Source organism: Crocodylus siamensis, chromosome 4 (assembly GCF_052110815.1).
Source record: "Crocodylus siamensis isolate JL-2025a chromosome 4, ASM5211081v1, whole genome shotgun sequence".
Lineage (NCBI taxonomy): Eukaryota > Metazoa > Chordata > Crocodylia > Crocodylidae > Crocodylus > Crocodylus siamensis.
Genome location: NC_143398.1, coordinates 155,026,505 through 155,090,220, shown reverse-complemented (window position 1 = coordinate 155,090,220; position 63,716 = coordinate 155,026,505). Strand labels below are relative to the sequence as shown.

Sequence of the window (63,716 nt, the reverse complement as noted above, 5' to 3'; positions counted from 1 at the left end):
TTTGTAACAATGCTTCCTAAATGTGTATATGTAGGGGGAGAGAAGGGGGGCACCAGCACATTCATTAGTGCACTTTTGCGAATGCACATTTAGTACCTTCATTGTGAGGTACTAGAAAAAGGCACATTAGCCTATTTTAATGTGCATTAGCAAAAGTGCATGGTTTTGTGTGATGCTTTAATGAACATTAAAGTAGGCTACTGTGCATTAAAGCATGTGTGTGTGCGTGCCTGCTCACCTCACCAAGGCCAGCTAGAACAGCATTTCTCAACCCTTGCGTCATGACCCAAAAATTGGTTGCAAGAATATAGGAAAGGGTCTCAAACAGACTTTAAAAATGGATCAACAAACTAAAGGAGAAAAATGTGGGGAATGGTTGCTTTTCCCTTGCAGGCTGGCAGAGTTTGAACCTGTGAGGGGCAGCTGGGGGCCCCCTTGTGCCTCTGGCACCCACCCCCTGCCCCACACACAGGGGGGTCTGGGGTGGGGTCTAGGGGCAGGGGGCACTGGGTCAGGACTGGCCATTGATGTTTACAAGCAGGTCCTGGTTGAGAACCACTGTGCTAGGAGACCAGGTGAATAGCTCCCCTTGGCTAAGCTTTGCAAACTAGTGAATCTGGGAGGAGCACTTGAAACACCTTAAAATGGGCCTTGTTTTTGGAGGGTTGGTGCCCAGAAACCAGGTCCCTATAAAATGTCTCATATTGGGTCCCAAAATCAGTAGACGCTTTTTGGTATCTTGGCTAATGAGAGCTGTGCAGCTGGCTTCCTCATGACAGCTTGGGAAACCTCTGGCCTGCAGTGGTACACACTCTAAGAAACTGATTTCAGGGCTGCTTATGCCTTTGGAGAAGGCCCCGTCACCTGCCTTAATGCAGTCTGAGTAGGGTGACTTGTGAACAAAGTGCTGACAGATGATGCCAGCTACCCACTTAGCGTAATTTGTCCCTACCTCCAGGTAAGCCTATAAAAGGGTGGTCAAGAAATGGGCAGTGAAGTTTGGAATGGATCTAGTTTAGAAAGAGCCAGGAAAGGGTAGGAGTGAGGGCACCTGCGTGCTTCTAGAAATATAGGGTGAGACTCTTAGAGCAGCCTGGGGATTTACATGTGACATTAACTCCCCTAATCCTCTATTTCATTAGATGAAAAATGTTTCTGAATCCCCTGCACTGCTTTGGAAATGTCTAGCTTTGAAGAACAACCTCTGTCCACTCCTCTTAATATGGTAGAGACTTCTGCAGACTGGGCCCTAGCTTGGCCCTTAATTGAACAGTGACCTGTGAATGGGGTCCCCTGCTATTTTGAGATTTGTATATGCTTCTATCGCAACCAAAGAGATGAGCTGTCATTCCCAGGAAGGGAAATAGGGCCAGTCTTTAATTGCTCATCTCCCTTCCAGGGAAGAGCTGTGCCATGTTCACCTATATCATAGTTGTGGGTGGAGAACACGAGAGGCTGAGTGAGGTGTGGGAAGCTGCTTGGCTGTCGCTCACACCTTCCCTGTTGTACTGCATATTACAAAGAATGCAGCAGACAAGTACCATCCTGCTGTGGGCAGGCATCTGTCCAGGGTTTAGGTAGTGGGAAGCGAGATAGAGATCCAGCTGTTCTGTGGAGATGGGGCCTAACTAATCCTGCCACCCTCATAGGACCCTCCCACATTTGTCTGGGTCTAGGCTAAGTCCCCCCTGCACACCCATGGGGGACCATCCCACTCCATCACAATTCTTAGCCCATGGAAGAAGGCTTTCTGCTTTGAACTGCTGCCTGAATTTAGTGGTCTTTTTGCTTCCCTTAGCTCTGGGGTTCCACCGTGGCTGCTGCAGGGCAAAGTGAGACAAGATATCCCCTACACATGGCTAGGTAGGTCAACAGGAACCCATCCAGCTTAGAACGAATAGAGCTTAAGCGTTTTCTTGGCCTTTGGCTATAAAGGGCAGTGCCTCTCATGGTACTGCACACAGGGTGGCTATTACCTAAGACGTCTTGATGACGGAAGTGATGCCCTCCATTGTTTGTTGCTACCACCATCATCCCTACCTCCTAGGGTGGGTTTTTTGCTTCTGAGATGATAATATGAACCTTCAGACTGCTGCCACAGATGAATACAGAAGAGGTGGAGCTGTGTGTCACCTCTGAGTAATGCCACCTGTGGTCAGCAGGGGCCACTTGCCCTCAGTGTCACAAATGAGCCAACCTGCTTGGGTGATAAAGGAGCTACTGTGAAATGCCATCTTTGAAAGGCAGGTAAGCCAAGGCCTCACTTGCTTGTGACCCTCAAAGCCTTTGCTCCCTCTCACTGCTTTCTGCCAAAGTGGGGTTCTTGGCCCCAACTCCTGGCTCAGTCCTGGTTCAGGGCCCCACCTCCAGTTATGCACCAGTGGCAGGGACTGCATACTGAAGTGAAACACCTAAGCCCCAGTTCTGGTATCTTGGAAGCTCTTGTAGGTCTAACATGCTGCAGAAACACCTGTTACTGAGGAGTGGGAGACTGGAAAGGGGCCCCTTGGGTCCCCAGGTTCAGCTCCATGCTCTTCAGGCCCCACATTACCTAACCCTGCTCATGTACAGATCCAGGTTTGTCCACACACCCCTGTGGCTAGCTGTGTCACCTCCCTGAATTGGTAGCTATGCTGCTTTCCTCAGCTGATCACGCAGAGCAGAACAGCACCACTGCTCAAACTTGGAGTCACTGGGCACCTGTATTAGATGGTGCCCACAGTTAGTCCGGGCCAAGCGTATCCCTTTTTACAGATGGAGTTGGCATGAAGACAGCACTGGGCTGAAGCTCTCGTGGCTGCCCTGTGGCGGGGCAGAATGGCCTCATATCAACCCCACACGTTATCCAGTCAAGTGGCAGGACCTGATGTTTTCCATGTGGGCAATGCTGCAGCAGATTCACTAACCCCATTGTAGCAAATGCCTTTGTTCCATGGGCTTTCTTCCCATCCCCCTGGGGCTCATTCCAGTGCACCTGTACTGCACTCACACCTGCCTGCTCTTGGATGTTACCTACTAGCTACATTTTCTCTCTTCCCAACATGCTTTTTGCTACTCGCAGACTACAGCCTTGTGCTTCTACGTGATTTCTAAAAGTGACTTTTTGCTTGTTTAGTGCCGTTGGGGGGGGGGGTGGCAGAGCAGGGGAAGTGCATGTGCATGCTGTCACCTCACCAAGGCCAGCTAGGGGACAAGGAGGCTGCTTTAATGGTGTTTAGCTCTCAGTGAGCATGGGTCCCTCCAACGCAAACAGAACTAATGCTTCTCGCCACCACCCAGCAGCTGCATGGGCAAAGGCCCTGCAGCTCCACAAGCCAGATCCAGCCCACAGGCTATATAGGTTGCTGCACTCTGGTTTAATGAATAGTAACCCTTAAACTGGGTTACTCTTAAATTGGATCCACCATTTTTAAACTTTTGGCTTCCCTTCAGGCGGTGTATTTCCCCAGGGGCCAAGGGCTATGGCTCTCACTACAGTCAGTGCTAAGCCAAACAGCTCCATCCAAGCCAAGACAAACTTCTTTGTTGTTAGAATAGTGAGGCAGTGGAATAGGCGCCCAGGGAAGTTGTGGACTCTTCAGCATTGGAGATGTTCAAGAAAAGGTTGGACAGCTACTGGATGGGGATGATCTAGGTGTAGCCTGTGCTCCACTATGGGTATTTCCCTTGCTTCAGGGCTTTGCTGGTTGCCCCCTTCCACATGTCAAGGTGTCTTTAAGCCTCCCTCAGAGGCATTGGGTGTTAGCTGTAGCCAAAACTAGGGATTTTGACTGGGGTGTGCCAGTGCTTCTGCTGGGACTGAAACTTCCTGGCTAAAGGGCCTTGCCCTTCCACTCAGGGTCAGAGCAATGGCCATATTTGGGGTCAGGAAGGAGTTTTTACCCCATGATCAGATCTGTATGGATTGTGGGGGAGTTTTGCCTTCCCCTGTAGCAAGAAGTGTGGGATCTCTTGAGTGTATTAACAACTTTGTATAGAAGCAGGACGTTGGCTGCCATGGTCCCTCTGCTTTACCTGTGGCAGTTTAGATTGTTATGTCTTCCGCTGTGTTAGGATTGATGGTAGTTTTACAAAGAGTTTAGATTATTGAGTGGTACAGGATAGGTTGGGTACAGCTGGCCCTGCCTCAACAGGCAGTTGGACTAAATGACCTCTGGAGGTCCCTGCCATTCCTACTTAGCTCTATGATTTGCTGTGTGAGTCACTGGCCGGGGTCACACTGGGGCAGGGATCTCCAAGGAAAGGATGTGTTAAAATAAACTTTTATTATAATGGCTTTACAATATATTATAAAGATCTGAACATTCCCTTCCTGCTACAACACTGTTAAAAACAAGACAAAACAAAAAAAGTCAGGTGTTCCTTGTCCTTGTACATCAGGCCCCTAAACTTTGAGACAGGCTGTACTCTAGCAAAAGGCTCCTTCAACTCCCAGCAGCTCAGCTCAAGGGATGAAGTAGCTACTGAAGGCTTAACTGGAAAACGGTTAGAGGAGATGCACTGAGGCAGGCTGGGCTCCTGGCCTCTGCTAGCAGGGCTGAGGAGCAAGGAGGAGGCTCTTTAAAATGACCAGGTCCACTCCCTTGCCCCTGGGTGAAGTCGCACCAGGATACTGTTGGCCAATTTCTGAGGACCCTTGGGCTGGATCTGTCACAGGATGGTGTTGCAGTGTTCAGTGCCACCACATCTTGCATCAAGGCACCTTGTGGCTTACTGCCCTTAAGTAGGTGCCCTGGCTCCTATTGCATAAAATGGGGAGAGCTGGTACCTCAGAACAGGATCCACAAAAGCTTGCCTGCAGGAGGCACCTTCCCCTGCAGGATTCACAGCCTGGAGGAGAAGTCACTCAGATGCACAGCATGGTATGGGGTGCATCCACTCCAGACATAGGAAATGCATGTTCAAATCCCTTCTCTGCCAGGGGCGACTGGAACCCACAGCTCCTGCCGCCTAGGAGGCTGCTCTAACCCACGGAGCCTAGGATAAGAGGCTGCTGCTCCTTCTGTTTGTGTTGTCTGTAGGTATATGTGCTCCAAGAATACCAGCCCCGTGGCAGAACAAGCAAAGGGTGCTTCATCTGTGGATGCTGCTTGGACCTATGATCCTGATGCTGAGCTGCTTTATGTTGTCAGATGTTGGCAGTTCTGCTGACACCAGCAGCAAGTCTTTAGGTGCAGGTGGAAACTTAGACTCCTCCAGGGAGAGGTGGCAGCTGAGTTGGAGGTTAGAATGAACTCTGACATCAGGCACCCACATCCTCTTGTGCATCTAGCCCAGTGGTGCTCAACCTTTTCACACCTGAAGTACCCGTGACCAACTTAAGGTGCTTTTCAGAAAATGTCAGCTCTTTGCTTGTACTAATTTGTTTGACTATGGAAAAAATAATAGAGCAATTCTTCTGCTTGAAGATCACAGCAGGTCACTATGTGACACTATGGATTCCTATGCAAAATGTCTGGGTTTATCTCATGAAGCATGTGTAAATGTTGGCACACTTCAGAGTATTAATATTGTGCAGCACACCCTGCAGCATCCTTGAAAGGATCTCAAGGCACCCCAGGGTTCCCCAGCAGCCTGAGAATCACTGAACGAGCCCATCACTCAGCACTTCCTCCCAGACACAGCCTCTAGTGCACAACAGGAGCATGGCACACATCACCCAAGGACTGCAGAGAGCTGGCTCATTGCATAGCTGGAAGCAGATAACTGCTCATTGGCGTGCTGGCAGGTGTTCACAGGGACCTCACTAGTGACCTGTGACTCTGAGGCCCATCCCAAGGTACCCTGAAGGGGCTGAATTTCCAGAGGTTGTGTGCCCAGGACTTTCTGAAAATTGGGCCCCTTTAAGGAGCATCAAGTTGGGCACTCTGAATCTAGTAGAGGCTTCTGGTATATTCTGGTCTAAGTCTGGGGCCTCAACTCCTGAACCAAGTGCAAGAGAAACCTCAGATCGCAGACATATGAACAAGCCTATTTATCCCAGGTTTGTGTGGACTCTGAAGCCCAATGGTCAGCAGTGCAATTTGCTGAGAGGATTTTAAACGGGTGATCCTGCTTTGACCCCCTGCTGGGTTGGCCTAGATGCCCTCCTGGGTTCCCCTGTGTCCCTGTTTTCCCACAATTCCACTGTTACCTCCTCTGCTGATCTAACAGGGTGGCATCCTTGGAGCAGGGTAGTGGTACATCTGTGGGCACAGCCTGGATGACACTGGTGTCTCCCTGCAGACCCACCTGTTTCTGACCACAGCGCTACTCTGCACAGTGGCTTTGAAAAGGATCTTCTGCACCAAGGGTGGGTAACTTGCTGCTGGTCATCTCCAGCAGGATCCCACATGCAACCCTGTATTCTGGAAGAAGCCATCCCCAGCACATTCACTCTTCAAAGGGGTGATAAGGCTGCAACTAGAAATACATCATGCCTCTGAAAAGGCAAAGCCTCCTGCTTGCACAGCCCAGGAAGGATGGGATTAGCCAAGGGGACTCAATGTGCCCAACTCTCACTGACTGTCCATGAGCGCTGGGCACCAGACTCCCCAAGTCTCCTTTGGAAGCGTCAGCTCCGGAGGCTCAGCTCCTTGCATGATCCCAATTCCCTTCAAACTACCTACCCCCACTTGCCCCTAAAACAGCAGCCTGGAATGGGATAAGCTACCCTATCCATGTGCATAGCATGGTTCTTCCCATGAGCTACCAGGGCCCCCTCTCCTTTTAACAACAAGGGTGACTGCAACACCTTGCATGAACCACCAAGATGCCATGAAGCCAGAGGATGGGCACAGTCCTTCCTGAACCTAGCCTGGGGCTGCATGTGTCTGAGGCAGGAGAATGGATGGGCCCTGCTCCCTTCTGTATTGAAACCGTGCTCACCCAGGGCACCTGCTGAGGAGTTCAATTCAGGGTTAGGCACTGAGCCAAATGACAGCAAACTCCCAGCATCCTCTGCCAATGCCAGCAAGGGGACCGTTGCCCCTTCTCACCCACCCACCCTATCCTCCCAGCAGCTAGGCTAGACTGTATCTCTGTGTGCACCTGTTCATATGAGTCCTGCACAAGGTATCTTGGAGCGTGCAGATCACTGATAGCAATAGCAAGGGGTAAGTACTCTGCACTTATCAGACTGGTATGGTGGGAGGCTGTGCTGGCCCACAGCACCCGGCAGGCCCAGATCTTCTCTTCATTCCTGCTCTTCACAGCGCTCTGGGGACAGGAAGAGGCAGCAACTTCCGTTCAGAGAAGGGAGAAGCAGAGCATGGGCTGCGATGGAGTCACAGGGAAGTGCCAGGAGCTTGGTAATCATCTTCAGCTTGTTCCCCTGGTTTGGGGGCTGAGCCAGTGCTCAGCAGCATTAGCAGCAGCAAGCTCTCTGGCCCTGTGTGTGGCAGAGTTGAGACCAGAGGATCGGTCCATGCAGTCCCATCTGCCTCCAGGCTCATCCTTTGGCTCAAGTCTGGGACTCAGCACCTGCCCAGCTGAGGGCACTGAAAGATGACAGCACCAGCCAACGCACCCTGAGGCAGTGACCCTGCACCCTCATGCTCACAGCCATTTAAATTTAACGTGCACAAAAAGAGTTGCTGGTGACAGGGAAGCCCCATCCTTGGACAGCAGGTGGATGTGGCGATACCCTGGGGACAGAGGGAGGAAGCAGGTAAGACTAGAAAGACAACAGACCCTGTCTGCCCATTGTAGCACAGTCCTGCCCCTTTTCTTTCAATAGCTTTTTGCAGGGTATTAAGGAATGTATTTATCTGCTACTGAAATGCAGCCACCTCTGGGGTGGAACAGAGCAGCTGTTTAACAGTCCACAGTAACGTGGCACATTGAGAACATAATAGAAAGCTCTTTGCCACCCTGGCTGAGGCTGCAGGGTCGGTAATGTAAGCAGGGCCCCTTCTGATCTAAAATGGATTAGAAGGATACACAGAAAATCTAAAGACAAGCACTGGAGGGGGACATATGGAATGGGACAGTCCAGCCAAAAGAGGGTAGGAAGCCCCACAGGAAGTACCCTCTGCTGCACTGTCCCTGGCAGAGCCTAGGGAGTGGGGGTCATGGTGTATCTAGATATGCATGACTGTGGTGAAAGAGCAAGCCTGCCAGAATCAGGCCTGGCACAGGTCAAGGGCTTGGATGCCACAGAAAGGGGCCTCTGAGCTGGGCTATTTCAAACTCTCTGTTCCTTTTTTGAAGCCCAACCTCACCAGCCCACACTTCTGCCTTAGTTGCTTTGACATATCAGTGTTGCCTCTTACTGAGATGGAAGGCAACACTGAGATTCTGTGGCAAACACTGAAGGGCATCTCCTCCCCATGCCAGGCACCCACCTTCCTTCATGCTGTTCACGGGCAAGGTAAATTGCCCCACAAAGTCATTGCAGGATGTGTTGTCATAGTCCTCCACCACAAAGCGCACCAGCGCCAGCTCTGGCACCTGCAGCTGGAAGGTCAGCATCTCATCCCAGCAAGGATTGAAGCCTGCAGGGGTTGGGGGGAGAAAAAGACAGAGTCACATGCCAAGCACAGCAGCCCCAGGGGCACAGGGCACCCAGACACAGCCACCACAGCCCAGCCAAGTAGCCCCCACACCTTTCCTGAGAGAGAGACAACCCTATGGCTGATCAGAAGCAGGCCAGGGGAACGCACAGGCTGGCCTGGCACCAACTGGGCCAGGCATAAAGTCTGTTCACGCTACCCCTGACAGCCCAGTTTTTTCATCTGCAGTGGCTACAACCCCTGCCTTCCAAGCTGAAGGCTGATGCTTTGGTCTCTTCTGTGAGAGAAAGTGAAGGCAGACTCTCCAAAACCTTGCAGAAGGGGCTGTTGGCAGGGTGGAACACAGCCAGGCCCCAATGAGAGCTAACCCCTAGGAGATGGGCTAGGGAACACCACTGCTCACAGCTCATCCCAGGGGAGCAGCACAGCTGTACAGCTGGGAAGAAGCAGAAGTCAGGTTTCATAGAGAAGTAAGGCTGGAAGGGCCCTGCAGAAGTCATCTAATTCAAACCCCTGCCCGAGGCAGGATCATCTCAATCCAAACCATCCTATACAAATCTATAATCTAAACTCTTCATAAAACTACTATCAATCCTGATGTAACACAAGACACAACACCCTAACCTGCCACAGGTAAAGCAGAGGAATCACAGCAGCCAGCTCCCTGTTTCTATAAAAAGTTGTTCATATACACTCAAGAGAGCCCAGTTAGAGGGCCATGACCCCACTACAGAGGAAGGCAAAGACTCCCCCACCATCCATACCAATCTGACCATGGGGTAAAATTCCTTCCCATCCCTAAATATAGTGATCAGTCTGACCCTGAACAGAGGGGTGAGGCCCTCTAACCAGGAATCTCCAGGTTTAAATCCCAGCAGGAGCACTAGCATACTCCTGTCTAAGTCCCTGACCTTGGCTGCAGTTAATACCCAATGTCTCTTAGAAAGACTTAAAAACATCCTGACATGTAGCAGAAAGTGGGGGAGGGGGCAACCAGCAAAGCCCAGAAGCATGAGAAATACCCATAGTAGAACACAGGCGTAGCTACACCTCGATCATCCCCAACCAGTGTCCATCCAACCTTTTCTTGAACATCTCCAGTGAAGGAGATTCCACAATTTCCCTAGGCAGTCCATTCCACTATCAAGTGCAACAGTGAACAATATTTTCCTGATATTCAATCTAAACCTACTTTGCTGCTATTTCAAGCCATTGGTCCATGTCCTAATCTCTGCAGTAAGTCACTGGACCCAACTCACCCTTGCCAAGGGACTGCCCGAGCCCCTCAGTGCACTGAGAAATAGTGGTGAGGGCCCCCTTCCTGCCACATGCTGCCTTTCCCCAAAAGAAGGTCCCATCCAGGAGCTAATAAGGCCAGATCTTTCTCAGCTCTGAGAGGATCTGGCTGTGCCTCCTGGTGCCCCACCCCACCTACAGCAGTTTCTCACTGGCTGGGGCAGGCTGGGCTACTCACCGTTGTTGATCTTGTACAATGTATTTTTCTTGTCACAGTCCACGGGGATGCCATGGATCTCCACACGCACGAAGGGGTCCACAATGGAGTTCTTCTTCTCCTTGTTCAGCTTCGGGAGCTGCTGGGCACTGATCACCTGGGAGGAGCAGAAAGGCCAGTTAGTGCTGGGTGGGAACACCGCTGGCTGTAGCTCAGGGGGGGTTGGGAAGGTGCAAACATTATTCTTGTTTGATAAAAGCTCTAATGCAAGCTGCACTGGGCCCTTCTACCCAGGGTTGCTGGGAAGGGAAGTGGCAGGAAAAGGGAACAGCTGGAAGGTGGGAGAAAATTCAGCACAAGAGTAGGGAGAGGCAGGAGGCTGGGCTTCCAGTCAGAGAGCCCCAGTGCCTCCTGCTTCAGCAGCACCCCTGCAACAGTCCAGCACCCCACACTCCGTGCACATGCCCACCCCAACACCCACCCACCCTTGTTGTATCCACAAACCCCTCTGCATAGAGCCCAGCACCTTGATCATCAGCATGATGGACCTATGGCTGGACCCTTGCAACGGGGCCTCGGGTTGGAAGGTGCTCTGGCCATTGCACAGGAATCTGGGCTTGAGCACATAGCCACAGCACCCATTCTGTAGGAAGCGTCCATCATTCAGGTCCATCTCGCAGCCAGGGGTCTGGAAGTTGAGAGCCACTTTAAAACAAAACACAGAGAGCACCCACAGGTTTATACAAGCAAAATCTGAGGGTGCTAGGGCAGGGGAATGTGGGGGTTTGTGGAGGTTGCCAGTGTAAACAGGCAGGAGCTGGGGGTCTGGGGCAAAGGGGCTGGAGGAGGGGGCAGGGTATATAAGCAGGTTCTGGCAGGGCTGAGGGGAGGGATCTGCTGTGTAAGGCTATGATCGAGGGCACTGGGGCAGGGGAAGCCAGTGTGCCAGACAAGGGGAGGCCCAGTAATCTCAAGCTGGAACCACATCCCACTCACCCCAACTCCCTCTTCTGGGACGCCTAAGTGTGAGGGTATGAGGGGGTCATGCCTAGATGGGCTGGCACAGACTGCTGCAGCCCACACAGCTCTGCCCTGGGTGGGTGCCGATGCTCTTAGCTCTACCCCACCAATGACAGCAACACCAGCCTACATCTTTGACAAGCCAGCGACATGTTTCCTTTGGGAACCTAATCCTGAGCCTGCTCCACACGGTCAACAGAAGCTTAACACAGCCAATGCTTCTGGGTGCCATGAGGAGGAAATGCTGGCCTCACCTGCCCTGTACCCAGTGCTGGCCAGCAGGCAGGGTCCAGCCTGGCCTACCTGGGCTGGGCCATCAGGCATGCAGGCCAGGCATTACCCAGACGAACCAGCAGGGAGCACCAGTCCCTTATCATCCTTTATCCTCCCCCTCAGTCTCCTCTGCCTCCTTTTGCTCATACCAAGATGAGCTGAGGAACTAAGCCTCTTGCCCAGGTTGGGGGCTCAGGCTCAGCCCAGTGTCTTACTGGGGCCCATTTCTAATGATAGAAAGGGCCCTGCTTGGCCCTTTCCACAACGAGCACAAAGGCAGGTCAGGACCAGCACACCATGGAACAGATTGGGAAACTGAGGCACAGGGCAGGGATACAACTGGCTCATGGGCACCCTGTGACAGGGCTGGGGCTAGTGTCTCTCCCTCAGGGCCACCCCATGGCTGGCACTGGCCCTGGCTCCAGCTGCCCCCTCACCTAGCTGACAGCCGGCGTTCCACATCTCCTGGGGGTTGAAGTTAGAAGAGTTCATCTTGAGCCCCGCGGGGTAGATGCGACTCAGCTGCTGGGCATTGTAGCGGACAAAGGCGTTCCCTGCAGCAGGGCAAAGCACCTTCATGTTAGCAGTGCTGAGCAGCAGGGAGACCCTGCCTCCACCCCCCACTCACCTCCCCCCTGCCCCCCAATGCCTCATCCCTTGAGCAGAGGGCAAGGCCAGGAAAAGTCAGAGCAAACTGAGTCCATGCCAGCAGCCCACAGGAGCCTGTGGCTAGGGATGAGGTGCTGCTGTATGTCAGGGGGACAGTGGAGCCCCCTACTCAAATGTCAAGGCTCAAATGTCAATGCTCTGTCCTGAGTCCTCAAATGTCCTGTGGGAGCAGAGCCATCCTCTCTATTATCCACAGTAAGTCTTCTGCTGCCCCCCAGCACCTGGCTGAAGGACCATGTAGTTTCTTGTAGCTACAGCCTGACCTCAAATGCAGATTGACGAAAGGTTTTCAAACCACAAGCAGGCTGGCTCAGTTTGTGTATTAGTGATATGGGGGTTATTTCACTGTCAGGCATTAACTTGTAGGGGCCTGCAGGTTTAACCTACTACTATAGGTATCAGCCAATTTCCTGGCTACCAAACAAGCCCACTGTACAGGGTTTAGATTATACCAGCAAAATATCAGCTGCTGAAATCCTGAGGCTGGAAATGATTTCAGAGGTGGAAGGAACCCAGAACTAAGAGTCTGAGTCTATTGCCTCAACCTGTCAGCACTCTGGGGCAGGGGCATCTGTTCTCTGCTCAGCGTGTTGGGCCTAGTCCAGGCCAGGGGCTCCCAGGCATCAGCAAAGCAGGGATGGATTATAGGACCCTCATCAGTAGAGAATGCCCCCTGGAAATCTTCCAGGGGTCTCTGGCCAGCTCACCGACATGCACAGCATGACCTTGGTGCAATTCTGGACACACCTCGTGCCTGGCTCAGTCCCCAGCAAAGCCCCGTGCCCTGCCCTGCCCTGCCCTGTCCAGGAGCACAGACCTCAGAGGTCCTGGAATAACAGACACTTCCTGTGGGTTAAAGTGTTCACAGCAGAGCCCAGCAGGGAGCATGCCTCACTGCAAAGGCCAAGCCTCAGGCTCAGCCAGATAGCAAGACACCTGCCAGCTCCAGGGCAGTGCAGCCAAAGCCATCCCACCCAGTTCACCCTATTCAAGTCTGTGGCCACCTCTTGTGCTGTGCACAGTGGCATAACACGGTCTAACCCCATCTTATGCCATGGCTCCTGGTCTGATCCTGGCAAGCCCAGGCTAGCAAAGCCCAAGCCCACCCCATCAGAGCCCACACAGGGGTACAACATGTTCCAGCCCAGCTTAGGTGGACCTGTTGCCCAGCAGCCTGGCCCATCCTGCCCACCCCGACCCCTCCCTGTCCTGGGTCTGGAGTCTTGGTGAGAACTGAAGTTCCTGGGTCCATCCATCGGTCTATTTCCCCCTCCTCCATGTCCAAGCACACCCTCACCTGACTCCTTAATGTACTTTCTGGCCTTCCTCTCGTTGAAGGACGACACCTCATGGGCCTGGGGGTTCCTGAGTGCGTGCTCCAGGCCAAGGAAGGGGACGGCCTTGCAGTACACCACCATGTCAGAGAGCTCCTGGGCGACCTGCAAGGCATCCTTGGCCTACATGAGAACACACTAAGGGATCACTACCTTGTCTATTCCCACAGCAACCGTGGTGCTGGCAGGCCCAAAGCATGGACCATGGCCCCTGTGCTAGCAGCTGCCCTCCCTTGGATCTCCACCCCCCAGTCCCTTTGGAATAGGTATGTGAAGGCCCTGCCGCACTGTATACTGGCCCAAGTGATGGGAGACTGCGCTGGACAGACAAGAGGCCCTGTGCCCTGACAATGTCTTGCTAAGGCTTCAGCCAAACCTTAGCTCAAGGCCTCAGTTGCTAGCAGGCCTCTGTCCCCCTGGTCTTCTCAGCTGAATGAGGTCTTGTCTTCTAACCATGTTTCCCCCACTTCCCTCTCCCTTCCTGGAAGTTACAAAGTTGTGTGTGCAGCAAAGTGGGGACAAAACCAAGGTGCTGGAGCCTGCAGCATCCTCTGCACCCCCCACCCAGTGATCCTCTGCTTTGACAGGCCCCATCCTGTCATGTTGAGCACTCCCAATTCTCACTGATGTCCACAGAAGTCCAGAGGGATAGATGGGGACAACTAATAGAAACTCTGCTCAGGGGACCTTGAGTCACTGGCTGCTGGGTGATGGGTGCAGTGCAACACCACTGTTTATTCATATGGGCCCTGCCCAGCTCTCTGGGTGCCGAGGCTGACAGGGGCAGTAGCACACAGTGGGCCATGGTCTGCAGTGCCTCTCCCATGGGAGGGGGAGCAAGTGGGACTTACCTGTCCATGAAGATGCAACACCCAGCTACAACAGCAAGAGACAGTGCTCCTGCTGCCCTGAGACTCATTACCCCACTTTTGCCCCATGCCCTACCCCCTAGGCAGCTCCCTATAAGCATGCAGTGGGGAGCAGGGGCTGGATCAGCCCTGCTCTCATCCAGACTGTGCGTGGCCTTCTGCATGGTCCCCAGAGCTCCTCTCACCTGCAATGGTTTGATGTCCTGCAGTGAATGCAATGACTGCAAGAGAAGAGAAAGTATCAGGTCAGGAGCCAGCACATTTCAGCCTCTGCCCAGGGTGTGGGGAGGGAATGTGGCATCCACTGTGCAAGGCAGTGCCAGCTCCTCTGCCCAGCTGCAGACCCAGGCACCCCAACTCCAGCAACCATCCCAGAACCATGGGATGCCACAGCTCAGCACACTTTCCTCTCCTTGCTCCCCAGCTCACACACATCTTTCACCACGGGGAATCCAGATAGGCCCAGACACCCCCTTCACACATCACTACAGCTGATTAACAGCACACAGCACCCTCCCCTGCACAGCTGGATAGGATGGAAAGCAAAGGACACTGTCCAGTTCGACCACCAGAGAGCATTCAGCTCAGGAAACTGTGATGTATAAGTTGGCCAGGATTGTAGCAACCTCAAAGTTTCTCACACCTAGGCACGGGTGCAGCCTCTGCAGCACAGCACTCCCCAGCACTTGATCATGGGTGTTGTGTCAGCCCAGCCCCACAGGGAGCTCAGTACCAAGTCACAGGGGCAGGCAATGTGAATCACCAACATCGCTTCCTACAGGAAGTTACTGCCACCGTCAAGGGAGAATAGAGAAAAGCTTTCCTTCTCCGCAGACATGTATTTTTCTGGTGGGCAAGAGTGTTACAAGGCATGGGACATTGTCTGAGGCAGCAGGACCAGCACAGGAGGCTACTCTGGACCAACTGTCACTGCCCAGAGCTACCAGAAAAGGACTGATCAGACAAGCAGCAGCCAGCTGCTCAAGATCACTTAAACCCATACCAGGCTATCTGTCCTGAGACAGAGACAGGGGCCAGGCCAGGGCTGTTCGTTGTCACAGAGGCTGAGACGGGGGAAGGAGAGAGGGAGGGAGGGGAGCTACTAACCTGGACCCAGTTGGACAGTCTCAGCCCCTTCCTACAGCAGCTTCCTGCCCTGTTCTGGGCAAGTGAAGGTTGTGCCAAGGCTGCTGTAGAGCTGGGGTGAAGGTCTGCATGGCCAACTTCCACCCCTTGGCATGTGATGGTGTTGGAGAGTTGTGTGCCTAGCTGTCACATCACTTTCACCACAGCAGCATGGGCTTGTGACACTGCTGGGGCCAGCCACTAGGTCTGAGACCTTGCTCAGAAAATTGACCTCCCCCAGTTCCCATCCTGGTCTGGCCTATTGCCCCCTTACCCTGCGGCCATCCCTCTCCTCTTCCTCCTCCTCCTCCTCGTCAGAGAGAAAGCTCAGGTTCTCGAGGTCACCTCTCAGGTCCGGCAGTTTCTTCCCTTTCACCAGGATCTTCCCCTTCAGTTGCTGTATGAGAAGAAAGCCCTTGTCAGATCTCTGCTGGGGCAGGCTGTGTGACCTGCCCAGCCTCCTCCCCTTCCAAGGGAGGCACTGGCTCCCCCGTGATCAGGGAGCCCCAAGAGGCAGGGCAAGAGATGGCTGCAGCCAGGAGTATTCATTACTGGGCCCCCCCAAACCCTGAGCTGGCCTCCAGAGAGCCTGTGGGAACATAGTCCCTGGCCCCAAAGCAACCAGACTGCTGAGGGGCCTTACCTCTGGTGATGGGAGCACCCTAGAGACCTGCCTGTCCAACGTCTGGGTCAGCAGCATGTCCCCCAAGATGGTCTTCATATGCCGAGCCATGGTCGCCTGCTGCTCCAGCCCACAGTGGTTCTCCAGGGAGAGAATGACAGGGTATGGGGATTGCTGGGGAGATGAAGAGATATCAGAGACAGTGCTGGGTGAGATTAAGCCCTCCCCAGAAGACCGGTCTGGATAGGAGGCTGCCACAGGCTCCTACCAGTCCACAGCTTCACTGAGCCCAGGTCTCATGGACTAATCCTACCCCATGAAGCAGCAGCAGGACTCAGCTGCATGCCTGGTGGGTGTCAAGTAGCTGTGGAAGGGAGAGAGTCAAAGCTGACTGCTGCCCACACTGGGGCCAGGGCTCACCTTAAAAGCATAGTCCCGGATGCTCTCAATGACGTCCCGGAAGAGGATCTTGGAAGTCAGCGTGTGGCCATGGTAAATGACAGGTTCACCATTGGAGCCCTCCCAGCAGTCCAGCTCCACGCAGCGGCAGCCCTTCATGAACGCTCTGCAGGAAGAGCTGGGTCACTCAAAGGCTGGGCTAACAGTTAAAAGCTGCTCCTGCCCTTAGCACAAATCCAGGGACTCTGGCACTGCTCAGTCACCTGAGCCTTCCCAGGCAGGACTTTCACACAACAGCACCCTCCAGGGACAGCTGCCCCTGCAGGGGACCAGTGCAGAGAAGGCAAGGGTCCAGCCCAGTGGAACTGACCCTACCCTCCAGTTTAGCACCATCCATCTTCTCAGAGCTGTTCCCTGCTGTGGGGAACCAGATAAGAGCCAGCCCCAAGTAGTTTGAAGACAGGTTCCTCACTTAGAGAGCTCCACCACTTCCACTGCGATGAGGGAGCATTCAGCCAGGCAGGGGTAAGATAAGATGAAGTGTGAGGAGGGTTGGGCTTACTTGGTCAGTGAAACAGGGATGGGAGGTGAATGGACAAGGGGCAGTAGGACTCCATGGGAGGTGCAGGGCTATCCTGCTGACTCAGCTTGCTAGGGTGACTCAACCTGGTCCAGACCAGGCAGATCTCATTTACTGCCTGCTGAGAGAAGGCCTCCCTGGAGAAACAAGCAGCTCAGGAGGGAGCACAGGTCTGAATTTATAGAAGGCCAGGACTGTCTCAGGGCCCTGCCACATAAGCAAGAAAGGCGCCAACCTCAGGAAGGGCAGCTTGGCTCAGAGCCCCCACAGGAGCCGGCTACTCATAGGCTTCCTTATGTTTCTAAGGAGATATCAACCCCAGTGGGAAGAGCAGCACTTCGTAGGACAGAGACAACAAGGGTTCTCAACCTTCCAGCGTTAGGCTCAGGCTGGCCCCTGACTGGGGTTAGGAACAGGCTCCTACCAATGACCATGTTATTGCCCAGACAGGGGTTTCATCCTTTAGTTGATGCACCTGGTACGGTGACTGGAACAGGGAAAAACTGGCCACAGGCATGGCTTAATTTCAGCTGGGCTCTGGTGCTCTTGGGCAATGGCTGCCCAGAGACCCCTCTGCAATGGCTGAGATGTTTTCAGCTGGTGTTTGCTCCCAGAATCCCTAGGTGGGTTGTCCTCTGCCCCTGCACCAAGGCTCCCAGCTCTCAATGCCATAATCCCTCAGACCCCTGCGGTGGCACCCAGCCTCCCATTGGCCCCCACCTGATGTAGGCTTCTGTGCTGCTGGGTCCCCCAATCTGGTTGTCAGTCAGGTAGGTGTTGTGCGAAGAAGAGATGAAGTAGTGGCACAGAGGCTGGCTCATGTCCTGGTAGACCCTGGTGTGCTCCTGGTTCAGGATGTTGCCATCAGCAGACAGTAGGTACATCATGAATCCGTCCAGCATCATGAGGTCTTGCTGCTTGGCTGTAGGGAACAGATTTCCAGGGGCTCTCCAAAGGTTGTGTCTGGGCACAAGGCCCTTCCTGGGCACCTCCCATACTCCCTGGCCACCCAAGCCTTGGTTAACCAACCTAGGGTAGTGCATGGGCTCTTGGCAAAGCCAGGACAGAGGATACAAGAAAAGGGGGCAGAGCAGCTGCATAAGGAAGTGTCCCCCTGCTGGGTAGGGGACATAGTACTAGGAACCAGGAGTCACAGGTCCTCTCTCTGGATCTATTCTCTTGCCAAGTGGTCCAGGACATGGCACATCCCATGCTCCTTGCCTCATTTTCCCCAGCCATAATGCATTTCCATCATGCCTGTGCCCTTTGGTACCTGTTTCCACTTTCAGGAGAACACCAGGAGTAGACTCAGGGGCAGAGACATATCTAAGGGAAGAGGCACATCCTAAAGAGCTGGAAGTGGGTTTCAAGGGGAAGGAGAGGATTTCTGGGGAAACCTGGGTCAGGCCCCACACTCCTGTCTGGGCTACCCTGCAAAGATCCTAACACCATAGACATTCTCTGGTAGGAGGAGCTCCATGCATTCGACATAATTCATTAACCCTCCCCACACAGTGCTTGTTGGGTAGCTTGTACTACCCAAGTTACAGCTGGGGAAACTCAGGCATGGAGCACAGTGCTGGCTTGCTTGAGGCCTGCAAAGCGTCAGTGACAGAAACATCCTCTTCTGGCAGAGAATCCCCAAGCGAAAGCCATGGAGATGGCCCAGGATCCCTTGACTCCCCATTCCCCTGTCATAACCTTCCTCCTCTCCCCACCCCCTCCCCTTTAAGAACAAAGGAAACAAATGGCAATCTGAGCTCCTAACCCCCTACTCTAACTAACCACTACCCCACACTCCCCTTTGCCTGACTGGGGAAAGGAACTGCATAGCTGCAATAGAAGACAAGAAACCTGCTTACACTAGGGCCTTGTGGTGCCCCTGGGAGCTGCTACATTGGTTTCATTAAAGCTGATGTTGGTTAAACTGGAGCAGTAACTGTGTTTACACCAGCCCTGGAATTCACAGCAGAGTGTATGTCCATGTTTTGCACTCTCAGGGACAGCTGGGAATCTCCCTCCCCCTTTGGGAGCGCTCATCCTCTGCAAGCCGAGCCTGTTGGTTCCCAGCTCCATTTCCAATGGGAGAAGCAGCCAGGTCCTCAAAGTCACTAAGGGACATCGGGCCAAGGATGGAACAGCCCATGGAATCAGCGTTCCTCTTTCATTGCTGCATGGGCTCCACACAGGGCAGCTCTGAGGCATGTGGCCAGGGGAAACCATACACTCTTTAACTCTACAGACCCTGCAGACTAGTGCAGGTGCTAGGGCAGCAAACCAGCCTGCCTATGCAAGGGGGCACTCCCCATGACAGACATCAGTGAGGCCAAGGCCCCAAATCAGGCTCCTGAGCAGACACTACCTTTCTCGTTGAGCTCGTAAGTCTGGATGATCCTGCAGGCATCAGCCAGACTGGCCTTCTCCCCCTGGTCCTGCAGGAACTCCACCAACTCCTCAACTGACAGCACACAGTCCTCGCCCGAGTAGTGGTAGAAGATATCATCCAGCTCAGGCCGCTTCATCAGCCGGGTGCAGAACTCTTCAATCTCATGCTCCTCCAGCCGGTCATTGTTGGACTTGTCACATTCCTGCTGGGCACAGAGAGCTGTGACTGAGAGCTAAGCTGAGGGGGCCCAGAGCAGGAGGGCAAATGCCCTCCCACCAGCCCAAGGGCACCCTAGCCCTGACAGGTCAGGTGACTTTAACCAGAGAGAGTCTAACTGAGCAGTCAGAGCTGGGAGCCAGGACTCCTGGGTCTTCATCCTGGCCCCAGGAGGATGGATCAAAGTGGAGGTGCAATTCCTTCCATTTCACAGATAAGGAAGTGACTTGTGCAGTCATGTAGCACACAGGCAGCAGAGCCAGGCATGACCTCAGGACTATGTCTACATTGAGCCCTTCACTGAGCCCTCCTGTCAGTGCATGTCCTGAGTCCTTGCAGTGGGGCTGGCACCGAGCTGGGGCTTTTATGACCTGATATTCAGCTGCTCTATGACCTTTGGGCCGTGTGCTCAGCCCCTCTTAGCTTTCAGGGGCTCATTTGCTGGTGCTGAGCTCTAGCAGCCATGCCTGAACCTGGGCTTGGGTTTCAGGCCACCAAAGGTCAGGGGCTGGCATTTCTCTCTGTGCTGGGGCCCCAAGGCAGCGAGTTGAACAAGATGACCTTCAGAGGTCCCTCTCAGCCCCGCTTTTCTAAGATTCTAGAAATATGTTGCCTTTCAGGCCAGGAGTTCTCTGTGGCCATGCAAACATGAGCTCCACCCCTCCTGCTCCTAAGGAGCCCTCAACCAGGTACGGCCAGAGGAAGGGGCAGGGGTGGACATGACCCCTCTCCCATCCTGGACCCAAAGGGTTAACAGGCTCCTGTCTCTGGCAACTGCCTCTCCCGGCTCAGCTAAGGAAGATGAGGCTCCAAGAGTTTCAGGTTCTTCATAGCTGTGTGAGGTGCTGAGCCATGACTTGGAAGAGCAGGGCCACCTGCCTTGTGGGGTGGAGGGAGGGAGGAGGGGTGGTAGAGTTACAGCTCTTGGCATCCAGGCTCCTCTTGCCCAGGGACCTGACTGCTAGTGATATCTGTGGCATGGCTGGAGATAGACGCCCTAGCACTGAGCTAAGATCACACCATTTTCACCTTTCCCAGCAGGAAACGCTGGTCTGAAACCAAAGGGAACTTGTCTCATTGGGTGGGGAACAAGCTACCATGAGAGCAGGCTGAGCTCGGAGGGGAAGAGGGGGCATATAGGCCTGAGCTTATGGAGACTAGGGTTCAGCCTTTGTTCTCTGCAGCACAACCCTGGGCATGTCAATGGAAGTTTTATGAAAGAGCTTCAGAAAATCCCAGGAGCTCTCAGGGACTCTGCTCCTCAGTGAATCTGAGCCTCGCTTCTCCAGCTGGAAAGTGAGGGCTATGGCATTTTTCTTCCCTGGACTGGGAGCATTGTGGGACAGGTGTGTGTCTATGTTTCAACTGGCACAATGATGCCTGGAGCTGCTGTGAGGACAATGTTGTCGGGTCAGCCTGAGCTCATCATTGACCACAAGATGAACATGAGCCTGGCAATGTGACGCTGGTAGTAAAGCGACCAAAATGCTGGCTTGCATCCATAGATGCTTCTCAAGCAAATCCCCGTCATCATTCTCCCCTTGTACCCGGCCTGGTGAGGCCGCAGCTGGAGTACTGCGTCCAGATTTGGGCTCCACAATTCAAAAAGGATGTGGAGAAGCTTGAGAGAGTCCAGAGGAGAGCCACGCGCCTGATCAGAGGTCAGGAAAACAGACCTTATGATGACAGGCTGAGAGCCATAGGGCTATTTAGCCTGGAAAAGCGTGGGCTCAGGGGTGATCTGATGGTCACCTGTAAGTTTATTGGGGTGACCACCAGGATCTGGGGGAACGTTTGTTCACCAGAGCGCCCCAAGGGATGACGAGGTCAAACACTTATAAACTACTGCAAGACTGTTTCAGGCTGGACATAAGGAAGAATTTCTTTACTGTCCAAGCCCCCGAGGTCTGGAACAGTCTGCCAGCGGAGGTGGTTCAAGCACCTACATTGAACACATTCAAGAGCAAATTGGCTGCTTATCTTGCTGGGATCCTATGACCCCAGCTGGCTTCCTGCCCCTGGGGCAGGGGGCTGGACTTGATGATCTTCTGAGGTCCCTTCCAGCCCTAATGTCTATGAAATCTATAAAATCTGATGGCATCTGTATGAGAAGGGTTGTGGGGCTGGTCTCCGCTCTGTTCTTTGTGGACATACACTCCCATCCTATAGCCTGGCACGCATACAGCTAAGAGGCCAGGGGTTGAACATACCCTAGAGGCTGAATATATCCTTAGGTGGGGGCCTGGATCAGGCTGGGGTGCCATGGAGCCGGCACCCCCAGCCACAGGGGTCTCCAGAACAGGGTTCTCTCTAAGCTGCACAGCATGCATGGTCACGCAGGTGTGCTCATGCTGTGTGCCAGGAGTGCCTGCGTGGCCGCGCATGCCACACAGCTTAGAGGGAACGCTGCTCTGAAACTCAGTCAGGTCCCTCAGCCAGAAGTGTTATTGCTACCCTAGTTTCTTTCCAGGTATAGCAAAGGACTCTGCTCTTGCTCCCAGGGGTTGATGTTGGAGAATAGAGCTGCCTTGAGGGACTAAGGCCTGCAGGCCCCTCACCTTCCCTGAGCTCTCACCAGCTGAATGCTGCTACAGTTTTGCTCAGATCAGGCACTAATCCAGCTCCACCTGTACAATCCCCACCCCAGTGCACCAGCTACAATTCATCCCCCAAACTAGCTCCTGGTCAAGCCTAGCCTCCTTGACAGGATGAGACTGAGGGCCCAGAGCACCCTGTGCTGCCAGTCTGAATCAAACCCAGGCCTGCCCAGGGTCTGGGTGGTCACAACTGAGACGGAACATTTTTGAGCTGCTGCATTGGGAGTGCTGGACCCCAAGGGCACCATGAACCAGATCTGGCACCCCCAAAAACATCCCTTCCCCTGCACTGTGCAGTGTTCTGCGGCGAGTCTCCCATCTCTCTCTCATTTCTTGTAGAAACAACTTAATTGTCACTGGGAAACCCAAGACTGCACAGCCCAGCGCTCAGGGCAGATGTGACAGATCAAGGTCTGTTTCTTGCTCCACTGAGTATTTAATTATTTCTACAAAGGGGCATGGCTACCACAGCAGAGAGGAAGGATGCCCACCCCAGAAGGTCATACAGCTGGTGGCCATCACTTGCACATGGGATATGGGAGGCCTAAGCTCTAGTCCATGCTCCAAGCCAGGCAGAGCAGAGACCTCAGAGCGGGTCTGCCATCTCCCAGGCAGATCCCATCCCCTGGAGAGGGTGGTATCCATCTAGTCATTGTGAGGAAGAAACATGCAGGAACAGATGTCTACCCCATTACAGCATCCGTGGTTAGGAGTCCCCAGGGAAGCTAGGACTGCTATGGAGCAGAGCTTCCCACTCTCCACAGCATCCCAACAGCAGCTGAGGCAGCTTCTACACTATTTGGTGACTATAGCTGTGTTGCCAGGCCCAGACTCCATCCATCCTGGGTAATTCCAGTCTACCAGTGGAAATCCAACAATGGAAGGTCAACATGCACCAATGCAAAGTGCTGGGCCTAGGGAAGAGTAATCCAGAGTACAAATACAGAATGGGAGGTAACTGGCTGGGTGACAGGATTACTGAGAAGAACCTGGGGGCTTTGATGGATCACAGACTCAACAGGTTCAATGTGATGCAGTTGTAAAAAAAGTTAATTCAAGTTTAGGCTGCGACAACAGGAGTATTAGGTATAAAACTAGAGACAAGATGGTGTCGCTGTACTCAGTGCTGATTAGGCCTCATCTAGGGTTCTGTGTGTAGATCTGGCCTCCACATTTTAAGGAGGATGGTTGCGTTTACATGTTCATTAATGCGCCAAAGTTACTGCAAATTTAATTTAGTACTTGCTTAATGAAGTACTAAGTTACAACTACAGTTACTGTGCAGTAGTGCCAGCAAATGCCTTTTTAGTTTTAGTGACGCTACTGTGCAGTAACCTAATAATACTGAGCAGTAGCGTATTAGCGCTGTCTGTGCTGTGACACACTACTGCACAATGTTGTTAGGCTACTGTGCATTAAGCACCTTATGTAGATGCAGCATATGTGGACAATTTAGAGAGGGTCTAGAGGAAAGCAACAAAAAAAGAGGGGTTGGAAGGCAAGCCAAATGAGGAAAGTACTGATTCTCAACCAAGGTGTTGCAACACTCTGGGGAGCCTTGAGATCCTTCCAAGGGTGCCATGCTATGCTAGCACTGCTAGGTGTACACACATGGTTCACAAGATAAACCAAGAGATTTCAAAAAGAAATCCACAGTGTCAAAACAATCCTGCCCTGTTGTGGGCTTTCTAAGTCCTTTGCAACAGAAGAATTGCTCTATTGTTTGTCTGTAAAGAAGTGAAAACTAGGAGCTGGAACTTTCTGAGGAGTACCTTGAATTTAAAAAAGGCTGAGAACCACTAGAGGAAGGGTTGAGAGGATTGGGCATGCTTAGGTTGCAGAAAAAAGCAATTAAGTGGGAGCCATGGTAGCAGTTCTCAAATATCTGAATGACTGCCATAAAGAAGAAGAACAACTTTTCTCCCTTGTTGCAGAGAGCAGGATGCATAGCAATGGCTTCAAGTTATGGTAGAGCAGATTTATATTGGATATCAGGAAAAATCTTCTGCATTGCTAGAAGAGGCAGTGGGATGGACTGCCCAGGGAAGCTGTGGAATCTCCTTCACTGGATGTTTCTAAAAAGAGGTTAGGTAAGCACTGGTCAGGGCTGGGTGAGGAGTGAGTGGCGTGCCTGCATTCCGGCACAGGGTTGGCCCACATGACCCATCCATCCCACCCTGCACTCCTGTGACTCTACGAGCAGGAACACACACACAGGATGCAGCTTCCAGTGGGAATGCGGGGCGGGGGGGCACTGGCTTGGGTGGGTGGCATGGGTGGTCAGCAGAGCTGGTCTTTATGCCCTCCACCCTCCTCTGCTTTATTTGTGACTCAAAGGAGCATGAGTGACTCGTGCCTCCTGAATCTAGGGGGGGCACCCACAGAAGCCGCCAACAGTGGCGGCTGTCAGGGGGGAACCGGTCCTACTGACAGCATGTGCTGGCTGTCAGGGGGCACCATCCCCATCGGGGGCGGATGTGCACCCCCATTCACCCCCTACCAGTCGCCTATGTGAAGGAGGCAGCTCTGCTCCTGCCTGCAGCTCACCCCAAGCCCTCACTCCACTGCGGGTTGCTCCTGTCTCTCTCTGGCACAGGCTGAGTACTTAATGGTATGCAGATGTTCCTGGCTCCAAAGCAAAAGGTGGGGGGTGGGACTGTGTCTGTGCTGGAATGCACTCTTGCTTCTCCATCTCCCTGCAAAGCTGACAGGCTTCCTGCAGCAGTGGGGAGAAGAAAGGGAAGGCTGCCTGGCTTGGAGCCATTACCCAAGGCTCTCCTGGATGGGCTGAGCTCTGAGACCCTGCTGGTGGTGTTCTGCCTTCCATGGCGTTGCTGGGCTCAGGCTTGCTGGGGGCACACAGAGAGTGGATTCACGTCCAAGGTGAGGGGAGGACCACCCCAAATCAGGGCCTCTTATCCCAGAGGAAGGGCGTTGGGCTTGGATTAGGACCCTGCAGCCAGCACTCATGCTGAAAGGGGGCAGTTCACCATGTCTCCTGTCAGAAAATGCTGATTTGTCAAGACCAAATGTTTTGTGGAGACTGCCCCAGTCCCAGCAGGGCGAGTGGAACAGGGGTGGGCTGGAGCCTGCAGTGCAATGACCAGCCACAGGTCAGGGCACTCCTAGGGAGGCTGGAGACACAGGCACAAGTCCCTGCTCTGCCTGTATACAGCAGGGGCTGGCACTTGGCACTCTCACCATCAGGCTTTCAGCTGCTCCAGAGCAAACCTCCCCCAGCCTCTCCAACTGGAGCCATTCTGCTTTAAGTAATTACAGAGGCCCTGGAGCTGGGCCTCATACACCCTGGGTGAGCACCTGGCTTCCTGACCCCACCACTATGTTATTTATACTAAGTGGAGCAGATGGGGTGAGAGGGTCATCTCTCCTGAATTTTAGGGTCAGGGCATGCTGTCAATTGCTGTCAGCACGTGTGTGGAATGGGTACCTTGAAGAGCTGGTGGGCATAGATGTCATTCATATCAATGTTGATCATCTTCAGCATGTTCTTGATCTCCTTGAAGCACATCTTGTTGTCTTTGTCCTTGTCAGCCTGGCGCAGGATGTCATGGATCCAGATGCAGAAGAGGTTAAGGAAAGCACCTTCAATGAACTCACCAGCTCCAGCTCCCCACCGCTGCCTGCCCTCCCCACTCCTTATACCCACACCCACACCTCCAGATCAGTCCGTGCCAAGGAGCCAGCTGCCAGGCTGTTGAAATGAGCTGCCAGGAGCCAGTTCACTCCATAGAGGACTCCCTTCTACTGAAGCCTTTTCTGCCATGGAGCTAAGTTCTGCCATAAGGACTGGCTCCAAAACTGACTGCAGCCCATGGAGCTTGCATAGGCTTCAGTCAGGGCCTGAACAATCTATGATGGGACCGGAGTAGACTCATCTCCCCTTTCTACCTCCCAAAAGCCATAACTATTTCCCCACTCCCCAACACCCTCCCAGCCTTGTGATGCTTTAGCTGATTTAACTGCAGGGGCTGGTGCTCACACCCAGCTTGTACAATCAGAAACACAGTTCCTATAAGCCAGAGGACTTTCCTGTATTACTGGCATGTGCCCAGGAAAAAACCCTGAGGGTCTGAAGACATCAGGCTGGTGACCCTGAGGGCTGGAAGACTGGTGAAAAGGGGAGACCCACTGAGGCATGCTTTTGTATGCCCTGTTGCATGGCCATGGAGCAGGACAACAGTGAAGGACAGACTGGGAGATTTCCATCCACTCAGCTGGAAAGGATATTGGTCAAGCTTCTCTCTCTGGCTCATGGCTTTCACTCTGGCCATCAGTTTGTTCAGGCCCCGCACCCACGTCTGGGCCTCCTCCTCACGCTGGGCAGCCAAATCCAGGTTCTTCCGCTTGCCCTTGAAGACAATGGTGAAGCAGTGCTTCTCAGGGAAGGAGCTGCCATACTTGCGGAGGCCCTCTGATTGGTAGCCCTCACGCACACCTTCAATGTGCATGATGGAGACTGCAAGAGAAGAGAGCTAGTGGAAGAGGGATGGGCCTGGCATCCTGTGCTGGACACTCACATCTGGGCTTGGGCTCCTCTTCCCGGGTTAATAGGGACTTGCTGGGGCAGAGGGAACTATGTTTCCAGCTTGCAATTTACTGAGAACCTTTTAGAACCTGCTGATGGGTCAGTGGCTCCTGGCATCAGAAGGGCCCCAAGAGGCACCACTGAGCAGACTATATCAGCTGGCCTCTTGACTCTACTGCTGGGAACCTAGGCGGACTGGATATTCTTGGTGGGATGGAGGCGTGGGGGAGATCCCTCAAGAGGTTTGCAAATGACAAACAATGTTGCTGCCCTGGTGCAATCCCTTCCCCACCCCTCCAACCCATACAGTTATCTATGGGTATGGGCATCCGATCAGTTGACCCCGGGGCAAAAGCAAGTGGTGATTTACACCATATCAGCAGCTCCATGAACAATCTTATCCCATGGTAAATGGAAAGTGAACTGCAGTAGCTTAGCCCTCAATAAAAGAGCGGTTTAGCTTCCACTTAACACAGGGCATGTCTGCACTTCACCTTATCGTGACATTGCTACAGCACTGTGCTAATGGTGCACAGGTAGATTTCACCGCTGTAGCAGCACATTGTAATGGGGAAGTGTGCCACTACAGTGACGTAGCTGGCGATCACGCGTAGACCTGCATGATCCCTACAATGCCATAGCATGCCGTACAGTGACATATCACATCACTATGTCACCATACAGTGACATGTAGATGCGCCCACAGAGTAAGAGATGCACACGAGCACTTACTGTGGAATAAAAGCTGCACAGTAAAGCTCTGTGGAAAGGTGCTGAGCCTCAGGGCTATCTCATGTGTCCTGTTCCCTCCCTGGCCTGAAGCTGGGTGGGTTAACCAGTTTGGCTACAAGAAGAACAGTTTCTTTCCCCTCCCCAGGAACTGTCACCAGGGAGCTAGAGGTGCACACACCCTTCCTGAAGCTCAGGCCCGACTCTCCTGCTGGAGCTTGTTCCCCTGGTTGCTTCTATAGTCTGGAAACTACAGCCAAGCAACACCTTCTTGGCTGCTTATTTGACCCGTGTTTGAACTTTGAGCCTTTTGAAGCCCGTTACCACCCAACACCAGCTGGGAGGAAGGACTCCACTCCCGGCTCACCCTACATGCCAGCTACATCAAGGAACAGCTGAGCAGAAACTGAAACTTGCTGGGTTTGAGCTTTCACTGTTGACCAAACCAGGCCCACGAAAGCTAGATTTATGGCAGTTCCCATGGCTGGGACTTCAGGGGTTCGGTACTCCTAACTGAGCAGTTTAGCACCCAGTGTATCCCCACTGTGGCACACTCTCAAAATTCAGGGCCCATGGGGCAAACCTGGGACAGCACATGGGTTCTGCTGGGGACAGTGCAAAACAGACTGGCTCCATGTTGCTTTGAACTTGAGCTAGTCAGGACCCATCAGCTCAGCCCTGTGCTCTGGGATTGGTTGGGAAGTCATGCCCAGCAGCACCAATGAGCCCGATCCATCTCCACCTCTCACCTCCACAACGTATGGTCATGGGAGTGCTTCACCAAAGTGACTTCTTTTCCCCCCTCAACCACACTGCCAAGGGCAGCATTTTCAATGGGGCTCAACAAATTGAAGGACTTAGTCCTGTCCTCCTGGGTAGAATTTTAACAAGGGTCTTGCCCATCTCGCCCAGCTTCAACCTGCTTACTCTACAGAGGGAGCCCCTAATACCGTGAGATGCTGAGCAACCTCCACTGCCTAGGACCTCGAAGGATCTCATTCCAAAGGGCCAGATTTTCACAAGACCTCTGCCCACTGGGTGCTAGTTTCTCTGAAGCCTTGGCCCTGACTGTTGAAAGAGCACCTGCATGGGCTAATGGACATCATTCTGCTGATTTTATCAATGCCCATTGCAGGGATGACACCAGGGGAGTTGCCTTTCCACCAGTTTCCTGGGTGACTGACCTGAGATCTGTATTGTATTTCACGCTCTCATTCATATTACATTAACTGGTTATGGCATTTAGTCATGGATATTAGCAAATGGTTCTCACCCCCATTAGACCCAATGCACCCCTCCATAGACACAAGGCACCCCTCTTAAAAGGCTAGCTCTTAGTTATTTTTTGACTACATAAAAATAATAAAGCAATTTTCCTGATGCAAAGTCAAGAAGACCACAACAGGGCAGAATGTGTTTAAACCTATGGGTTCTTATTTGAAATCTCCAAGTTGATTTTGTGAATCACGTTTACACACCTAAAGAGCTAACATTGTGTGGCACCCCACAGCACCCCTGAAAGAATCTCAAGGCACCCCAAGGTACTAGAGCACCCTGGTTAAGAACAACTGATCTGCGTTCCTTTGCTGCATTCACTGTGGGGCTCTTAATGCCAAAAGAATGCGGCTGCAGCCAGGAGACTTCGGAGAAAAGCAACAAGCACACAGCAAGGAGGCAGTACTTCTGAAGGACCAAGTCCTTCATGAGGCAAATGCTTCTACAGGCATCCAACTTCATGCTCCCAAATGCGTCACTGCAAGGAAAGGGTCTGTGCCTGGCTGTGGGGTGGGAAGAGGCCTACTGTATGTGGCACTGGGGAACAGCTGTGCCCCATGGCAATAACCTACTGGACCCAAGCACAGAAAATGTAATCCAGCTCTCTGGAAGGTATCTTCTCAGTGAGCCCTCAGGCTGTGGGCTAGGCTGCTGGGGAAGTCCAAACCCTGAGCTGGGATGCCAGAAATCAAGGGCACCGCTTTTGGTCTGCACCCAGCATGCTGGGCTCTGTGGAAAATTGGATCCTGGATGAACCAAGTGCAGTAGGATGTCCAGCAGGAAGAGCCTGGCCCTGACAAAAGGGGCCAGGGACACACAAGAGCTGTGTTTAAATCCAACTCCCCTCATTCTAATCCTGGGCCAGATAGAGGTCCTATGAGCAAAGAATTTGGTATCCCTGACAGAGACAGTGCTCCACTCCACTGTAACGCAGCATGAAAACTGAGCTGCGCATCTGCATGTATTTGGGGTGGGTGATGTCTTGCTTGGTCCAGAAATCAAACCAGAACACATCTGCCAAGAGATGCTAAAAAAGGAAGTTATGGTGAGGACAAAAGGGGGTTGTGATAGCATGGAGAGCCCTAAACAGAGAGGTGTAGACAACCCTTGGCAAATCTGCTGGCTGACTCTGACCCTCTGCCAGGAAGGCAGTGGTGATGGAAGCCTGGAGTTGAGAGCTCTGTGCTGCTTGTCACCCTGGAGGTCATGCCCTTAGGCTTGTTCTAGGCCTGTCATTTGATTTCGCTGAATAGCAATGGGAATCTGGAAAGGAGTGAGTGCTGGGTCCTGGTGTGGCTGTGGTTCTAGGCACTGAGACAAGGCTCCAGGTTGTGCGGTGTCATGAGGAGCACTGGGTTCTGAGATTTTTGGTACATAAGTCGATCTTTGTTCTAAGCTGTTTTCCTGCTTATGTTGGATTCTGGCTTCTAGATTGGAGGAGTTTGTTGTTCTGGGTGCTGCATTTGGGGAAGCTTGGCTTTTGAATCCTAGGGTGGTGTAGTGAGCCCTGTGCTTGGGGTTCCCCATTCTGTGTTGGAGAGGGCTGGTTCGCAGATTCTGTATGGTGCTTCCCCCAAGCTGTGACTTACAGATCTGCTTGGAATGAGCCCGCTGAAAGCGGCTCTCAAACCAGATGGTCATCCCATCCTCCTGCAGGCGGTATAGCCGTTCCTTCTGCCCCCTGTGTGACTTGATCTTCCACAGGAGGGAACCCTTCAGCATCACCTTGATATCTTCATCTTCTGTCAGACCTGTGTGAGCAAAACAACGGAACCCGTCAGCTCTCCAAAGCCAGCAGTCCCTGCTGCCAGGGTAGTCACTCAGGGCTACCACTCAGCTACATTCCTCAGCTGCCCCAGCCCCTGGGTAAAAGGTGGACAGGCTTCTGATCATGCCTGTCAATGCTTTGTTTTGTGCTAGGGGAATCCAGGCCCTGATCAATGAATGGACTCCAGCTAACCAGCACGTGCAACATCCAGGCAAAAACCCAGACCCACCTGCTCCAGGAAGCCCAGGCTTCAACTTCCCCAGCTAAAAAAATTCTCCTTTATCTAGGAGAACTAGATAAGAACTAGGTTTTATCCCCTTGGAGGAGACACCACCAGTGAGTGACAAGATTGTCCACAAGTTCACTCACACCAGACTAGAGGGCCTCACAACGGTATTTGACACCCATAACAGGGTCATCTGGGCTGCCAGAGCCAGGCTATTGGCAAGGCTCTGGACCCAGTGTCAGTGGATACAAGATCTACTCTTGGCTCTACCAGCATCTTGTGGGCCCTCAGACCAAAAGCAGCCACTCAGGCTCTCAGATACTTTCTGGCCCTTCAAGGTTGCTTCCAAACACTAAGGCACTGAAAAGCAGTGATTTTGGAAAGAGCAGCATTGGTTGCACCTCCCCAAGGGATAACAAGTTGCAGTCAGGGAGTGAAAAACACTAGGTACAAAGGCAGGGCTCTCCGTCCACACCCACCTGGCTCCTGGGCACCACTGCAGTTTGCAAGCACAGCTCTATTCATGCCCACCTTGAGCAAACAGTGATTTTGCACACGAAGCACCAAACAAGCTGCTGGCCTGGAGGCTGGTTAGAGATAAATACAGAGCATGCTGGGCTTGAGCCTGCTCCTGACTTAATTGTCTCCCCAGCAGTGACCAATTCTCTTCTGGGAGCCGCCAGGCTGGCAGCAAACCACAGACCACAAACCACAAAGGGATGGCATGCATGCAAGCAGGGGGGACTAGGGCCTTCCTCAGGGCAGCTCTCCTCAAGCTTCCAGTGCCAATCTGCAATCTGACTGGGGCAGGGCTCCATGAAAGGAGCCAGGTCTGCTGCCCTTTCCCCAAGGAGTTCAGAGAAGGAGCAATAAACCATAAAAAGGAAGCTGCATTGAGTGTTTGTGGGTGAGCAGGATCCAGGACTCTTGGGTTCCAGTTCTACTTAACCCTCACAGCCAGGGAAACCAATGTGCTGAGATCTCTGGAAAATCAAGCCCTAGAGGCCTGACTTTACTGCGCTACTGCATCTCCCCTCAATTTCAGCTGGCAACTCTGCTCCAGCTCCTCATCCGTGCAAGGGGTCGCTCCTGACCTCACCAGGGTGCCCTGAGGCTGCCTCGAAAAGCCCTTGATCATCCATGGGGGAAATGATGCTGTTGCAGTTTAAAGAGCCATTCTATTTCACAAGGGGCAAAGCTGGTTTCTTGGGCCTTGTGGAGAGTCACTGTCCATCTAAATTACTACTATAAACTTTCTGCATAGCCTCTATCCTTATTACGGTTGTGATGGGAAATCCTGGGCTCATCTGACCCCAGCAGTCTTTCCTGCCCAAGTGCAGGGTGCTAGACCCGATGATCTGCAAGGTCCCTTCCAGACCCTATAAAACTATGGCAGAGTTGCAGTTGCTGTGAGATACTGTCTCTGAGGCCTGAAGTATGCCCGAGTGTCTGGTATGTGCTCCCCCACAACACACACTGAGAAAATAAGAGAAGGAGCTGGCAGGGCAGGTGCTGGCTGGGAGCAGATCTTCCCAAGCAGGGGGTCATACAGAAAACGAGATGTAATCTCAACCCAGTACATCAAGTCACCAGCTGTACGCAGCTCTCCAAAGCAGCAGTGGCTGCAGTAACAGCCAACCACAATTCAACCTTGTCCCTGAGCCATTGGCCCTTTTTAAGACCCCAGATCACGCAGGGATACATCCAGTGTTCCAGGAATACCGAACACAGCCTTAAAGGGACACTCGTTTTGAGCCTCTAATCTAGTTTTGCCAGGATTCAAAAACCTGCTGGCTACTTGATTTGAAATGAGAGGAGCTTGTGGGGGTGGGGAAGGGAAGCAGGGATTTGCTGATGCCTGACTGCACTGGGATTTGGGTGCCAACTCCTTTGGGTTCCTCTGACATCCCCAGCCCCAGCTCCTCCCTCATGGAACAGCAATGGGAAGTGCCATGTATCCAAGTCAGAACAGGGGAGGCAGGAAGCGAGGCTAGAGAAATAAGATTCATAGACTGTAAGGCTGGAACGGACCTTGGAAGATCATCGGGTCCAGCCCCCAAGGTCAGCCTAAGCAGCCCAGCTTTACTTCCCATGTGCAGAGAGATGCTCAGATAAGTGAGAGTCACATCTGTTTTAGGCTGAACCTTCCAGCAGCAGCAGCACCTGCAGGTGCCGCTCATAACACAGGGGAGGAAGGGGCTTGGGAAGAAATGGGCTTTCCCTGGACAGTGGGGCTGGTTCCTCTCTAAGGCTGGTGGAAAATAGAAGTAAGAGGACTGAGCAAACAGAATGACACCAGGGTATAAAGAGGCAGGCAGTGGACAAACAGGCCCAGAAAGTCCTTAATTAAATTTAAAAATATGGAAATTACAGAGCCATGGAAAATCCTTCCACAGCCTCCAGAGGAAAGGAGCCAGAAACCAAGTGTAAATTCAGTTTTCATCACCTCCTTTGCAACAAACCCTCATACACAGAATGGAAATCCGGACACCACTCCCTGGGAGTGTGAGGCTGTCCAGCATGACACTGGCACAGCCACCCCCGACAACAGCCCCAGTGCCCTCAGCTGTGTCCCCTGCTCTCAGCACAGCGCAGCCAGCTGAAATGTAGGAAGGAGTCAAGAGCCAAACTGACTTGCTCTGGACCTAAGCCTACTCCCACTTCAGCTGTGGAAACATCTCCATTGACCTTAGCAGCATGGGGTCAAGTGCTCAGCATGGAATTCCTTTGCTCACAGGCCTCTGTAGTGGCTTTGGCTGATTTCAGAAACAGGGAGGATGTTTGAGCCACAAACAAACCCAACCCTCCTGAAACCATGCTGCAGAGGGGGAGTGAATGCCTTCTACTTTGGTGTACCCAGACCCAGCTACCAAGCTGACCCCTGCAGGCCCAGCCTCAGGAGGCCCCATGGGGGACACTGGGCAGAAGATACTGTCCCAGGCCCTTCTGGCAGCATTTGGATGCATCAGTCAGCACCCTACTCTACCCTTTGATCCTTATCTGTCTCCCTCCTCCCCAGAGAGGATGGCTCTCAGGTCTGGCTGATGACAAACATGCCTCACTTCCAGTCCAGACGCTGGCCACTGCATTGATCCTCCACATTCCTGAGCCAGCATGCTCCCTCCAGGGAAGAATGGGCTTGTCCACTCCCTCCAGCTTCCCCAATCTCTAGAACTAACCTCTTGCTATATATGCCCACATTCCCTTCTCCTTTCCATGCCACCAAGTCCCAGAAGGACAGGACGGGCAGGAGGAATCGGCTAAGTACAGGTTTTGGAGGAGGCTAACAATGTTCCAGCTGTTACTCAGGGCAGCTTGGTAGCCAGAACAGGTCCCCAGGTGGTCTGGCTGTAAGCATACCATGGTTTGGGATGGTCTCCCCCAGAGGGGCTAACCAACTTCACCCACTTGCAATGATATAACCACACGGATGTCACTAGGCAGGTGTCAGCTGTTCCCACATACAACCTGCCCTGCCGCAGAACAGGACCAGCCGGGGGCCAGACTGACAGAGACCTGCACTCGCTGCCACCAACAGAGGCCAGATAGTCAATGAAGTTTCAGCCAGGTCTTGCCTGAGCAAGTCAGTTCCCTCACATGCTTCCAAAAATCCCACTTTGGCACTGCCAAGCTGTACCCTTTGGCTTAAACACCTTGGTACGTCTGGGCCCTCATGCACAGCTCAGGTTTGTTGCCTCCAGGTCTCTTGCTTTTAGCTTCTTTCCACGCACTTCTACCTGAAAACAGCTGACAAGGCTCCTGCACGATTAATGTACATGCACACACAGATGCAGCTAATCCCTGCATTCCTGAGCTAAACTGAACCTTGTTGCAAAGTAAATACCTCACAGCAGTGCAGCACGCAGCCTGCAGAGCCCCGCAGCTAAGTGCAAGGGGCAGTGCTAGTAAGCAGGCCATAGTTTCTCAGCTCCTAACTCAGACTGCTGATGGCTTGTATCAGGCAGGCCATTGCATTTGGTGGCTCAATTTCACCCAGGAAAGTGGATGTGGCAACTGATCATCACTTACAGGAGAGTATTACCAGGAGCTCAGAAGCCTGCCACCCTAGTATTCTGTATGCTACAACCCCGGCCATGAGTCCTTGCTGAGCTAAGATCTATACACACACCATCCTTACCCTCAAAATCTTACCCCCAGTGATTCATTCAGGCCCCAGGGAATGGATGGTAGGGCTGAGACTGCAGCTCAGCTCTCCCAGGTGCCCATCCTCTACCCACTCCACTGCACAGCTTCCTTTGCTGTGTTTGGCAGGCATCCTGGCCTTCACCTCAGCAGGCTGGCTTTTACACTTGACAGCATATGCCCAGGCTACAGGCAAGCCAGCCCCTGGCCTGAGAGTCCTGCTACTCCCTGTCCAGATTTGCCAAAACACTGCCCTCCCTGCACTGTGCCCAGGGCCCAGGGCCTAGGCAGCACTGCCTCCTACAGTAGGCTTAGACTGCCTACAGAAAAGCCTTCAAGGCACTTCTAGCACCACTCTCACACTAATACATGGGCCGTTTCCAAAAAAAAGACCTGCTTTTTTCTTTTCACTATCCAGCCTGCTCTTCCTACCTTCCTCCCCTGTTTCACACTGGAGTTCACACAACCTGAGTCAGGCTATAGCCACTGGGGACCTTAGAGGGATAGGTCCTCCAGTGCCTGCAAGTCTACCCTGGCTGTAGCTCAGACTGTAGCAGCAACTCTCTTAAAACCTCAAGATTTTCTCCTGCTTCTACTGACCTACCTGAACAGGTCAGTGCTCGGAGGCAGGAGAGCGAACTTTCTACTTGTGGGAATAGGGAGCTGTGACCAGCCTCATGGTGGTGGCAGCTGGGCCATTAGCACAGGTGTGTCCTCACCATGGTGGCAGCAAGACCTAACTGGGTGGCTTCTGAACCTGTCTCACATGTATGCTCTCCCTCTGGAATCGCATTTGGTGAAGATGCTGCAGGATCGTCACAGCAGCTGTTCTACAGTCTGCCGGAGCCCCAGCTCTTGCAAAAGGAGATCCAGAAGATGAGCTAGGCATACTTCTAAGCTTGGAGCAGGTGGGCAGAAAGCACAGGGGGATGTGCTGGCTGGGATGCAGGGCAGACACAGAGACCAGAAAGCATGCCACAGCTGTGGCTATCAGAAAGTTTAGCTCATGTGCCAAGACTCAGAGATCCTGGGTGCAAGCTGCTCATACAAAGGACACGGATTGTGCCTGGTGGGCAACATTCTGGCAAGAGCAGGCAGAGAGGTCTCAACCAGTGAAGCCGCACTGGCACCACCCAGGCAGCTTCATGAGGAGCTTCCAGGCACCGGACACCTGGGTTTTACTCCCAACTGTGCCCTGATCTGCTGGGCAAATTGGGCTCTGCTCTTTCCCTCATTCCACACAGTACGCTGTCCCCTTCGGCCCTACAGGCACTGCTTGGAGTTCCTGCAATAACAGGTGCAAAGCAGAGTGGTCTCAGATCCAAGGCATTGATGCTGGTAGCTACTGCTCTTCCATCACACCTCCGCCAAAAAACTTCTTATTGTTTTCTTTCTCCCATTAGCAGCTGCCCAGGAAAAAAAGATCCCTAAAGGAATTGTCTTCCATGGGCCAATCGGATCAGTCTTTCCTTCTCCTCCCTGGGCCAGGGCTTCATGTGGGTTTGAGGCACACTGGGAGCCTCTGAGTAATGCAGGAAATGAAGGTGAGTCACCAGGCCCTCTCTCCAAACTGTTCCTCTTGCTGCAAATAGCAGCTTAGATGATGCAGAAAAATGCTCTTGGCCGCTGCATGTACAGACATAAACTGTTAGATGTGCAGGGGGAGGAGGGAGGGCCCAAAGCCAGGCAGAGAGGAGAAAACTGCTGCAGAGGTTAGAGGGGGTCAAAGGGACACGGAAAGGTAAGAATGGGGTTCAGCAAAGTGTAAAGTACACCACCAGCCCCGCTGTGCAGGCACTTGCTTCCAGCCAGCCCCCTCAGCTGCTGGCAGGCCCAGGCAAACCACACCCCGTGCTCCTTCTGAGCAATTACTTTTCCGGCTCATCTCTGAAAAATAACTCTTGTTATTGGCTCCCACTTCTTGCACTGGCCAAGTTCTGTAAAAACAGATCCCAGCAGTGCTTTGAAGAAACACTCAGTGTAAGAGCTCTGCCCAGTCAATTCCTTTGCCTCTTTTCCTAATAACAACAGGAAGCTATTGTAGTTTGTTTTAGAAGATCCTGTTAACTTCCTAGTCTGTAGCCTATTGCAGATCTAGCACCCCGCTCCCCTGGGATGCTGGGCTCCAGGTTTCCATGTCTGGCTAGGTACCAAGCTGCAATGTGATCTACCTTGTGCCGTAGCTCCTCTTCTCTGAGGGCCCAAACAGGCAATACCTTGACACCAGCACAACTCACCTTAACTCTGCCCAAGCTGGCATCACTTTACTCCTGAAAGAATCAAGGGTAAAACTGCACCAAGATAAATGACACTGAGATATATAGCCTCTATCTGCAGGTTACCTGATTCTGTGCCATCTAATGGTGAGGTCAAGTAATAGCACCTAATGCATTCTGTTAGTCCAGGATGGCTACTAGTGGCTGCATCCCCAGAGCAGGGGCATGCAGCTGCTGCAGGGAAAATAGTGTGCTGCTGCTTTTTGCCCCAGTGCACACCCCTGCGTGTGGGGTTAACACGGGGAAAAATTCTCTGGGTGGGGTAGTGGAGGCTGGGGCCAGCACCTGGGCTGGAGTCCTGGGGGCCTCCTGGGGCTCCAGCAGCAGCTATCTGGGTGCACAGAGCCTGGCCGTCAGCTGAAGTGGGCTCTGGCCAGCCAGGCTCTGGTTTCAGGCAGTGCACACTGCTGCTATGTGCGCTCTGCTTTTTTTCCTTGCACTTTTTTTGATACCAGGATTTCCTGGTATCTAAATTTAGCTCTGCACTGCGAATATGCAGCATGGAGAATCATATCATATGCACAGGGTGCATTTTGCAGTGCCTCAGAAGCCTTTGAGGAGCCACAAAACACATGTGCTCACTCATGTGGATATGGCCAATCTGTCTGCTCCAGATCCCGGTGTTATGTACATTGGTTTTGTACCCTCATGCAAGTCACACTGGTATAAATGTGTCATCATCTGTCCAGGCCCCGGCATAGGTGAGCATACTAACAACTGTGTAGTATTCAACTATGACATCAGTGGAGGAGGCATCTGAACTCACCAGCAACCCACTGTCCTGGCTTCCATTTACCAAGCGATGCACAATGGTCCTTTTCCAATGGAGAACATGCTTTCTTTCCTTAAAATATCTACCATAGGAGTGAAAAACAAGAAAGACCCCACCCCCCCAGGAATACATGCTGTGTGACTTGGGGCAGATCTTGCCATCTGTTTTCCCTCAGCTTGTCTTGACTATTTGAGCTATCAGTTGCCAAAACATGAGTGCTGGGCATGATGAGGCCCTGATCTCAGCTAGGGCTCCAGAGTGCTACAAGAACTGTGCATAATTACAGCTTAATGTTCTTACGAGTAGTAGGTGGGGATGGAGAGTGGCCTTCTGGCCCCAAATCAACCTAGGCCTGACTGGGGCTGGGAAACAGATTGCTGCAGGGTCCAGTTCTGGTACACCAGCACATCTGAGGAGCGCAGTGAAATGGTCCCCTGTACAGACTGCTTCTAAGACACTTCTGCCTCCCTCTTGTAAGTAGCTGAGATAACAAAAGCTGCAACTGCCCAGGGGCACCACCTGTTTCCTTGCCTGTCTCTCTTAGTCACAGCACACAGTCTTGCCAAGGTGGCTATAAACACATCCTCCTCTGGAACAGACACCCTGCTCCTATCCCAGTAACTCTCACACCCAACTTGGAAGCCAGTTGCTCTCCCAACATCTGCCCTTCTCTCCCCCTCATCTGTGCCCAGACTCATGCTCACATGATTGGACCCAGACCCAAGAGTGTGGGGTTGGGCTTCCATTCAAATCAGCTGGAGCTGTGGGTGCCAAACACCCCTGAACATCTGCCCCAATAGGCCAGCCTTTGCTAAGAATCCAGGGCCACATTATTTAGTGCTTGGCACCCTCACACATGAGCATATCACCAAAAGAGATCTGCTCCCAGCATGCACACAAGATGCTGAGCACTTGGCAAAATCCAGGCATTTGGGCATCCCAAAAGGGAGGCACCAAACCCCAGAAGCCACTAATGGACAGACAGGCCCAGACAGGGGTTACCTGGTAGATGCCTGGCAAGTGCAGGAAAGAAGCATCTCCTCAGGCCATGTCCACTATAAAGAGGTGTGTTCACGGCCAGTTTTATAGGAAAACATGCTCTCCCCATCCAGGCTGGCCAGCTGCTCCAATGTGGTCCCCATTTACAAGAAGGGGAGAAAGGAGGACCTGGGTAACTATAGGCCAGTTAGTCTCACCTCAGTCCTTGGGAAGACCTTTGAGAAAATTATCAAGGAGCACATCTGCGGAGACCCAGTATGGGAGGTAATGCTAAGGGGCAACCAACATGGGTTCATTGCCGGAAGATCCTGCCTGACTTACCTTGTTTCCTTTTACGACCAGGTCACAAAGTCCTTGGATGTGGTCGTTGAGGTGGACTTGAAGAGGGCCTTTGACACTGTTTCTCACCCCATGCTCATAAAAAACTAGGCGACTGTGGCATTGATGCCTACAGTCAGACAGATGGCAAATTAGCTCAATGATCGCACCCAGAGAGTGGTGGTGGACGGGTCATTTTCAACCTGAAGGGATGTGGGCAGTGAAGTCCCCCAGGGCTCGGTCCTGGGGCCTGCACTGTTCAGCATCTTTATCGGCGACTTGGAAGTGGGCGTGGAAAGCACGCTGTCCAAACTCACTGATGACAAAGATGTGGGGAGAAGTGCACACACTGGAGGCGAGGGACAGAATACAACTAGACTTAATGATCTGTTCAGGTCCCTTCCAACCCTAGAAACTATAAGCTGCTCCTCCTCACAGAAACTATCCTGTTTCCCCAAACAATGAGTGACCTGCCCATCCCCACAAAGGACTGCGTCAAACCTAGCCCCTGGCTGCACTGCAATGCAAAAAGCATCCCATGACTCAGAGCCAGCAGCACCGGCTGCATGTGAAAACCAGAGGAAATGATCCACTAGAACTCAGGCATTAGGGACCATTTCCTCCACAGATGTTGTAATTAGGCCATAATTAGCAGGGCTACATCCTGTCAGGAGTCTATCCTAGTCAGGTGCATCTGTGTCACGTCAGGTGTGTGTCCACACACCCAGCATGTACATACAAACATTATGAAATAGGTGCTATATATAGCTCCTGCTTGTTGTTATATATAACCCCTCAGCCTCAGCACTTGGCTTTTGGAGAGGCAGGCCCCCCACCAAGGGTTACTGGAAGCAGGAACTCTTCTTTGCACAGGCACCCTCAGCGTTATCAGCATGCACCTGAGCTAAGCCAAAAGGGGGGGGTGCTTGTGCGTGGTGTGGGAGGTGGATTGGGCAGGTGTTGTGTGTGTGTGGTATGTATGTGTCTACACATGTGCCTGTCTCTCCCTCTCCCAGCTCAGGAATTTCATGTTGTACAGAGGGGATATTCCTCCACATCCTGAAAGTGCCACCGGGAGCAGCCCACATCCTGCATCCTGGGATAGGTAGCTCCCCTCCACTTAGGCCCAGGGCACAGGAATGCCCCCAGTGCCCAGCATTCTGCAGGGTTTGTATCTGGGGGTGGTATAAGGCATACAAGGAGAACTCCTGAGAGTGGCAAAAGATGTTTTCCATGAAGGGCAAACCAATGGTGGTAGAATCTTGATAGGAAGATCAGTCTATGGCTGACCCATCACAGCCCCCAGGGGTCTGTTAGCCAGGAGCTCCCAGATCAAGTGTGTGCACAGAAACAAACCTTCCAGCATGCCACGGCACAGCCAGTCATCCACTGGCTTCTGGGCCCAAATGGGTTGGGCAGGTTATGATGGGACATGATTAAACCTGGAGGTGGGACTTTCTTCCCAACAACACTGCAATATTCAATACTGAGAAATTCCTTCCTAACATCTGGACTCCTATGATCAGTATGATACATGTGTATCTGCATGCGCTCATGCCTTGGGTAATGTCCTGGGGTGGTCTCATCCTTCCTGTAGCCCCCGAGAGGTCACTTGAAGTACACCAGGGGTACAGCCAGTCCTAGGTGTCCTTCACGGTTTCCTCAGGATGCAAAACCAAGTGCTGTTTCCCACACAGCATGACAAAGCCCACCTCTGCGCTCCTGCTTCAGCCATTTCTAAATGGAGCTGCAACCAGGCCATTACAGATACATACACATACAGGTATGGACTTGATCACACATGTGGGCACAGGCACATGGCACACACACATGTGCCTCTGGGACTGCCGTTAGCACTAGCCCACGCTCCAGAACAAAGCACTCACTCTGCAAACTGCTTCTGTGCTAAGCTGAACAATACGATCAGCTGCCAGAAGAAGCAGTGGTTGGATGCCAACTAGGTGCTACCCAGCACAACACCACCTCCCTCCCAAATATGGGTCCAGAGACAGGGTTGAATTGTGGTCAGACACCTGCCCCTGAGATCACCTGGAATAAGGCTGTCCAACTTCAGTGCATTCAGAGACCATTCACTGGCTTGGCCTGCAGGCCGCCAGTTCGACAGCCCTGGTCTGCAGCTTCCAAACCCACCAGGCTCTCACCAGGTGCAAGGCAGGGCTGGCTCAGGCCTCTATCATTAACATATATGCAGTAAGGAGGGGCATCTAATGCTATGAACACTGTCAAGACTCTTCCACACAGTACAAAATGCCCTCCTCTCAAAGCTTCCAGCACTTTCTGAGAGATCCTCTGTCCCTGGCAGGGCACAAAAGCATGTGGATCTTAGTTTTCAGAGCACTGGTCCAGGAGCATAATAATCCAGTCACTGTCACATGCTTGGCCTAAACCACCTGCCAGCCCTTGGTCTAATGGATTACTGAGTATCAGGGGATTCCAGACTGCAAGCAGCCACATGTCAGTGGCAGATGCAAGCAAGGATAAAGGAAGAGATAAGCAGCCTAGAGAAATGAAAGAATGGGTTATGGATTATTTAGAGAAGCTAGGAGTTTTCACATTTGCATGGCTGGTTGGGATGCACCCTAGAGCAGTGGTCTCTGAAGTGGGATGCATGCACCCCAGGAGGTGCGCAAGACGATCCACTGGGATGTGGGAAGAAAATATTAGAATTTTTATTTCTATTTATATAAATATACATATATTGGGGGTGCGTGCTCAAAAATTTTTTTCTGATAGGGATCCATGATCAAAAAAGTTTGCAGACCACTGCCCTAGAGTACTAGAATAGACAGAGGTAATGTCAGAACCATCGGCTATCTTCTTTGATAACTCATGGAGGTCAAGTAAGGTCCCAGATGACTGGAAAAGGGCAAATATAATGCTCAACTTTAAGGAGGGGAAGATGAAGGATCTAGGAAATTACAGACCAGTCAGCCTGGCCTCAACACCTGGAAAGATTATGGAGCAAGTCATCAAAGATCTATTTCTAAGCACCTGGAGGAGAACAAGGTGATCAGGAATAGCCAGCATAGATTCATAGATTCATAGATGCTAGGGTCGGAAGGGACCTCAATAGATCATCGAGTCCGACCCCCTGCATAAGCAGGAAAGAGTGCTGGGCCTACATTACCCCAGCTAGATACACATCCAACCTTCTCTTGAATACCCCCAGGGTAGGGGAGAGCACCACCTCCCTTGGGAGCCCGTTCCAGACCTTGGCCACTCGAACTGTGAAGAAGTTCCTCCTAATATCCAATCTAAATCTGCTCTCCTCTAGCTTGTGGCCATTATTTCTTGTAACCCCCAGGGGCGCCTTGGTGAATAAATACTCACCAATTCCCTTCTGTGCCCCCCTGACGAACTTATAGGCAGCCACCAGGTCGCCTCTCAACCTTCTCTTGCGGAGGCTGAAAAGGTCCAGTTTCTCTAATCTCTCCTCGTAGGGCTTGGCCTGCAGGCCCTTAACCATACGAGTGGCCCTTCTCTGGACCCTCTCCAGGTTATCCGCATCCTTCTTGAAGTGCGGCGCCCAGAATTGCACGCAGTACTCCAGCTGCGGTCTGACCAGCGCCCGATAGAGGGGAAATCATGCCTGTCCAACCTGATTTCCTCATTTCCAACATATGATAAGGTGACAGGCTCTGTAGATGGGGAGAGCAATGGATATGATATTCCTTCATTTTAGCAAGGCTTTTGAAATTGCCTTCCACAACATTCTCATTAGTACACTGAGGAAATACAGGCCAAATGAAAGTAACTGTAAGGTGGATACGTAACTCAACAGATCATCATGCTCAATGAATAGTCATAAATGGCTCAGTGTCTAATTGGGAGGAAGTGTCATGTGGGGTTTCCCAGGGGCTTTTCCTCCTCTGGTATTGTTTAATACCTTCCTTATAATTTGGAGGAAAGGACCGAGTGAACAATTAACAAATCTGGAGATGAAACCAAGTTGGGTGAAGTTGCACTCTGGAGAGTAGGATTAGGATTTAGAATGACCTTGATAAACTGGAGAAATGGTCCCAAATTAGTCACATGGAATTCAACAAGGACACATTCAAAGTCCTGCACTTTAGGTAGAAATAATCACACATACAACAAGCTAATAGCGTGGTCTGGTTGCAAATAAAGCCCATAGCATACTGGGCTGTATTAATAGAAGCATTGTTTGCAAATCAAGGGAAGCAATTCTTTCACTTTATTCAGCACTGGCAAGGTCTCACCTGAAGTACTGTGTCCAGTTTTGGGCCCCATGTTTCAAGAAAGATGCGGAGAAACTACAAAGAGTCTATTAGAGAGCAACAAAATGATTAGAGGCCAACATGCCTTATGAAAAAAGCTGAAAGAACTAGGATTTTTTAGTCTAGAGAAAAGAAAACTGAGGGAGATTCAATAACAATTAGGGGAATTATAAAGAAGATGGAGACAGGCTGTTCTCTGTGGCCACCGGGGACAGGACAAAGAGCAAAGCTTTTAAAATTGTGACAAAGGAAATTTAGATTGGATATTAGGAAGATCTTCCTAACTGTGAGGATAGTTAAACATTGGTACAGTCTATACAGAGAAGTTGTGGAATCTCCACCCTTAAAAGTTTTAAGACCAAATTAGACAAACACTTTACTGGGATGGTTTAGTCAGGGACAATCCTGTCTTGAGTATGGGGCTGGACTAAGTGATCTTCTGAGGGCCCTTTGAGCCCTGCTTTTCTATGATTGTAGGTCCCTTGCACTGATGACTTTGAGGGCATCTCCTGAGATGTAGGCACAGCCACTTTGGATGAGGCACCACAAAAAGCCTGTTTCTCGGGTATGGATATGTCCTGTGTAGGTACCAGAGAGCTTATCCAGAAGTGCAGCTTACTTCACCCAGTACTCAAGTGCAGCCAGCTCTGGGGGGGACAAGCAGCAGGTGTTCAACAGCAAATCATAACACTGCAGCAGGCTGAGGAAAGAAAGAAACAGCATCTTCCAGAGTCTGTAAAAGGAGTTTAGGCAGGCAGTGCCCAGCCTGGGATCAAGTCCAGACATGAAGCTTCAGAACCACAAGTACAGCAAAACCATTTGGAAAGAAAAGGAGTGAAAATAGACCAGTCTTGCTGCCAGCTTGGACACACAGAAGTTAGTAAAATGAAGCATGAGAGATCTGGGGCTATATGTTCTGTCCTTCTGCCTATAGACACCACTGGGTCACAAAGCTTTATAGTATCTTTAGTCATGATGACCCACAGGCAAAGACCTCCTCTGTATGTTCCATCAGAAAAACAGCACTAACCTGGATCACTGAGCCAATCAGAAAGCCACCCGCCTATTCACCTCCTCCACAACTTAACAAAGTCTCTCATTCAGCTGTTACCCAAGCCTGATCCTACTTATCTTATAAAACAGATCAAGACTAGCACTACCTTATCCACCACGGCAAAAGCCCTACCCCTTTCATCAAGGCACCTTTTTTTTAGCATATGATGATAAAATGATCACAGCGCAAGAGAAAACATGTTCACCATTTTATGTCCAAATTTTGCAGCCAACTGACGGCCTCAGGCGTAATATCGTGGAAGTGAAGCACAAAGGTAGAGAGGTGGGTGCTTCCTGCCACAGTATCAGTCCAAGCTGTATCTTTGAATGCTCAAAGGTTAAACAAAGACCCCCCCCCCATGCACCCCACTCCAGGTAGCAACACAGTGAAGAGCTGTCCCAGTCCAACTAAGCAGGCACTCACCTTCCCCCGGAGCAGCTGCACAGGCCATCTGGCAAAAGATGGTGAGCTGTATAACCGTAACCTTGTTAGATCCAGAGGAAATGGGGGTTGGGCAGAAGGGAGACCCCCAGAGACAGGTTCTCAGACTGAATCCTGTTTCACAGTGCCTCTGACTATCTTTCTGGTGTTTCCCAGTGAGTCTGGCCCACACAACAAGCAGCAAGGGGGTGGGCACTGAGCAAAGGAGAGCTCACTCCCCCAGGGCAGGGCAGGGCAGGCTGCTGCTGGGATTCTGCAGTGTTGGCAGCTGGGGGCATACACACTACCTCCTAGCTGCCCTGCCTGCAGAGTTTGGCTTTGATTAGCTCCTCTGCAGGCAGGCATAGCCAATGGGACTGCGGATCCAGGAGCAGCCCACTCAGCAGCTCAGACCTCCGAACACCCTCCTCCAACAGAGCAAGCAGGGAGCTGAGACATGATGGTGACTGCACATCAGAAACACATGGATTAAACTGATAGCCAGCATCACCCAGCCGTGCCTGATGCCTTCTGGTCAGCTAAACATGGCTCTTTCCGCTTATTAGAACCCAAACCCAGCCCTGGCCCCATGCCAGTACAAAACCCCTTAGCCACACACAGCCCCAACAGCCATGTGCACTCACCCACACCAGCCCTTAACTATCTTGGGGCTGCACAGCTCCAAGCAGGATTTGGATCATTTAAATTGCAGTCACACTGTCTGACCTCAGTTGCACTAGAGTAAACCTTGAGGGGCTTCACTGGGGTCGGTACACTTGTGCATTTACTCTGTTCCGGTGGGCAGGTTGCAAAACCACAGCAAGGAGATTCTTTTGCAAGTCATCTCTGCAGAAAGCCCTCTGACTGAATGGGCCACAAAGACCGAACTTTATGCATCCCCCTCCTTCTCTCTCCCAAAGCACAGCCATCTGTTCTGTACCCATCAGTGCGTTCTCTGATCCCTGAAGGGCGACCCTCCTGCTCAGTGCAGGGCAGAGTAGCTGCCTCTGCTCATATCTGCTCTGTGATTCAGGCAAGAGGAGCAACATCCCTCTGTCTCACACCCACACCCACAAGTGGATACAGAAGCATGTTCCCCGCTCTACCTCTTGAGGCTCACTTAGGGCAGTCACAGAAGAATCCCAGCCCCTGTGACAGGCTGGGGGAAGGCTGAAGATGACAGGTAAACATTTGACCAAACTGTACCAGTGCAGAGAAGGACACAAACCTTCCCCTTAGTTAGGGTTGGGCAATTATTTGCGCTGGAGGGCTTTTTAAGGAGTTTCTGTGAGCTGCTGTGGGGTGGAGAGGAAGGGGCACAGTGCTCACCCAGCCTGGCTTAGTTCAGCAGAGGGGGTGTGGAGCACTTTATTTTAACTGGCCCGTCTACCCTGCACCCGCCACAGGGAGTGCCAGATGGAGCAGGCAAGTGAGCAAGTGGGCAGGCAGGGTCTGCATGGAGACTGACCCAGGACTCTGGTGGGCAGGGCCACTCAGCCAGGTGGTTGAGATGGGGCCACGGGTGGGTGAGAAACACCATCCAGGAGCAGGATGGGTGGCTGGGGCTGGGGCTGGGGCCGGGATGGTGGGGCAGTGACAGCACAGTGCCAGGGCCCAGTGCAGAGCCGCAATCTGCTCCCCGCATCCCCTGCAATGGGCGCCAGTTCTGCAAGCAGGGATGTACGAGGAGCAGATCACAGCTTTGCCCCAGCCCCACGCTGTCATTGCCCTGCCATCCCAGCCCTGCCCACCTGTCCCACTCCTGGACACTGCTCCTCACCCGCCCATGGCCCCATCCCATCTTCCAGGCCAAACTTACCCTGCCCATGGGGGCCCTGAGCCAGTCTCCATGGAGACCCCACCCACCCACCTGCTCCATAACTTTCACTGCCCAGTAATTTCCTGCCCATGGCAGGGGACCAGACTTGATAATCTTGCAGGTCCCTTTTGGTCCTATGATACTATGATCCGTCAGGTGCCCCTGGCAGTGGGTGCAGGGCAGATTGGCAGCAGCAGCTGGGCAGACTGAGCCACTGCTGTGGGGGCTGCCAGGAAACCAAGTCTGGTGCTGCCCTTGCCCCGCCACATCCCCAGTAATGACAGAACCTGCTGCACACACCACGGCCTGGGCTGCCCCTGATACCTAGGCTGGGCAGGGCTGAGAGATCTGCCGTGGGCTGGATACAATCCCTTGGCAGGCCAGATCTGGGATAAGGGCCATATTTTCCCCCGCCCCTGCCCTTAGTGCATCACTGCTGCCCAGACCTCCTGGGCCTGTGGGCACTGTACAGGACTCAGGATATCCCACAACTGATTCAGGACAGCTAGCCAAGGAATTATTTCTAACTGAAATCCTGTTCCATCCTGTTCCTGTTCCATCAGATGGTGTACACACACAAAAAAAATTGAGCTGGAGCTTCATTGCTGGGGTTGGCCAGGAATGCCTTTATCAGAGAGGCAGGTGGGCTTTCTCCTACCTGACTGCCACCAACAGCCACCCTCATACTCTGCCTTAGCCACAGACATTTCCTCCCCTCCCCACCCCCTGGGATAACACAGCTCAAGCTGTGGTTGCTGCAGGGCAAGCAGCCTGGGGTTCGTTCAATCATTGGTACATGAACTCTTTACTAATCCAGCTGCAGATTCCCTTGCTCCTTCTTCCCTGGGGTTAATAAAGCAGCAACATTTCCTATGAAACTTCCCTCCCAGATGATCAGCTCGTGCCTGGCATCAATATTGCAAGCCCCAGAGCTGGCTGTCCTCCAGTCCACTTAGGAATGATAACAGGGCCTACCACTGTATGATGTAGTACCGCTGGCATGAGTAGAATGCTGCCAGAGATGACTTGACTCTGCCTATGGGCACAGATGCCAAACAGCTCCCAGGAGGTTCCTCAGCTTGAGAGGGCACCCTGTTCTCCCCTCATCCTGAGGACCTTGGTTGCAGGCGGCTCATACAGTGCCCAGCTGTTGTCCAGATGTCGTGCTTTCCTCTGCATGAGAGCTTGGTATTGCCCTGGTATTTCTGCAGTGCCAGCTATCTCATCAACCCCTTCACTGCCACGCTCACAAGCCAGCAGCAGTTTCACTAGAAAAGCCACTCCAACGAATGGAATGCTGCCGAGTGACTACACACTCATCATCATTCACTTGCTCTGCCGGCCTGCTGTGATCTCCTGTGACTACTGCAAATAACCCCCTGTTGTACCATGTTACTGTTCCCTGGAACTGCAAGTATAAACCTGGAAGTTGGAAGACATGGATTTTGGCCCTGGCTCTGTCACTGACTCAGGGAGCAGGTCTTCCCCACACCTCTCTGTGCTGTGGGAAATAGGAGTAATAGATCTCTCTTGCTTCTCAGGGGGTTCTGATGCTGAACTAGTACATGGAGAGTGCTTTTGAGATCCACAGTGCATGACTACTATAACCCTGTAAAGCAACATTCTTTTACAGCACGGGGAAGTTAAATGATTTCCCCAATGTCACCCAGAGTTATAACTAACACCCAGGAACTGGGCTTGATTAGGCCCGTCAGTCCACACACACACACAGTGTTACTGCCCAGTAAGGTATCTACACATGCATTACTGTGCAGTAACTAATTGGACAAAAATTTGATGCCTGCATGATGCAGATATCAAATTTATACTCAAGTCAGTGTAAGTCACCATATTTACTGTGCAGTATGTGCATGTAGATGCATACCTGTACTGCGTGCCCGCAGTATAACTTAGAACCCAGTAGTCCTAATGTGGGAATCCCTGCTCTAATCACTGGCCCACACATTCTTTCAAATTCAAAATCATTTAACAACAAAGTGGAAACATAGCCCCCCAGTGAGAGGTACAGCCATTGGATGGAGACACAAGTGCTGCCAACAAATATAAAAGGGCTGATGTTCTGCACCTGCATCAAGCTGTGAACTGTTCCCATTAGCATTGTAGTTCCTGTCTTCCTAGACAAACTTTGCAGGAGGATGGAATGATCTCACATTACAAGCTGTTTGGGGCAATGGCTGTGTATTGCACCATACCTGACACAGCAGAGTTCTGATTTCCAGCTGGGGTGTTTAGCCACTGTTGAAATACAAATAATAACAGTGACAGAAGTGGAATCAAATCCAGCCTGGCTGCCTCTCAAAAAGATGCTGCAGCCAACCAAGACTTACTGGACTCACCACAGAGATACCAAGGCAAGATTTACCAGCCTATGCTACACAGTTGCGTTTCTCAACCTGTGGGTCATGACCCAAAAGTGGGTTGCAAGCATATATGAAAGAGTTGTAAAAAATCATGGAAAAATACAGAAAATCATGGATTTTTTCCTTTAAAGGAGAAAAATGTGGGAAACCATGGGTTTCCCCTTGCAGGCTGGTAAAATACCAGCCTGCCAGGGGCTGCTTGGAGTGGGATGCAGGGGGCAGGGGGCGCCATGTGCATGTGTACATGCACACATGCACATGGCAGCCAGGCAGTGGGGAGAGCAGCTCCTGCAGCTCCCCAGAGGTAAGTCTATAGGGGGGGCCCACAAGTGATGCATCGGGGGGGAAGGGGAGGGCACCAGCACCCCCCCACCCCGATTTGCGTATCTACAGCAGGCATGGGGCTGCAGCCTGGCTGGACAAGGCATGGGCTGGAACTGCCTCCATGGCCCAGCAGGCTGGACCCGGCATGAGAGGGCAGAGCGGGTTGGCAAGACTCATTGCCACAACAAGGATCCCCACACCAGCCATGCTGCCAGAAGTGCAAGGAGTAATGCACAGTGGGGAGGGGGTGCCCACAGCTCTCACAACTGCTAACCACTCCCCTCAGGCCACAACTCTATCCTGGAGGGAAGGTGGGGTGGCAGGCAGCGTGAGCAGCCGGAGGGGAGCAGCAGTGGCCAAGCCTTGGCCTGGGGTAGAGTGATGGCCCGATGCACGAGGCAGTGGGAGGAGGTAAGGGCAGCATGTCCTACCCCATATCCATTACTCCTCGTGCTGCTGATGGCACAGCTGGTGAGGGGCTCCTCGCAGCAGTGGCAGCAACAAGTCTTAACGTCCTGCTCTGCCCTCCTGCACCAGGTCCCGCCTGTGTTGTTCTCAAAAGATCAAGGCGTTAAGCTCATAGAAAGCTAAAGCTTGTTTATTCAGAGAGCAGTACTCTGCCTGCTGTTCCCTCCTGCAGTCCCCGGGACAATGTAACCACTTATACCTAACACTCTTAAAGGTATCCACACATCTTCCCCTGTTACACTTAACGTATCCCCATATAATATTAACATTGGCAGTTCAGTTTGACTCATAGTTAAAGCATATTTTAACAGGTCTCTGTTAGTCTTTGTGTTGGCTTTTTGTATGTAAGTGATCTTCTCAGTTTCTCTGCATTCTCAATCCTTATTGGTTCAGTTCTTGTTTGGTTTCCTTGTTCAGATGTCTCTACATCTGTGTCATTTTCAATCTCCTCTGTCGTTTCTTGTTGCTTCGATGTCAGCTCTGTTTCCTTTGGTAAATCTCATGATGCTGCTTCTTTACGAGCTGCAACTGGGGTCTATTCCTTCTTAACACCTGTCCTTCCAGTGTGACTACTTTATAGGATTTGCAAGCTACTTAATGGGAAACAAGAGCTTTTTTTCCCCACATTCGACCATCTGAAATAAGCACCATATCTGTGTTGTGCAGTTGTGGTAATTCCCTGGTACCCCTGTCATAGTACCATTTTTGTTTGAGTTTGTCGAATGTTTTAATGTTTTCACATCTTGCTTTTTATTCTAATGAGCAGAAGATTTCATCCACAAGATTTGGCAGCCTGGTTTTAAGTTTCCTGTTAAACAGCATGTCTGCTGGGATCAATCCATGTTTCATGGGTGTTGCCCTGTCATTTAAGAGTGACAGGTAAACACTGGTGTGTGGATCTGTAGCTTTTTTCAACAATTTATTCACTATTTGTACTCCATTTTCCACCAGACCATTGGATGTTGGGTATTTAGGATTTGATATGTAGTGACAGAATCCATATTTGTTTGAAAATTCTTTAAACTCAAGGCAGTTGAATTGAGGTCCATTGTCTGTTCTCAAAATTTATGGAATCCCATGTCTAGCATTGAAAAATCGTTTTGATGTGAGTTATGACATGGTTTGCTGTCTTGCTTTCGAGCAATGCAGTTTCAGGATAGTAAGAATAATAATCCAGCATTAATACATAATTTTTTTCCTGCATACATGAATAAGTCAATGCCCACTTGATACCATGGGGTCCTCCATCATGTGCTCTTTTTTTTTTGCACTGATCTGTACTTCAGGCACATTGTACAAGCCTTTACAGCATCTTCTATTATTTATGTTGGACCAAAATAGAGTACCCTTGCTCTCCTTTTGGATTTTTCAATGAGTAGATGCCCCTCATGTATTCTGTTTAACATGTCTTTCTTTAGAACCACTGTATAAGTTGTGAGCCTTTGAACAACATGCCATCCAGTACTGACAGGTCTTTCTTGAACTGAGAGCAAGGGCTAGGTATATGTTTTCCAGGCCACCCAGCATCAATAGCTATTATCACTTTTTGCAATGTGGTGTCCTGAGAGTAGCTTCTGCAATTAGTGCCCGCACTTTATCTGTGACAGAAATCACTCTTTTAATTAGGTTAACATGTACTATGTCTGCGTCTGGAATTCTGCCATTTTCTGTTGTGTCATATGCTCAGGACAACATATCTACAATATGTCAATGTTTTCCTGGAGTGTACTGTATGTCTAGATCATACACTTGCAGTTGAAAGAAAAGTCTCTGTGATCTGGGTAGTATGTCCATGTCTGATAACTCTTTCTTTGCTATAGTTACCAAAGGTTTATGACTACTTTCAGCTATCACAGGCTTCCCATAAATGAATATATGAAATTTCTTACAGCTGTATACCAGAGCTAAACTTTCTTTCTCAATTTGTGCATATAGACACTCTAACTTAGAAAGTGCCCTAGATGCATATGCTACTGGTCTCCAGCTATCTCCATGCTTCTGAAGCAAAGCTGCTCCAGTGCCTTCTTTATAAGCATCTGTTGACAATTTTATGGATCTTTTAGGGTCATAGTATTTTAGGACTGGAGCTTTCATTATTTTTTCCTTCAAGTTTTTTAATTCAGCTTCATGTTCATGTTCCCATATCCCAGAGGCAGCCAATTATTTTGGCTGGAGGGCTGCTTAACGAGTTTTGGTGAGCTGTGGAGGGCCACAGCTTGACAGTTGCCCCATCCCCCTTGACAGTTGCCCCATCCCCTGGTCTCCATCTTGGGCCAGAAGTCCTGTCCCTAACTCCCGATCTTTGTCACTGGAAGTCCCTCCTCTTGCCCCCCAAAAATACTCTTTTTAGGAGGGGAGGTTTGCCATCTTAGAACCAGAAAAAACCCCAAATCATACATTAAAAGTCAACCACCTACTGTAACATAATTTTATTACAAAAAATATTTTTGTCATGATTTGTGTTTACATTGTATATATAGAGATGACTGCATAACAAATCAAAAATAAAGTTTTAGTTTTGTATATTGTGTGTAGTGGGGTGTGGGGTGTGGTTGGGAATATATATGGTGGGGAGTGGGGGTATGTGTGTACGGTGAGGTGTGGGAGGGATTTGGGGGCAATAGAGTATGTTGTGGGTGTATATGTGGGGAGGCTGTGGGGAAGGGTATGGGTGTGTAGCTTTTGTGGGGTATGGGGTATTGTGCCGGAGTGTGGGGACCCCCAGCATCCCCCCATGGTACACAGCCCCCACAAGCAGCAGCAGGAGCACCAGCAGGTGGCTGGCACTCATTCCTGGAGCAGACACTGCTGCCCGGTGGCACACGGCTGCAGCCAGTGCTGCACACTGGGTAAGAAGCGCAGCCCAGCCAGCCAGGCCACCTCTATCATGGGGGCTCTGTGTAGCACACATGCAGCTCTCGCACTAGTACGGCACCAGAAGAAGCCCCATGGGCTGGAGCCCACTGCCTTCCCCACCCCCTGCCGCGCAGGTCCCAGGACTCCACGGGGAAGCAGGGGCCAGGGCTCCCTTCCACTTCCTGAGCGGCAGGGGGCAGGGAAGGCAGTGGGCTCCAGCCTGTGAGGCTTCCCCCCAGTGCTGTATGAGTGCAACAGCTGCATCTGCACCACGCAGAGGCTCCACAGTAGAGGTAGCCCAGCTTGGCTGCTCGTCTCACCCCTGCATGCAGTGCTGGCTGAAGTCACACACCGCCAGGCAGCAGCGACTATACTGGGCACCTGTTGGTGCTCCTGCTGCTGCTGGCAGAGGCTGTGTGCCATGGCAGGGAGGGGGTCCCCACATCCCACCATGATCCCTCACACCCACATGCTGCTCACTAGAGCTCTGCATTCCTGCCAACCCCTGGGCATGGACTCCATACTGCGACTAGCCCCAGCCCCATACTCTGTGCTCCCACCCAGCTACAGCTCCCCCTCCCCCCATCCCCACCCCTGCTACTTACCCATCTCGTGCCCAGAGCGAGCGGGATGCCAGGGAAGCCAAGCAGGTCCCCTAGCGGCTGAAGCAGTGGCAGCAGCAGCCCCACCTGGAAGTTGTGTGCTGGCTGAGCCAGGCCCTTCTGCGCACAAGGGTGGGAGTGAGGTGCAACAGGGTATGTTGGGAGGAGGTGTGTATGTGGGTGCCTTGCTCCCACCCTCGTGGGCAGAAGGGCTGAGTGGGATATAATTCATTGGGGGCCACCCGTAGGCCAAATGAAAGTGCTGGGCGGGCTGAAACCAGCCCACAGGCCATATTTGCCTGCCCCTGCCATATCCACTGAGTTTTCTTTTGTAGGAATGATCTAAGGTATTTGGTCTGCTAAGTTAGACAGATATTTCTCCACAAAATTGATTATTCCCCAGTAATCTTTGCACTCCTTCCTTATCTGTAGGGGGTGGCGTATTTTTAATGGCTTTAACCCTTGCAGGACCAAGGCCCATGCCCTTTCTCAGAGAGCTTTTCTCCTAGATATATATTTCTTTGACCTTGAATTTCCATTTTTGTTTGTTCAGTTTCAAACCTGCTCTGCAAGCTCTTTCTAATGAGTTTCTTAACCTCAAGTCATGTTCTTTCATAGTATTTCCCCAAACTAATACATCATCAATATAAACAATAGTTCCATCAAGACCTTCAAAGTCGTTGCACCTTTCTGTGAAATACTTCAGATTCAGAACGCAGTCCAAAAGGAAGCCTATGAAAGCAATACCTTCTGAAGGGTGTATTGAAGGAACATAATCTAGTGCTATTCTTTTCTAGGGGATCTTGCTGAAACCCAGAAGAAGCGTCCAAAGTGGAGAACCACGTTGCCAAATCTTCTTTCCAGGTGGGAATGGGAAAATGCTCCCTTTTGTCCTACCTGTTCATTTGCTTAGGATCCAGAAACAGTGTCAAGAATCCATCTTTTTTTTCTATTCTGACCAGTGAATGAACCCAAGCAGTTGGTTGCTCTACTTTTTCCATTATGTACATGTTAACTAATCTATCTATCTCCTTTTCCAGTTTCTCCCTTAATACAAGGGGAACATTTCTTGGAGCATGTATGGTAGGAATATTTGGTTCTCTTAATTCTATCTCGTACTCGGTTAACCATTTCCCTATGCCTTGAAACACATCATAAAACTCTTCTTTTATGTTTTTATTTTCTAATCCCTCAATGGCATTTATTCTCTTAATAAAACCTAGTTTCACATATTCACAATGCAGTAATTGGCATTAGCTTTCCTGGGACTGTTACAAACCAAATTTTTACTATATTACCCTTGTATCTAGCATACAGCACACAAACACCTTTGGCTGCAATCATGTTCCCATTATATGCTTGTCACAGGGGGCACTCGGGTGCCCCGTTCCTAGGAAGAAATTAGGGCGCCCAGGTGTCGGTTGCTGGGGCAAACACAGCAGGTCACCTGACCAGAAGGGGGCGGGGCCTGGCATGTATAAGCAGCCCAGGCCGAAGCCTAGCTGGCAGTTCCCTTCTGGCAGCTGGAGGAGCAAGAGCTCTGCAGTGGAGTCGGGCTGAGTTGAGCAGAACGAGTAGCGGCATCACATTGCAGGGTAGAGAGAACCCGCCCTGGGAGGTTTGGCAGGAGAGACTGGTGGCACTGGGTTGTACGTTATAGCCGGTAGGCTTATTGTTCTGTTACAGCCGATTGGCTTATGGTTCTGTGGTGTTATTTGTGTAAAGACCAGAGGACCAGGAGAGGCTGTAGGGGATGGAGGAGGCCTCAATAGGAGCTCCCCAGTGGAGTGGGGGGGTTCCTGGGTGCCCTGGGAGGGCACAGTGATTGGTGTCGGAGCTGTGGGGTGTCGTGACCCCGGCCCCAGAGAGGGCGAGGGGCGCGAGAAGCTCCACGTAGGCCCCGGAGAGGGCTGAGCGCACAGCTGGGAGCCAGAGAGGGCCGAGCATGAGAGTAAGAGCCCAGACAGGGCTGCACGTACATTTGACAGGCCTGGAGAGGGTGCGTATACAGTAAGGGCGTGAAGGGCGCGTATACTGGAGAGGCCCCAGGAGAGGGGCGCTTATATTGGAAAGACCCCGGAGAGGGCGTTTATAGGAGAGAAGCCTGGAAAAGGGCGAGAGTGTAAACAGAAGCCTGGGAGGGGTGAGTATATTGGGCGTGCATACTGAGGGACCCCAGCGAGAGGGGTGCGCGTATTGAGAGACCCCAGGAAGGGGTGAGCATACAGACACGAGAACGTCCGGCACATCTGCGAGGCTTGGGGCGTGCTAAAAGGGAGGTTGGAGGCACGCGTAGCCCCATAAGGCTGGGGTGCACCAGGTCAGTACAACCAGGATAGGGGACAGGAGATACTTGAGCACCGTGTCCAAGGAGACAATAAGGCAGCCTCCATTATAAAACTATATGACACCAAGACGTGGCGGGCGAGAGAGAGGGTGCTGAATCGCCTACTTGGCACAGCAGGGGGCGCTAGGGAGATCACAGCTGCTCCTAGGTCCACACGCTGTGACAATGCTCTAAGTCTCATTTTCTTATTCTCATCATACACGGATTTAGTTTTCATTTTTTGAATAATGTATTCTGGTATTAGATTGACCTGTGCCCCTATATCTAATTTAAAAGTTACCATTAGTTCATTGGTGTCCACAGTGATTGCCCAATCCTTAGAAGAATGAACTTCTTGCATTATGCCAATGAGGAATTCTTCCTTTTTCTCATTACATAGAGCATGCACTCGCTGTTTCTTGTGTGTTGCATCCTGCTCCTTTCTGCAAACTCTTGCTAAGTGATTGAATCATTTGCATTTGTTGCAGTGCTTACCAAATGCAGGGCATTGCATGGATTTGTAGTAACCCCCACAGCATCTGCAGCTGACCATTGTTTCTTCAAGCAATTCTCTTTGGCCTCTGCTTGCCTGCTTCATAGTGAGATGTTCCTTTCTGTATTGTTTGTATGGTGCCTTAGGTTTTTGCAGTCTTATAATCCTGTCTAGTTCAGCTTGTTCAGTTTTTTCCTCGAGATTCCGCAGCCTGGCATTTGTTGTTTCACCTGCTGGGCAGAATTTAACCGCCTTTTCCAAATTAAGCTCAGGATCCTCTAGCAGTCTTTTCCTGAGGTTTGTATCCCTTATACCCTATACTACTTCATCTCTGATCATGGACTGTTTTAGGTCTCCAAAGTTGCATGTCTGGCTCAGCGGCTTGAGGTCTTTGACAAACTTCTCTATTGTCTCACATTCTTTCTGCTGTCTCCTGTGGAAATTATATTGTATATCTAAACAGAATTAAACTTTTGAACAATATTTTTCAAACCTTTTAACCACTGTGCCATAGCTTTTCTGTTCTGGTTCTGACAGTTGTAGGCTATTATAAAGAAAGAGAACTTTTGGGCCTGCTATATTTAAAAAAATAGCTACCTTGAATGAATCTTCCTTTTCTGTAGCTCCACTGGCTGTTATTTTTATATATATATATATATATATATATATATATATATATATATATATATATGGTGAAGCTATGGTTACATATATATATATATATATATACACACACACACATATACGGTGAAGCTATGGTTACATTTCATCCAGTTTTCTGCTGCATTGCTGGACAGCTTTAACTCCTCTGGACTTCTGAGATGCTCCATTTTTTTCTTTCTTCATACCCCATTTCTGGTACCATATGTTCTCAAAAGACCAGTCATTTATAGAATGATAAAGCTCGTTTATTCTTACAGCAGTATCTTGCCTACAGTTTTGCTGTTCCCTCCTTCAATCCCAGGGCAAATGTAATAACTTATAACCTCTTAAAGGTATCCACACATCCCTTGCTGGGTCATGAAGCCTGCTCCTGTTCATGCCAGTCCAGCCAGGCTGCAGCCCTGTGCCTACTGTGGGTGCACAAATCTGGGGGGAGGCACATGTTCCCCATGACCCAAACCTCCTGCATCACACACTGGGGGGCTAAGGCCTGGAGGTGGGGGGGCAGCAGGTCGGGAGTGAGGGACACCAGCAGGGCTGGGGGGATTGGGGGCTGTGGTTTGGGAGTGAGGAACTCTGGCAGGGCCCAGAGATTGCAAGTTGGGAATGAGGGGCACCAGTAATTTTCATTGTGCAAATTGCACAATGATGAATGCCATTTGGGAGTAATGGAGGACCACATATTGATATAGATTTCATAGACATTTGGGCTGGAAGGGACCCTGGAGGATCATTGAATCCAGCCCCCTACCCCAGGGGCAGGAAGTCAGCAGGGATCATAAAATCCCAGCAAGATAAACATCCAAGTGTGTCTTGAAGGCATTCAAAGTGGGTGCTTGAACCACCTCCAGCGGCAGTCTATTCCAAACCTTTGGGGCTCAGACAGTAAAGAAGTTCTTCCTTATGTCCAGCCTGAATCGGTCGCAGTGGAGTTTGTGACCATTCAATCTTGTCATCCCTTGGGGCACTCTCTGGTGAACAAATATTCTCCCAGATCCTGATGAGCACCCCTGATAAACTTGTAGGTGGCCACCAGATCACCCCTGAGCCTGTGCTTTTCCAGGCTAAAGAGCCCCATGGCTCTCAGCCTGTCATCATAAGGTCTGCTTTCCTGACCTCTGATCATGTGCATGGCTCTCCTCTGTACCCTCTCAAGCTTCTCCGCATCCTTTTTGAATTGTGGAGCCCAAAACTGGACGCAGTACTCCAGCTGTGGCTTCACCAAGGCCGAGTACAATGGGAGAATGATGTCTTGGGATTTGCTTGAGAAGTATCTATGGATGCAAGCCAGCGTTTTGCTCACTTTACTAGCCGCAGAATCACATTGAAGGTTCATGTTCATCTTGTGGTCAATCATGACCCCCAAGTCCCTTTCATCTGTAGTGCTAGCCAGTGTAGCACTGCCGAGCCTATAAGCACGCTGCAGGTTTTCCTCCCAAGGTGGAGAACCTTGCATTTTTCGGTGTTGAACGCCATCAGGTTCACCACTGGTGACTGCGCACCAAGACGATTGGCTTCCGTCAACCACCACGCTCTGGGTCCTACCATGGAGCCAATTCCCCAGCCAGTAGATCGTGGTGAAGTCGAGGCTGCAGTCAGCTAGTTACCAAGAGGTGATCATGGGATTGAAGGCTTTTTTTAAAATCAAGATATATGACATCAATCTCTTCCCCCTTGTCCAGGTAATAGGTCACCTGGTTGTAAAAGGACATGAGATTGGTCAAGCAAGACCTACCCGCAACAAACCCATGTTGGGTATTGCTGTTAATGTTTTCCTGTTGTTGTTTTCTGTCTTTAAAATTAAGACTGTTGAGATGCTTTAACTTTCAGTGTATAATACATATTTGGGGGCCAGAATACTTGTGTATTTTCTGCTTAAACTATTTACTGGGTTAGTACTGACCTTCAGTGTTTACAAATGGGTCCTGGTACAAAAAAGCTTGAGAACCACTGCTATGCAGCAAGATAGGCTAATGGTCCTTTCTGACCCAAATACTCCGTGAAATGCCTTATCCATCACATTTCCTGACAGCTGAGTGCTCTGGACAACACATGTGCCCGCACAGCCTCTGTTCCCAGAGTTACATCCAAACTCTACAGCCAGGCCTTTTCAGATACCCAGCTTTTGGGGAATTGGTTTTATTTGTATACCTCTGGATAAGAGGGCAAGTCAAGTGCCCTGAGGACTGCAGGGAAAGGTTCAGCTCTCACCAGTGCCAGATCTTCCAAGGATCCTAGCAGCCTGGCTTCACATTGGTCATAAAAGTCTGGCTGAGTGCTTAGAAATCCGCTCCTGAGCATGCAAAGGCTTCCTCAACCCTTGGCCTCTCAGCTGTGATGGCTGGCAAAGGGCTCTCCTTCAGTGCCAGTTGAGCAAGTCTCAGTCCAGTTCCTGCCTCATCACAACTCATTGCACACATGCCAGCACACAACCCTTATTCAGGGTTGGGTTGGATGTGAAACCACAGGCTGGAGTGATCACACTGCGACATCAACCTGCGGTGTCATTCAGGGACAGAGTTGCACAAAAATGTGTACAAGATAGGCATTAACTCCTCAGTTGTTTCCTGCTCACATTGGTCTCTTGGGGATCTTCAGTGAATATGAGGGGCAGAGGTAGGGGAGAGGCCTCCCAGCAGTGATGGGTGTCAGTGGCGCCCTGCTGCTCTGCACCAGGAGCAGAAGGGGAGACTTCAGATGCGCCTGCCTGGAGCCCGCAGGCAGAGTTAGGTGCACGATCCCCACCATCAGGTCGGAGCTGTTACAAGGATGGGAAGGCTAGAGCGAAAACCTGGGGGTGTCATTCAGCTCCATATTAAGAGCTGTTCCCTGCTAGAAGTGGGGGGCCCTACAGCATCTACCCGGGGCCACTGAGCCCAGCAAACCTTCCTGACGCGCCAGCCCAGCCGCATACAGCCTGGAGCCCGCATCCGGCCCTGGCTGTGAGGGCAGCCAGGGGACACCCGGCCCTTGGAGGTGGGCTCAGGTGCCAGCTGCCCCTACGGACAGGGCCCGGGGTGGGGCGGCGGGGTGACGCCGGGCGAGGGCCTGACCCCAGGGGCGACCTGGGGCAGCTGCCTCCCTGCAAAGCCAGGGGCGTCAGCGGGGGCAGAAGAGCCTGGGGGCCGGAGCAGCGGGCTCTCAGGGGCCCCGGGCTCCGAGGGGGCAGGGGCCCGGAACGAGGCGCCTACCCAACTTCTTGAAGGCTCTGCCCAGGCGCCGGGCGCCGCCGTCCTGCGCGGGGACCTGCTGCTGCTGCTGCTGCTCCACGCGGGGCTTCTTCTTCCTCCGGCCGCAGATCATGGTGTCCCGTCCGCTCCCGCGGGCTGGCCGCCCCAAGCCGCCTGCGTGTGCAGCCGAGGAGCGGCGGGCGGAGCGAGCCCGGCCCCGCTGGCTCCCGCTCGCGGGCGGCACTCACATTTCAAGGCGCCCCGAGCGGGACTGGACGGGACGAGCCCCCCCTCGCTGGGTCGGCCCCGCGCCTCTGCCGCCGCCTCCTCTGCCTGCCGGCCCACGGCCCCGCCGAGCTCATCTCGGCCCGCCCCTGCCTGAGGCAGGACCAAACCCTCCCGGGCAACCGGCGTCCAAGCCCGCCGCCGCCAGCCCTGACGCAACCCCAGCCCGCCGCAGGGCCAGCCAGGGCGACCTCCTCCCCCCACCCCCGCCTCCTCTCAACTTCAAAGCGCTGGGATGAACTTTATACCAGTCAGGAAACTATCTATACAGAGTCTTCATCAAGTCCTGGTGCACTTTTCCACTTGAATCACTTCGGCTGGGCGCAAGGACTCGATGAAGACCCTTGTATTTGCCCACCCAGCACTGTTAACAGAGGTGAAGCTCAACTGGCAAGAGCAGAAGTGGCTATTTGGGTTTTTTGTTTTTTTTTTAAAAAGTCTCTGGTTTACAAGACAGCAGTCAGGTGCAGAATCCCGGGGCATCATTCTCCCCTTGCACTCGGCCTTGGTGAGGCCGCAGCTAGAGTACCGCATCCAGTTATGGGCTCCACAATTCAAGAAGGATGCGGAGAAGCTTGAGAGTCCAAAGGAGAGCCACACACATGATCAGAGGGCAGGACAACAGACCTTATGATGACAGGCTGAGCCATGGGGCTCTTCAGCCTGGAAAAGCGCAGGCTCAGGGGGGATCTGATGGCCACCTATAAGTTTATCAGGGGTGACCACCAGGATCTGGGGGAACGTTTGTTCACCAGAGCATCCCAAGGGATGACGAGGTCGAACGGTCACAAACTCCTGCAAGACCGATTCAGGCTGGACATAAGGACGAATTTCTTTACTGTCCGAGCCCCCAAGGTCTGGAACAGCCTGCCATCGGAGGTGGTTCAAACACCTACATTGAACACCTTCAAGAGTAAATTGGATGCTTATCTTGCTGGGATCCTATGACTCCAGCTGACTTCCTGCCCTTTGGGCGGCGGGCTGGACTCGATGATCTTCCAAGGTCCCTTCCAGTCCTAATGTCTATGAAATCTATGAGAAACTGAAACAGAAAATAGCTGCATACTAAACAGGAGCTGCATCTGTTCCATGTCTGCTCCTAAGCTATTTTGTTGCTGTTAAGTACTTCAATTATCCTAAGGCCTATTGTGGTCACTAAAACCTCCATCATTTTGCCCATCCCAGTGGGGCAAAGGCCCCTGTGGCAGCACAGCTAGGAAGGAAGCCAGGAACCCAGGTATGAGAGCCAAGGTAGCACTGCTGGCCTTCAAAAGCCAAAGGTCTGGGGTCAAACCAGAGGCAGATTCAGGGATGCAGTGGCACCCCCCTTTTATCCCTGCTCCCCCCCAAGTTTAAGCCAACTGGTTGTCAGTGGCAACAGCACTTCTGAGGGAGTCTCTTGACTTCAGGGCTCATCGTCATCTACCTGATCCCTTCCAAACTCTCCATCCCGCAGGTGTCAACCACCATCTCTCTCCTTTTCTAATGGCTGTGATGGGCTGCCAATCAAGAGAGCCTTTTTTCTGCCCATGTACCACTCAATGCTCCTGTTAATCAGCTCCCAGTTGACAGCCCCATTTAACTGCTTTTAAATAGAGCCAGAAACCTTACCTTGGGGTGGAAACCTTACTTCAGGTGAACTTCAACTCAGGTGTGGCCATAACTTTAAGTGAAGCACGAGGTGCCCTGCCCTGTCAAGAAGCTCAAGAAAGTCAGCTTCTGTTCTATGAATCTGAAAGAGAGACCTGAGTTCAAGGCTCTCCTGCTCCCTGACCCACTGGATGGAGATGGACATTCATATGGAGCTTGACCTCAGTTGACTGCTGGTTGGATGCTACACCCTGCCCTGGGTCTGATCATGACCTCTATTAGCCTTTGAGGGCTGTTCCCTGCTTTACCCAGAGGATAGGTGGGTCTGTGGATTGGTAAAAGAGGCTGAGAAGCCACCTCCACCCTGTGCAAAGTGGAGGAGACCCTTGAACTCATCTGGGTCTCTTTGTACATAGTCTAAGCCAGTGATTCTCAACCAGGGAGCTGCTGCATTGCAACAGACCTGCTCTATTCTTTTTCTGTCATCCAAAAACCAAGTGAAGAACAGATTAGAAATGTTATTAGAAAATGTTAAAAATCATGGTTATTTACGTGGCTTTGTAAAGTTGTAGGGCCCCATGGTTGGTAGCCACATGGGTACATAGTTCCTATATGTTAACACAATCTAAGACATACAGTTAGTCAGGCAGTCTATGTTAGCCTGGGATATAGGAGTTGGCATTTTCCAAGAGGTGCCTTGAATGTACTGGGGATGCCTTGATTCTGAACAGGTTGAGACCCCCTGGTCTAGGCCATGAAATCTAGGGGGCTCTTGGACTTGCAAGTAGGGCTCCTTAATTGTCATTCCAAGGGGGAGTTTTTTAAAAAAAAGCAGTGGTCCTGGAGAGAAGCCGCCCAGCAAGTAATCCCCATGATGAGGGAGGCCTTGAACTGAGCAACACAACTTTGGTCGGCCAGCCCTCCAGCCCATGCGTGCAGGCCAACTGCAGGGCAGGGCTGAGTCTTGGTTTCATTTCTAAGAAGGTGCAAAGAAAAGAGGGGGCAACCAGCAAGGAAAGGGTCAGAAGCTGGGTTTGAGATGGTAGCCAGTCTCAAACTTGCAGGCTGGTAAACGAGTTGCTGGGCTGTCTCCCTGGGGTAGTAAGTCAACTCCTGGCATGGACTAGAGTCATTCCAGGGAAGTGGGATGGCGCTCGAGCCCTGCTCAGTCCCACTAGGAAAACTTGGCTCCACTGGCCAGTGTTCTGGGTGGCAGCCCCTTGCCTCCTACCTGGCAGCCACCCCAGGTCAAGACTCCCCTTGCCTGTGGGCTTCCCTCTTATAGCCAAGACAGGGCTGGAAGCCAGGGCTTCACAGCTGGGCAGCAACTAAGGAGATACCAGGCCCCAAGAGGCAGGTGCAGGAGTGAAGGCCAGGGCTGCCCAGCATCTAGTGGCACCAAGTGGAGGCCAGGCCCTGCCCCACCTCTGTGCATTGCCTGTTGTCTGCCAAGGGGCAGAGTAGAAGACAAACCAGCAGCGGCCAGCTGATAGCCCAAATGAGTGTGGCCCTGTCTCATTTTCAATCCCTCCTTTTTCAATCCCTTCTGGTATGAAACTAAGGAGCTCCACCTTCACACAAAGGAAACTCTCCCTTCCCTAGCCCAGCAGTCAGTTTGTCTGGGAGGTGGAAGGCCTAAGTTTAACTCCCTCCTCCCCCAGCTTGTGCAGCAGCTGGAATGACAGCTTCACAGTCAAACTCCATATGTGCCTGCCGCCCTGTTCATGTGTTGCCTCCCTATGACTTAGCCTCCATGACCACAAGTGAAATCTGTGAGCTCCCCCATGTGGAGAAGGCTGGTTAGCAAGCAGCAGTGCCAAGCAGGTCCCAGTGGGGTGGGGAGGTCAAAAACAACATGCTGGGAAACTTTAGGGCAGTAGGAGACCAACATTTTTGGCAGGCATGCCACAAATTATCCC

At 51.8% G+C, this 63,716-nt stretch overlaps 1 protein-coding gene across 2 annotated transcripts; it reads right to left on the bottom strand.

The window, feature by feature from the left end:
- Positions 1-4,246: 4,246 nt before the first annotated feature.
- Positions 4,247-60,322, bottom strand: PLCD3 (phospholipase C delta 3). 2 transcript variants are annotated; one of them, XM_090044315.1, is made up of 16 exons: positions 59,944-60,322; positions 30,175-30,336; positions 26,284-26,512; positions 25,484-25,613; positions 19,199-19,424; positions 17,557-17,758; positions 16,278-16,422; positions 15,879-16,031; positions 15,510-15,632; positions 14,296-14,331; positions 13,205-13,364; positions 11,676-11,792; positions 10,472-10,650; positions 9,967-10,102; positions 8,325-8,474; positions 4,247-7,625 (listed from the first exon to the last, which is right to left on the bottom strand). In XM_090044315.1, exons 1-16 carry the CDS (start codon positions 60,053-60,055, stop codon positions 7,537-7,539), a joined length of 2,349 nt encoding a protein of 782 aa, XP_089900441.1. In that variant the 5' UTR covers positions 60,056-60,322; the 3' UTR covers positions 4,247-7,536. The 2 variants fall into 2 exon arrangements, with proteins under 2 accessions (XP_089900441.1, XP_089900442.1); XM_090044316.1 differs by lacking the exon at positions 59,944-60,322 and adding an exon at positions 44,824-45,112.
- Positions 60,323-63,716: the final 3,394 nt, after the last annotated feature.

Coding starts and splice junctions, on each gene's coding strand:
- PLCD3 (XM_090044315.1), bottom strand. CDS start 60,055: ATGATCTGCGGCCGGAGGAAGAAGAAGCCCCGCGTGGAGCAGCAGCAG. Junction 15,633..15,878: donor GGGTGCTCCCATCACCAGAG/GTAAGGCCCCTC, acceptor CTTCTCATACAG/CAACTGAAGGGGAAGATCCT. Junction 10,103..10,471: donor CCATCATGCTGATGATCAAG/GTGCTGGGCTCT, acceptor TGCTCCTCCCAG/GTGATCAGTGCCCAGCAGCT.